Source organism: Vipera berus (genome assembly GCF_964194415.1).
Source record: "Vipera berus genome assembly, chromosome: Z".
Taxonomy (NCBI): Eukaryota; Metazoa; Chordata; class Lepidosauria; order Squamata; family Viperidae; genus Vipera; species Vipera berus.
In genome coordinates this window covers 122,551,611-122,623,699 of record NC_138205.1, presented here as the reverse complement: position 1 = coordinate 122,623,699, position 72,089 = coordinate 122,551,611, and the positions used below count along the sequence as shown (strand labels likewise).

Here is a 72,089-nt window from a genome sequence, read left to right as displayed (position 1 = left end):
TCCTTTCCTTTCCTTTCCTTTCCTTTCCTTTCCTTTCCTTTCCTTTCCTTTCCTTTCCTTTCCTTTCCTTTCCTTTCCTTTTTAAAAATAATTCTTAGCTGGACTTGCTCTTCAGGTCAAATAGTGGAATGTCCATGAACCCAGGGAGAGGGTCTTTCCTAATCCAATAGCCACTTCTAGAATGGTGCACTGCTGTTGGGGCCCCAGAACAGGTCTTCTAGCCTGGGTGGATACCAATCTCATCTCAGGATGTGTGTGTGTGTGTGTGTGTGTGTGTGTGAGAGAGAGAGAGAGAGAGAGAGAGAGAGAGAGAGAGAGAGAGAGAGAGAGAGAGAGAGAGAGAGAGAGAGAGAGAGAGAGAGAGAGAGAGAGAGAGAGAGATGCTCTTCTCCTGGACCCCATCAACTAAAATTTGTTCACAGACGGGCTCTGCAGCATGCCCCCTCTGCCATCACAGGTGCAGCACACCAATTATAACCCATTTCAATACCTTAAAACTATGATATGCTTGGTTTGTTTACTTTGGTTTCTCATTAGCACAAGCTATCCATTATGCTCTGCAACCAGAGCTTTAATGTGTTAGGTGAACTAGACAAATAGCTATATATATATTAAAAAACTTCCAATATTGGAGCAAGTTGTTCCACTGGTTAGTTGTTCTGTCAGGAAGTTTCTCCTTAGTTCTAGGTGCTTCTCTTCTTGATAAGTTTCCATCCGTTGCTTCTTGTCCTGCCTTCAGATGCTCTGGAGAGTAGGTTGGCTAAGAGGTAAAACTGGGGGAAATTACTAGAAGATATTGATTTTTTTTCTGGACAATGAAAGTGCATCTTCCTGAAGACTGGCAGAGAAGAAAGATGACATCAGTCATGGGTGATAGAGGAATGGAGACAATTTGGCATTCCCATTGAAATTCCAAGCACAGGTAGATTTAGCAATGTCATTTGGGCTGTTTAGGAAACAGCAATTAGTTCCTTAGGTTGGAAAGTCCATTTAGATATTGAGCAACATTGTTCAGGATCTTAGGCCAGGCCAAGATTTTTATATCTGAGATACCGCAGCAAATGTCATTCTTATTGACCACATCTCATACTCAAACTCATCAGGTATCTGAAGCAGGGCTGTGATATACCTTAAGCTCAGTCTCAAAAAGGTTCCTGAGAAAACATGATCACAGCTGAGGCCAAATGCAAGACAATGGTTAAGTGACTTTTTCCCCCATCTTATGACCTTTCTTGCCACAGTTGTTAAGTGAACCACTGCAGTTGTTAAATTAGGAATGTGGTTGTAGTTTTTTTTTTAATTGATTTATCAAAATATAAAATTCAAAAAAGTAATAGAAAACTAGGAAGAGGGGGAAGGAGAAGAAAAAAAATAGTGTAAAGAAGGAAAAGAAAAGAAAAAGGCAGCAAATTCCAACTCTCTTTAGCACAGTGGAAGGTAACGACGTTACAACCGCAACTTTTTACTTTTACACAGCAGTATGTACAAGCCATTTTTATAATTATAAGCCTATCTAATTAGCAAAAACAAAATCAAAGTTTCATTTTTTTTTCATTGAAAGCATAAAAGCAATTTCAAAATAGAAACAAGGTTAGATATATTCTCTTCTTTGGATAAAAGAATCAATTTGACCGTCTCTGCTTCTCTTTGCTGTGGGAAATAGTATATGGGTTCTGTTAACTCATTAATCTTTATCATAATTCATATTTTTTTTAATCCCATTTATATCCCGCCCTTCTCCGAAGACTCAGGGCGGCTTACAATCTAAAGCACAAACCAATGTGCTTAGCAATAGCCTTCATTCTATGTATATGCCTGCTTATTAGGACTTTCACACACCCCCCAAGCGGCATTATTACAAAGTCAGCTTAATTGCCCCCAACAATCTGGGTCCTCATTTTACCTCCCTCGGAAGGATGGAAGGCTGAGTCAACCTTGAGCCTGGTGGGACTCGAACCTGCACTAATTGCAGGCAGCTGGTGTTACTTAAGGAGGCATGAGCCCACTGCTCCACCAAGGCTCCTATTATTAAGAGAATCCTCCATATTATTTAGTTTTTTTTAACCCTACAGGGTGAAAACACTTTTTCTAGTTCAAATTTAATCAATAGTATTTTACAAACTTTGGGAATTATCCAGCATTACATAAAAAGACAGAAGACATACATTTACAAAGTCACTTTATACATACAAAGCTACCTTAAAGCTTTCTTTCAATACATATATCAAACTTATAAAGATCCATCCTAACTGATTAAATCATTAAATTTAAGCCATTCCCTTCAGCTTATCTTCATAGAATGAAATGTCTTTCTTCTGAGGAATGTCTATCAAATCTCTTTTTTTCAAGAAATTCTCCTTGAAAAAAATGTCCCAATATTATTCTGTTAGACTTTGTGGTTAACCTGGAGCAAATCCGCGTACAATAAAGATTCCTTCTCTAAGATGTCTATCATATCTTTTTTTCCTCAAAGAGTTCTCGATCTTATAGATATCTATGAGGAAAAAAAATCCCAAACATGACCTCTTCAGAGTTGTGAGTTTACTTGACACTCTTGTTTCAGCTGCACTGGGAGGGTTATATTCAAACCATCATCATAATAAAAACTGGGGTCGGATGTATATTCCAAAGGTACAGTTAGGTTATTTGCATTGTTCAGCAATTGTAGAGTTGACGCAGTGGGTTGATAATTTTCTACGGTGGGTTGATAATGATCTTTTAAAATATCTTCTGTATAATTAGTTTCTGATTTATACTATAAATGATATTCTGTATAGACTTTTCAAAACTTTCCTAGATTACTCCAGCTCAGAGTCAAACATCTTTGTAGCTCCCTCTAGTGGCCAAAAATTGTATTTGTTTGTTTGTTTATTCCTTTTTCTAGCCAGTGTTCAAGAAAATCGAAAAATTTCAGCCACCACAACAACACAATTCAGGGCTACAGATTATTTTAAAAGTAGCAAATTAAGACCACAACTTTTATCCTTATATTTCTGTTGTGTATTAAGGCTTAAAGAAACACCTAAGAACTTGCATAACAGTCACTACAGTATGCATTTGAACTGTAACCGTTTTGGCAGGAGATCCAGGTTCAATCTGATTGGTTGGCTGTTTACTCAGAAAGATATATAAAGAGTGCAAGTATCCCCTAGCCATTCAGTACAGTTATGGTCACCAAATAAAGAGCTGTTTGATTGTACTCATCTGCCTGGCATCGTTCATACTCTCCAGAACCCACTACACTACAATTTCAAAAGAAAAAAAAAACTCCACGCTTCCTTATTTTAGCTGCCTCCAGCAACCCTCTTCCTTGTTGCTTAACAACAAAGTATTCTTCAAAAAGGAGTGATAAACTGCAGCTAAAGAGAGCCTCTTTTAGCTATGAGAGATAATAGTCTCATAAATTAAGAAATGAAGGGCACAGCTTATTGTCCATTTGAAAAATAAATTTCAAAATGGCTGTTTTATCCGACAATGATGTGATTTCAGCGCCGCCCCCCTGCCCTCCAGAAGCCTGTTCCTTCTGTTGTTAAGTTGGAAAAATGACAGTCCAGAGAGAGGGGAGATTCTCTGGGCATGTCAACTGCTGGCCATGTCTCATTGGAAGCCCAAATTAGGAACATGGTTGCTAAGTGAATCTGGCTTCCCAATTGACTTTGATTGTCAGAATGTGTCAAAAGATAATCACTGGATCCCAGGACACTGCAACCGTCATAAATATGTATCAGTTGCCAAGCGTCTGAATTTTGATCATGTGACCATGGAGATGCTGCAACAGTTGTAAGTGTGAAACATGACCATAAGTCACTTTTATCAGTGCCTCTGTAACTTCGAATGGTCACTAAATGAATTGTTAGAATGTGAGGATTACCCGTATATAACCATCTTGGGTTTTTTTTCTTTTTTTTCTCTTTTATTTTTCACATGATATACACACATACTTCATTGTGAATGGAAGGGGGAGAGGAATCTGCAATTGATACACAAAACCTTTTTGACTGATAAATGTCTGTGAAGATTTTCAGTCATCCAGGTCATAGTTGTCTCAAAGATAACTGGACTGTTTTTTGTTTTTTGTTTTTAAAAGGCAACTTTTTAAAGGAGGAGGAGGAGGAGAAGAAGGAGAAGGAGGAGAAGAAGAAGAAGAAGAAGAAGAAGAAGAAGAAGAAGAAGAAGAAGAAGAAGAAGAAGAAGAAGAAGAAGAAGAAGAAGAAGAAGAAGAAGATCGTGTCAATCCTGCCAAGACTGAGTGGCCGTGCATACCGGCATCTCGGGTTAACCAGACTATTACATCTTTAACGATGGGGGGTGAGGTGTTACCCCGCGTTGATAGGGCTCGCAACTTGGGCGTCCTCCTGGATTCACGGCTCAATTTTGAAGACCACATAGGAGCCGTGACCAGGGGGGCTTTTGCCCAGGTTTGCCTGGTGTGCCAGTTGCGACCCTACCTGGACCGAGATACCCTACGCACAGTCACTCATGCGCTTATGACCTCCCGTTTAGACTACTGCAATGCTCTCTACATGGGGCTGCCCTTGAGGACCACTCGGAGGCTTCAGCTGGTGCAGAATGTGGCCGCGCGAGTTGTGATGGTGGCTTCCCAACACTCCCATGTAACACCTCTACTCCGCAAGCTGCATTGGCTTCCGGTTGCCCTCCGGGTGAGATTCAAGGTGCTGGTGATGACCTATAAAGCCCTAAATGGCTTGGGTCCGGGATATCTGAGGGAACACCTGCTGCCGGCATCAAGTTCCCTTCGTCCTGTGCGCTCCCACAGGGAGGGTCTTCTTAGGGTGCCGCCGGTAAAAGATTGCCGGCGGATAACACCCAGGGGGAGGGCCTTCTCAGTGGGTGCGCCTGCTCTTTGGAACCAGCTGCCCGCGGAGCTTAGGACTGCCCCCGACCTTCGTTCATTTCGCCAGGACCTGAAGACCTGGCTCTTTGAGCTCTCCGGCCCAGGCTGAGAGTTTTAATTGGGGTTTTTTATATTTTTTTCAGGGATTAAATTTAATCTTTTTAATCATTTTTAATTTTAGTATCAATGTTTTAAGTACCCTGTAAACCTCCCTGAGTCCTTTGGGAAAGGGCGGTATATAAATTCAATAAAATAAATAATAAATAAAATAAAGATCCAACAGAACCAATTCCCTGGACCAATCACTGCTTTGACAATGGCAAAACACCAAACTTCTTTTGTTGCATTTCAATTTCCAGAATAGTCATCAGTAGCTATGTATCAAGTGTGCCAAGCTTGAGGAACACCCCAAATAGTCTTTAGAATAAAAGAGAAAATTCTGCCTATATTGCCATGAGTGTTTTAGGAAGTCATTGATCGATTGACCTGCAATTTATTATCAACACTGCTCCAAATAAATGCCTACTGTTATAATGTTTTGCCAACTAATCAACATACCTCATTTATGTCACACAATCAATCAGAAAAGAGCCTGTAATGCATGTTAGATCATAGAGTGAAATTGCAATAGATAAATCACTATTCATTTTTTCAAAACTGTGTCTAAGAAATGGATCTCTTCTGATCTTTTTAGATTTACACATGGATTTTCAGAAGGAATTCTTTCAGAGTATTTATAAACATCCTGAAATAATATTTCATTTTAACAGAATTCAGGAAGTAAAGAATCTAAATCCTTTGAGGCTTTCTGAACCTATAATTGGAGGTTGCTTTGGTAATAGAATAACAGAATAAGAGAGATGGAAAGGACTTGGGAGGTCTTCTAGTCCAACCCCCTGCTCAACCATTTTTCAGACAAATAATTGTCCAATCTCTTCTTAAAAACCTCCAGTGATGGGACACCCACAACTTCTGGAGGCAGGTTGTTCCACTGGTTAATTGTTCTGTCAGGAAGTTTCTCTTTAGTTCTAGGTTGCTTCTCTCCTTGATTAATTTCCATCCGTTGCTTCTTGTCCTGCCTTCAGGTGCTTCTGAAGGTTTGATTCCCTCTTCTTCGTAGGTTCAAATTTGAAAAACACTGCCCTGAAATTGACATCAGAGTAAAGTAGCAGCCCCAGGAAGCCTGATTAAGGAGTCCTTGTAAAATGGCAAACCATTAACCATTGAGGTTATTTTACCATTGTTGCCGAAGAAGAAGATCTTGCACATTAAATGCACATTAAAAAAAAGAGTACATAGAAAAATAAAATAATAGGATTGGAAGTGACATTACTCACGCAGGAGACCTTATACCATTTTAGACAAATGACTTCCAATCTTTTCTTGAAAACTTCCAGTGAGGTAATAATAACAATAACAATAACAAAGGCTGCCTGCATTGAAGCTTGTTCCAAAGAAACAGCTAGCACAAGCATTAAAAGATGCAAATACTGCAATATCAAGTATAAGCAGCAAATCACTGCAAGAAACAAACCAACTAATGTACAGCACAGCTGCAGTTATAACTGAATACCTGCGACGCAAAATCAACAAAGAGGAAAAACAAACAAACAGTGCACCAAAAAAATGGAAGGTTAGACTAGAAAATAAGATCAGCAAGTTAAGATCACATGCAAGCAAGCTAGAACAGATGAAAGAAAAGAAGCTGAAGAACAAGAAGGCCAAAGAATACCTAATCAACAAACACCACATAGAGGTATTTCTAACTGTTCTCATTTGGAAACCAGGCACCTCTTCCTCAGGAAGAACAAAGCCCTCTAACTAAAGAAATAAAAGAATTGAAACAAAGAATAACTGAGCATCTAGATCAGCACAAAAACAACAGACTCTTATCTACCAAGGCAAATAGGTGGCCGTGGAATGCTGCAAGTACATCAGATGGTTGAAGAAGGAAAAATGGCTTTGGAAGAATATCTGAAGGACAACGATGAAGATGCACTGAAATTAGTACATCAGGAAGGCTTACTGACTACTGGAGAGACCAAACTGGCCTACAAGAAAGACCAAATGAAGAACAGAATAGAGGCATGGGAAGACAAAGCACTACATGGCCGGTACATTAAAAAAAAGCTGGGAAAGCAGATAATAACAAGACCTGGCAATGGCTAAAAGCAGGAAAGTTGAAGAAAGAGACCGAGGGACTAATTCTGGCTGCACAAGACCAAGCCTTAAGGACCAATGCATACAAAGTCAAAATTGAGAAGACAGCAACAGACAGTAAGTGCCACCAATGCAAAGAAGCTGAAGAAACAGTGGACCACCTGGTAAACTGCTGCAAGAAGATCGCACAGACTGACTACAAGCAGCAGCATGACAAAGTAGCAACAATGGTGCATTGGAAGATCTGCAAGAAATATCATTTGCCTGTAAGCAAGAACTGGTGGGACCATAAAATAGAGAAAGTCATAGAAAATGATAAAATTAAACTGCTCTGGGACTTCAGAATTCAAACAGACAAGCACCTGCAACATAACACCCCTGACTTAACAATTGTTGATAAGAAAGACAAAAAAGTCTGGATGGTGGATGTGGCAGTGCCTGGAGACAGCAGAATAGACGAGAAAGGAGAAGATAACAAAATACAAAGACCTACAAATAGAAATAGAAAGACAGTGGCAAAGGCAAGCAAGGGTAGTACCAAAAGTAATAGACGCCTTGGGTGCAATCCCAAAACAACTGGAGCACCATTTGAACACCATTGGCATTGACAAATTTGCCATTAGTCAATTGCAAAAGGCGGCCTTACTAGGAACTGCTTCCATCCTGCGACGAGATCTATAATACCATCAAACATCCACATCTGGCTATCCCAGGTCCTTGCTAAGGACTCAATAAGTAGACAAAAATGCCAAATCCAGTCTGAACATCTGGCTGACTGTGTGAATAATAATAATAATAATAATAATAATAATAATAATAATAATAATAATAATAATAATAATAATAATAATAATAATAATAATAATAATAATAAAGTTGGAAGGTACCTTGGAGCTCATCTAGTCCAACCCCCTGCTCAGGCAGGAAACCCTATACCATTTCGGACAAATGGCTGTCCAATCTCTTCTTAAAAACTTCCAGTGTTGGAGCATTCACAGCTTCTGGAGGCAGGTTGTTCCACTGATTAATTGTTCTGTCAGGAAGTTTCTCCTTAGTTCTAGGTTGCTTCTCTACTTGATTAGTTTCCATCCGTTGCTTCTTGTCCTGCCTTCAGGCGCTTTGGAGAATAGCTTGACTCCCTCTTCTTTGGGGCAGCCCCTGAGATATTGGAACATTGATATGTCACCTCTAGTCCTTTTCTTCATTAAATTAGACATGCCCAATTCCAGCAACCGTTCCTTATATGTGTTAGCCTCCAGTCCCCTAATCATCTTTGTTGTCCATTGATTGTTCTTATTGCCAGGAAATATTTCCCTACTTCTAGATTTAATGTCTCTTTAATGGTCTTTCACCCATTGCTTCTTGTCCTGCCCCTCAGGTGCTTTGGAGAATAGGTCAAACCCTTCTTCTCTATGACAGCCCTCATGTACTGGAAGACCTCTATTATATCACCCCCTAATCCTGAATGGAATGCAATGCAATGCAATGCAGTGGAGAGCAGTGGAACACAGTGAAGTGCAGTGGAACAGAATGGAATAGAATGGAATGGAATGGAATGGAATGGAATGGAATAGAATAGAATAGAATAGAATAGAAATTAGGAATAGAATAGAATAGAATAGAATAGAATAGAATAGAATAGAATAGAATAGAATAGAATAGAATTTAGGAATAGAATAGAATAGAATAGAATAGAATAGAATAGAATAGAATAGAATAGAATAGAATAGAATAGAATAGAATAGAATAGAATAGAATAGAATAGAATAGAATAGAATAGAATAGAATAGAATAGAATAGAAATTAGGAATAGAATAGAATAGAATAGAATAGAATAGAATAGAATAGAATAGAATAGAATAGAATAGAATAGAATAGAATAGAATAGAATAGAATAGAATAGAATAGAATAGAATAGAATAGAATAGAATAACAGAGTTGGAGGAGACCGTGGAGCTTTTCTAGTCCAACCACCTGCTCAGGCAGGAAACCCATATACCATTTCAGACAAATGGTTGTCCAATCTCTTCTTAAAAACCTCCAGTGTTGGAGCATTCATAACTTCTGGAAGCAAGTTGTTCCACTAATTAGTTGTTCTAACTGTCAGTTTCTCCTTAGTTCTAGGTTGTTTCTCTCCTTAATTAGTTTCCATTGTTTCTTGTCCTGCTGTCGGACACTTTAGAGAATAGCTTGCCTCCCTCTTCTTTGTGGCAGCCCCTGAGATATTGGAACACTGCTATCATGTCACCCCTCACCCTTCTCTTCATTAAGCTACACATACCCAATTCCAGCAACCATTCCTTATAAGTTTTAGCCTCCAGTCCCCCAATCATCTTTGTTGCTCTTCTCTGTACTCTTTCTAGAGTCTCAACATCTTTTTTATATCGTGGTGACCAAAACTGGATGCAGTATTCCAGGTGTGGCCTTACCAAGGCATTGTAAAGTGGTATTAATACTTCACATGATCTTGATTCTCTCCCTCTGTTAATGCAGCCTAGCACTATGTTGGCTTTTTTGGCAGCTGCAGCACACTAGTGGCTCATATTGAAGTGATTGTCCACTAGGCCTCCGAGATCCCTCTCACAGTTACTACTATTGAGCAAGGTACCATCTATACCAAGGGTAGGCAACCTTGGCTCTTTTATGACTCCTGGACTTCAACTCCCAGAATTTCTGAGCCAGCATGCTAGCTCAGGAATTCTGGGAGTTGAAGTCCACGAGTCATAAAAGAGCCAAAGTTGCCTACCCCTGACCTATACTATACCTGTGCATTGGTTTTTCTTGCCTAAATGTAGAATCTTACTCTTTTTTAACCACCGAATTTTATTTTGTTAGTTAGTATCCAATGTTCAAGTCTGTCAAGATCCTTCTGTATCTTAAGCCTGTCTTCTGGTGTGTTGGCTATTCTTGTCAGCTTGGTGTCATCTGCAAATTTGATGCATTCCCATCTATCCCCTCATCCAAGTCATATTTAAGTGATTGTCCACTTGGACTCCGAGATCCCTCTCACATTTGCTACTATTGAGCAAGGTACCCCCTATACTGTACCTGTGCATTTGTTTTTTCTTGCCTAAATGTAGAACCTTACTTTTTTCATCACTCAATTTCATTTTGTTAGATATCTTACTGACTTTTTCTTCACAGGATCATCTATATCAGATTCTATGACATTATATCATCTTCTGGTTTCCTTCTGTACATTTATCCCAACCTGACTGAAAAGAGATTCCATCCTGTCTATTTTCCCTCCCTTCCTCTCTCTCTTATCTATCTATCTATCTATCTATCTATCTATCTATCTATCTATCTATCTATCTATCTATCTATCTATCTATCTATCTATCTATCTATCTATCTATCTATCTAATCTAGGTAGGGGGTAAATGGAATAATTAAAGCAAATTGTGTCAAAGATAGAAGATACTTTAGGACAGGGGTCTTCAAACTTGGCCCTTTTATGGCCTGTGGACCTCAACTCCCAGAATTCCTCAGCCAGCACACTGGCTGAGGAATTCTGGAAGTTGAAATCATAAAACGGCCAAGTTTGAAGACTTCTGCTTTAGGATATCTTGAGACAAATTGTTTGTCATGTTGGCTGGGGAATTGCATTGTAAAGTGGTATTAGTACTTCACATGATCTTGATTCTATCCCTCTGTTAATGCAGCCTAGCACTGTGTTGGCTTTTTTGGCAGCTGCAGCACACTGCTGGATCATATTTAAGTGATTGTCCACTAGGCCTCTGAGATCCCTCTCACAGTTATTACTGTGTAGCCAGGTACCACCTATACCAAGGGTAGGCAACGTGGGCTCTTTTATGACTCTGGGAGTTGAAGTCCACGAGTCATAAAAGAGCCAAGGTTGCCTACCCCTGACCTATACTATACCTGTGCATTGGTTTTTCTTGCCTAAATGTAGAATCTTACTCTTTTTTAACCACCGAATTTTATTTTGTTAGTTAGTATCCAATGTTCAAGTCTGTCAAGATCCTTCTGTATCTTAAGCCTGTCTTCTGGTGTGTTGGCTATTCTTGTCAGCTTGGTGTCATCTGCAAATTTGATGCATTACCCATCTATCCCCTCATCCAAGTCCTTGATGAAGATGTTGAAGAGTAGTGGGCCTAAAACAGAGCCTTGGGGTATCCCACGGCATACTTCCCTCCATGTAGATGCCTTCTCTTTGTTAGACATTCCCATAGTTGTTTATCGTATGGTTTAGATCCAGACCCCTTGTCATCTTTATTATTCTTCTCTGCACACTTCCTGGGGTCCTGACATCTTTTTTGTACCTGGATGATCATAACTGGACACACATATAGTTCCACTAAGGACTACCTGCTGGGTATGGTTGGTCAGTCTCTAGCAAACCCATCTGAACAATGTGAAACAACAACAACAACAAAAAAAGTAAAAAACCAAGTACAGCTTCAATGACTGTAGATGCATCTTGACTTATTTGCTACACATTGTCCTGTACAAAGAGGAAAAATACATTAGAAAATATGAAAAAAAAGGCACAGCACTAAGATTTTGACTTCCTAGAATCCAAATAGATGTCACCCAATGTAGAAAAAAATATTGCACTGGCTAAGAGATGGTTTCCTATATAGGTGTTCCTCGACTTACGGCTACAATTGGAATCAGATTTTCTGTTGCTAAACAAGGCAGTTGTTAAGAAAGCCACACCCAATTTTACAACCTTTTTGGCCACAGTTAAGCAAATCGCCGCAGTTGTAAATTGAATCTCGCTTCCCCTATTGACTTTGTTTGTTGGAAGCCAGCTTAGGTTGTAAATGATCACATGAACCTGGGATTCTGCAACTGTTGTAAATACCTGCCAGTTGCCAAACATCTGAATTTTGTTCATGGAACTGTGGGATGTGGCAAAAGCTGTAATTGCAAGGATGAGTTGTAAGTCACTTGCCAGGGCTATTGTGTTGCAAAGAAATGGTTGTAACTCAAGGACTATCAGTATTTCCCCTCTGCTCATTGTTCATAATGGGGGGAAATTAGTTTTGGAAGGAATCTGAAAAATCCCCTTAGGGAGAGAATAGATGGGGGCAGAAACTTAGAAAGAAGATACAGAGATGCACCCACATTTTTGCATTCTGTTCTATCCCTTCAATCAATCCTGAGCAAGCTATTAGGAAGCACAGAATTGCAAATAATATTTTCAGTAGATGGAGAGCGGTCAATGCAACTTAAAGTCATTTTAACTGACTCCAGTCCCATTAATTTCATTGGGTCATTTTAAAATATAAAGGTAAAGGTAAAGTTTTCCCCGCACATGTGTGCTAGTCGTTTCCAACTCTAGGGGGCGGTGCTCATCTCCGTTTCAAAGCCGAAGAGCTAGCGCTTGTCCGAGGACGTCTCCATGGTCATGTGGCCGGCATGACTAGACGACAAAGGCGCACGGAATGCTGTTACCTTCCCACCATAGTGGTCCCCAGGGCTTTTTTTCTCATAGAACGCTCAGAACGGAGTTCCGGCACCTTTTTTGGATGGAACCTTCCTTGTAGGGTAGGCAAGGCGGGTTGTATGACATGTGTGAGTTCCGGCACCTTTTATTTTTAAAAAAACCCCACTGGTGGTCCCTATTTTTCTACTTGCATTTTTACGTGCTTTCGAACTGCTAGGTTGGCAGAAGCTGGGATGAGTAACAGGCGCTCACTCTGCTACGCGGCACTCAGGATTCAACCCGCCAAACTGCCGACCTTCTGATCGACAAGCTCAGTGTCCTAACCCACTGAGCCACCACGTCCCTGTTTTAAATATAAAACAAGGTAAAATGTATAGGATAGTCCACAATTTTTCTTGAGCTTGCTGCTATTACTTATTTCATAGTACCTGCAGAGAAAATTCTATTAAAATATTGCTTCTGGCTTCATAGAATCATTGATGAAATCAGTGGAAAACAATTCATGAAGTTTGCTCAGGTCTCAGACAATATCAAAAGCATTAGATAAGTGCTTCTGAGTTTTGGGAACTCAACCTTGGTGTGGACTTCAGGCTGGGTGGGGAACTGTGGGAGCTGAAGTCCACACAGCTTAAAATTCCCAAGGCTGAGAAATATTGCTTTAGATTCTTTCGACCCATCCACAGTCTTTGAAACTTTATTCTTTTTAAAAATACATCATGCATGGAAAGTAAAATTTTTACTTTTTGGTCCATGTTATGGACACAAACATAGCTATCTCTGAGCTTGGAGAAAGAAATCAAAGAGGTTTGACACCTTAAGAGTATCAGGCTTCATTTATTTAATTGCAAAGGTGATGAGCTAATATGACTGTCCTATTGCTTCCTTTAACAATTCTTGCTTTATTTTTTCTAAATATGACCACATAGCAAAATTAAATTGAGACTGGATATTCACATTTTTTATCTGAATAGCCTTTAAAAAGAAAAAAGATGTGATGAACCAGAAAAGCTTTGTTATTATATACTAACCAGTCAGTGCATGGCACATTTTATTTCTATAAAACTATTACAAAATATTCAAAAATACATTTTAGTAAATTGACAGCAGTTATTTATCAGTTTATTAATGCAAAACATCATTTCCCTGCCTGTACAAACTATTCTCCATTCTCATCATAATAGCCAACCTGTGCACGTTTTAAAAAATATTTTCTCATAAATTTCTTCTTGATTTTAAAGATAAAAATAAGAATTTCTTCCACCTCCCCACTGAATAAAGATGTGTAACAGTCTTGAGTTTGAAGAATGTGGATGAAAGCGTGCTATTATTTTTATACAAAACAAAATATTTCAGAGGCAATAGAAACATATAGATGACATTACATTTCATATTATTTAAATTAAAATAATATATTCTCATATCTTACATTATTTTAAAAAATGAAATGTGACTGTTAGGTATTGATCTTTCTTTCTCTCTCTCTCTCTCTCAAAAAAAAAAAAGAATTTACAATTCTGTGTATAAAAATATAATTTACGGATTCCCCCTTCCCCTTGGTTGTGTCTGTTGTTCTGAGACTGGCTATTGGGAAAAATCAAATCGGGCGGTGGGTGGGGGGGTCTGCAGGGTCTGTCAAAAAAATCAAAATGGCAGCCATTAAGATATCATCAAAACTCCACCTGTGTTTTTGTTTTGTTTTTTGTAAAAAGTAGGTGGAGCTTCGATTACATCCTCTCGTCCACCATCTTGATTTGTGTTCACTGCTCACTGCGGACACCCCTGAGTGAATCCATGGATAGTTGGAAGAAGGAGAGGGTTTTCACTTTTCGAAATTCTGGACATACATGATACATAGAAAAATAGAACTCTGTGCAGTTTTGCTAGGCAGCACAAAACAATTTGCTTTTTCCTGTGAGTGTACAATTCACATGATAATAAATTATCAAAGAAACTATTTAAGGCTCTTGAAGTTGGGTTCATATTCCTTAAAACATCTATTTCAAAATACCAAACAAATAAATATCCAAGAGATGAGGACAACAAAGCAGACGGACAAAAAAATATAAATCAAATAAAAATATAATATATATATTTATATTTATAAACTAAAACAAAAACTTCCTGGGTTCTTCCTGTTCCTTGAAGTCTACTTTGGACTGTCCTACTATTATTGTTAAAATCTTTTCTTTCTTTCTTTCTTTCTTTCTTTCTTTCTTTCTTTCTTTCTTTCTTTCTTTCTTTCTTTCTTTCTTTCTTCATCTTAGTTTCCCCCACCCCACCCCATTGGTACTATTTTAATCTTCAGAAGGGTATAAGTGGACTTGCCAGCTGTCACTCTCAGCTGGCCATGCCCAATGGGTGCATCATCTCAGAACCCAAAATCCAGCGGCCAATGTAGTAGAGGAGGCGGGAGTACCAGTGGACTCCAGCCAATGAGGAACCCTCTTCGGGCACAGCAGCTGGAAAGAGGAGAGGAGAGGAGAGACCCTCTGCATTCAGCACGGCCAAGGCCGCATGAGCAATGCGGAAAGGCGCAAACGCCCAGTGCGCCCAGCTATGCTCCTCAATGACAGCATAACAGGAAGCCAGCACCTGGTTGATGAGAATGGTGCCCTGAGCGGTGAGTGGGGCATAAGCCCCCGAGGACTCCTCCTTCAGGGACACGCTGTGCACTGCCGCTTGCAACAGTGTCTGACCCCCTTGGGCCAGCACGTAGATATGTTGTCCAGGTTGCACATGGCTGGCAAAGATAGGCTGGGGCTGGGAATGGGAGTGATTGTGTGGTGGGGCCACGAATAGCAGGTGGGCAGCAGTGAGCAAGAGACGGGTCTGGGGTGTTTGGGTCTCAATCACGTAGAAGAGTTTGTGGACGGGAGGATCCTCTCGGTCCAGGAAGGCTAGGAATTTGCTGTAGAACAGCTGTCCGTGCACGTCTGCTGCCAGCACTCGATCACCTGGGCGAAGGTCTTTCACCAGCTTTGTGCCTCCTCCTTCCAAGTTCACCCAGGCGGATCCAGGAAAGCAGCCACCCGATTTGGCAGCCACCGAGTTTTCTGAGAGGGAGAGAGAGACAGAGACAGAAAGCAGCATTAGAGAAGGGCCAGGAAGGGAATAAGGAAAAGCCCAGCGAGGCAATCATCTCTAGCAGAAGCAAACAATGTGAAATCACAGTGGATATACCAGGCTCCACAATAATAGAGTTGGAAGGGACCTTGGAGGTCTTCTAATCCAACCTAGGAAATCCTGTGCCAGGTGTAGGCAACCTTGGCTCTTTTATGACTTGCGGACTTCAATACCCAGAGTTCCTGAACCAGCCATGCTGACTCAGGAATTCTGGGAGTTGAAGTCTATGAGTCATAAAAGAGTCAAGGTTGCCTACCCCTTCCCTGTGCCATTTCAGACAAATGGTTGTCCAGTCTCTTCTTAAAAACTTCTGGAGGCAGGTTGTTCCATTGATTAATTGTTCTAATTGTCAGGAAATTTCTTAGTTCTAGCCTGCTTCTCTCCTTAATTAGTTTCCATCCGTTGCTGCTTGTCCTGCCTTCAGGTGCTTTGAAAAATAGCTTGACTTCCTCTTCTTTATGACAATCCCTGAGATATTGGAAGTCCCCTCATCCTTCTCTTCATTAAACTAGACATACCCAATTCCAGCAACTGTTCCTTATATGTTTTAGCCTCCAATCCCCCAATCATCTTTGTTGCTCTTCTCTGTTCTATTTCTAGAGTCTCAACATCTTTTTTACACTGTGGTGACCAAAATTGGATGCAGTATTCCAAGTGTGGCCTTATCAAAGCATTGTAAAGTGGTATTAGTACTTCACATGATCTTGATTCTATCCCTCTGTTAATGCAGCCTAGCACTGTGTTGGCTTTTTTGGCAGCTGCAGCACACTGCTGGATCATATTTAAGTGATTGTCCACTAGGCCTCTGAGATCCCTCTCACAGTTATTACTGTGTAGCCAGGTACCACCTATACCAAGGGTAGGCAACGTGGGCTCTTTTATGACTCTGGGAGTTGAAGTCCACGAGTCATAAAAGAGCCAAGGTTGCCTACCCCTGACCTATACTATACCTGTGCATTGGTTTTTCTTGCCTAAATGTAGAATCTTACTCTTTTTTAACCACCGAATTTTATTTTGTTAGTTAGTATCCAATGTTCAAGTCTGTCAAGATCCTTCTGTATCTTAAGCCTGTCTTCTGGTGTGTTGGCTATTCTTGTCAGCTTGGTGTCATCTGCAAATTTGATGCATTCCCATCTATCCCCTCATCCAAGTCATATTTAAGTGATTGTCCACTTGGACTCCGAGATCCCTCTCACATTTGCTACTATTGAGCAAGGTACCCCCTATACTGTACCTGTGCATTTGTTTTTTCTTGCCTAAATGTAGAACCTTACTTTTTTCATCACTCAATTTCATTTTGTTAGATATCTTACTGACTTTTTCTTCACAGGATCATCTATATCAGATTCTATGACATTATATCATCTTCTGGTTTCCTTCTGTACATTTATCCCAACCTGACTGAAAAGAGATTCCATCCTGTCTATTTTCCCTCCCTTCCTCTCTCTCTTATCTATCTATCTATCTATCTATCTATCTATCTATCTATCTATCTATCTATCTATCTATCTATCTATCTATCTATCTATCTAATCTAGGTAGGGGGTAAATGGAATAATTAAAGCAAATTGTGTCAAAGATAGAAGATACTTTAGGACAGGGGTCTTCAAACTTGGCCCTTTTATGGCCTGTGGACCTCAACTCCCAGAATTCCTCAGCCAGCACACTGGCTGAGGAATTCTGGAAGTTGAAATCATAAAAGGGCCAAGTTTGAAGACTTCTGCTTTAGGATATCTTGAGACAAATTGTTTGTCATGTTGGCTGGGGAATTCTGGGAATTGAAGTCCAAACTTCTGAACATTGCCAAGATTGAGAAATGCTGTAACAGATCATTGAATCCTGATGGCATCCATCCAAGAGTTCTCAAAAAACAAAACAAAACCCAACTCTACCTCAAAAGAGGATTTGCTCTAATTTGTCATTCAAATGAGTCTCAATGCCAGAGAACTGGAAGGTATTCAATATGATTTAAAAAGGGACCCAGAGGAGATCCAGGAAATTATAGGCAGGTTCCCCCCAAAAATATTAAAAATAATCAAAACAAAAAATGACTATGCGTACAGAGGATCAAGCTGGCCAGGAAGAAATCAGCATAGGATCCACCAAGATAACTCCTGTCCAGCCAACCTACTATTGATTTTGGAGAATGCCAGCTGGTCCGATGGAAGTGTTCTTGCTAACATTGTATGTTTAGGTTTTCAGAAAGCCTTCAGAAAAATCTGTTCATGAAAAGCTCCTTTGAGAGCTTGTCAAGTATGGGGTAACATGATTTGGCCTTCTGTGTATTGTTATTTGGGTTACAAACAGAAAACTATGAGTAAAAATAAATGCCCTTTTTTAATGGACAGACGTAAGATATGAAGGCCCTCAAGTGTTAGAATTGATTAAAATTATTCAAAAACTTAAGAAGTGAGCTGGACAAGTCAAGAGATGATACTGAAATATTCAAGGTGGTAAAAGAAAGACCTCTTTGAACTAGGTCAGGGGTAGGCAACCTTGGCTCTTTTATGACTTGTGGCTGGCTCAGGAATTCTGGAAGTTGAAGTCCACGAGTCATAAAAGAGCCAAGGTTGCCTACCCCTGAACTAGGTGGACATTCAACCAAATGGCAAAGAAGGTTTAAGTGTAACTTTATTTTGAGCTCTGGGCTATCTGAAACTATCCAAGAAAAAGATCTTGGATCACAGTTGGTAGCTCAAGATAACAACTCAGTATGCAGCTGTATTTCTACACCTGTGCTATGAATATAATTCTAATAGCTGCACTTGGAAAAAAATATACAAGTAGCCCTCAATTTACGACAATTGGGATCAGAATGTCTGTTGCTAAAAAGGAGGTTGCTAAATGAGTTGCATCTGATCTCACAATCTTTTTTGTCATGCTTGTTAAGGGAGCCGGTGCAGTTGTTAAAGGAATCATGTAGTTATTAAACAAATCTCCCATTGACTTTGCTGGTCAAAAGCAGGCTGGGTACATGACTCCAGGACACCACAACTATTGTAAATGCATGCCAATTGCTTGAATTTTGATCACATGACTGTGGAGATGTAGCAATGGTTGTAAATGAGAGGACCAGCTGTAAGTCACTGTTTTCAGTCCAGTTGTAACTTGGAATGGTTGCAAAACGAATGGCTGTAAGTTGAGGACTACCTGTATAGCAAAAGTTATATAAAAAAGTACACCACAAGGTAACCAAGGTTAAAATGTTGGAGATACTTTGGCGTAGGATGACATGATTAAAGGGAATAAAATCATATTTAGTATGGTGACAGCTGACTAGAAGTTCTTAAATATCTCCCCCTCATTCAGAATGCTAAGGCAGGACCATCCAATGAATCTAGTGCAATCTGATGTCTAAAAAGGAGATTTAAAACAGAGCAGAAAGAAGAGCTTTTTCCAACGGCAGGTAATTAACCTGTGAAATTCACTATCACAAGATGTGGGAATGGCTGCTATGGGCAACTTTAAAAAGAAAAAGAATACATGGAGTTTAATTCCATCATCGTGAAAACTCAGTTACTTGTGTAGATTGTGAGCACTGTGCATTGGGGCCTCCATCGTTGTGAAGAGTGCTTGCTGGATTCCTTACCAATTCCTATCAAAGTCCAGCATGTCTGTCCTGTATAATTATTTAGTATTACATTCCTGGGATCATCACACAGACTTCCACATTTCAAGAAACTTGTATAACAAAGATGTTCTGCTACCTGTCTCCAATCTCATGGTTAATCTGTGCAAAATGGGAGCTTGCTTATGGGATAATACATCTACTCTGTCTGGCTTACTTCCAGTTTTGCTTCTATTTCTCCTCTTGTAATTATCATTATCATCATGCGTTCCTCTGTGGAAAGGGAAAACCCAGGGCTTAATCTAAGGAGGAATCATTTTCAGAAGCTTGTTTATAAATGCCAGAGAAATAATTAAAACTAAAAGAGGGGCACTCCCCAAAGCATACAACATCTTGCAGCTCAAGATCCTGACTGTAATCAGCTTTTGCCAATGCAGTGCCTTTTGAAGATGAATTGGGTTTCAATTCCCAGAATTCACACTCCATCCAATCTGGAAAAGGCCACGCGAGGGAAAAACTGGAGCATTCTGAGCCCACCAACGCTGACAAAGTTTCGGCTGCTGTTTGGCTGAAGGGGACCCAGCTGTGACCATTATTTGCAATTCGTCGCTGCTGCACCTGCTGATTTTCGCCTTGATCTGCTCTTCATTCTCTTACCAGCTTTCATCCATGATATATGAAAAGTCAGCGCACCAAACCCCAATACACTGACACAGGATGACATAACTGCTGTCAACTGCCCCAGTGTGGATTTAAAGTCAGCAGGCCAGCTTCCAGCATCAAGACTTGCAGTGTTGAGCTCTGAAGCTACTTTTTAAAGATTAAATGTTGGGAAAACCCCTAACTCCTGGCAACGGTGCTGGGCTAAAGCATATGTGCATGATAAAAATGCCAGGTGAGTAGCAAAACATGCCTGCTGCTTCTGAGGGCAGGCTAGGAGGCTTTGAAATCTAATCTCCCTCTTCCCCCCCTCCCCCCCTGCATGTTTGTACACCTGCTTCCTTACTTATGAAGTTAGCACGCATCACAGTAGAATTAAAACAGAATCAAAGAGAGATGAGGAAAGGGCTAATGTCTTCTTCTCAGCTGCCCAGATGCTGCTCTGTAGTAATTACAACATGCCACAACTTTTCCAAGTTGGAGCATTTGATACTCCTTGGCTGGGTTGCCAGCTTAAAGGTGTAATGGGGCAGAGAAGCTGTGATCAGCCCCCTGCCCTTGAAGGTTTAGAAGTACGTTATCAGGGAATTAGAAGTGACATGCCATGATGGACTGATCAAGCTAGTAAAATCAGAAAAACAATTTAAACAGTTTCCAGGTTTTTAAACCATCAGCTTTCATTTTAAAAGGTTGAGGGAGATAAATTAATTTAAATGTGGGATGATGTAGAATTTTTTACCCTTGATTTCAGGATTCATGCATTTTGTAAAATAGCCTTCCACAACCTGGTGAAGCTCAAATAAATTTGATTTCCAAATTCCAGCTGTACTTTTATGCAGGAAAGAAATTTGGGGAGTTATAACTGCACATCTGGAAGGGTTCAGTTTTGGGAAGGGTGGTTTAAATCTCTATACAGTACAGCACACACACACACACACACACACACACACACACACACACACACACACACATATATATATATATATATATATATATATATATATATATATATATATATATACACACACACACACACACAAAATTATAGCTATTTGCAAATAAGTAGGTAAAGTTTTGTAATCCAAATAGACTTACTAATATTACACTTTTACCAGATTATCACTTTAGCATGTGAACAAACATTCTAATAGACAATAATGCTGAAACTTGTGTCAGAGAGAATAGAAACTAAGATGAATTTGTTCATCACAATGATGGTGCTCAGAACACACATTTTTTGGACAGCAAAATGTTTCAGTGCTAAAAGCCAACTCTCGTTAATTGAATCAGAGTGAAATAACTGTTGCTCAGAACAATTGCTGCAAGTATCTAATGGAATATTGCTGAATGTTAGTAATGCAATTTCCTGATTGTAAAAGGCCAGCGACCAAACAAAAAAGTCATTTCCAAATAGCCTTAACCTGTCACTGTAAAAAAAAAGCAAAAAAATAATAATTTTTTGTCCACTCTTATATTAAGGCTAACCACACAAACCAAATCCAAGGAAGGCCCAATACTATAGAAGTTGCAAATCAAGTGTAATCATTTCCGTGGTGTGGAATTCACTCCAGTTGCAAACTAGCTCCACAGCTTCTCAGTTAGCTTTTCATTTATGACAATTGGGTTTAGGATTTCCATGCTAAACAAGGCATTTGTTGAGTCGTGCCTGATTTTTTGCCATGGTTGTTAAGTGAATCAATGCAATTGTTAAATGAATTGTACAGTCCTTAAGCAAATCCAGTTTCCTTAATTGACTTGGCTTTTTGCTAGGGAACTGGGAACATTGCAAATGGCGATCACGTGACCCCCCTGGGATGTTGCAACTCTTGTAAATACATGCCAGTTGCCAAGCACCCAAGTTTTGATCATATGTAAGGAGGGGATGCTGTGACAGTTAAAAATGGGAGGATTGGTGATAAGTCACTTTTTTCAATGTAACTTCAAACAGTTGCTAAGCAAATGATTGTAAGTTGAGGAATACCTGTACTATAAATGGAGATACTTATAATATCCCTCTTGAATCTTTTGGGCTGATGGTCCTGTTTGAATGGCCTGTCATCAAACATAATTTGGACCAGCCTTGCAAGCAGCGACTGAACTCTGCGGCTATGTATGCTCAGACGATCTTTTGCAAAAATGAAAACACGGTCTGCTACTTTTTGTGGCTAAAAGAAAGGTCATGGAGCATTCTTCAATCTATCCTTGGGAATTCAGCAGACTTTAAGTTCTGTCCACCTTCCTCAAAAGCTTTGCCCAATGAACCAATTTAAGGCAAATTTACCAAAAATGATTTCTCCACGTCACAAATGAAATTACATAGAGAGGTGATAAAACAATAATTGATCAGTGCTTCAGAGACCAACTTTTGCCTAAGGAGGCCAGTCCATTGTTTGAAGCCAAGGCAAAGAATTCTGGGCAACTTTTGCCCATATGAGGCAAAGGCATCATTTAATTATAGGGTTGTGCATCTCTGTGGCCATGGAAACCTGGTTACTATGGAAACACTGTTGCTAGGGTGAAAGGAGAACAAGCAACCTCAAATGTGCTTCACATAAAAACTGTGGTCCTGGCTTCCCATTGCTCACTATATTTTCAATTTATTATTGGCCTATTTTTCAACATATCAACCAAGAGGAGGTTATAAACTGCCAGAAAGTGTCCCAAATATCTCTTCCCAAACATAGTTAAAGTGACAGCCCATTAACTTCAAACTCTTGATCTTCCCCTATATTTTCCATCGTAGTGCTGAAATATTCATAATAAAACACCCTATCCATCCATCTGTCCATCCAGCCACTTGTCTGCTTAATAATCTGCATTGTAATTGAAGCAGAGAACCTGAATACAAACCAGGTTTGATCCAATCTTTGAACTCACATCCAAATAAAAAAAACAACCTCAGAGATGATTAGATAAAAATCAAACTTATGAGGAAGAACTCATATTTATAAAAGGGCTGCTATGAAGAACCATGTGGCACCGTGGTTAGAATGAAGTGTTGCAGGCTAACTCTGCATTCCCTCTGCCTGGAGTATGATCCTGTCAAGATCAAGGTTGACTCAGCCTTCCAAGGTCAGTAAAAGGAGGACCCAGATTGTTGGGGGCAATAGGTGGACTCTGTAAACCGCTTAGAGAGGGCTATAAAAGCACTATGAAGTGGTATATAAGTCTAAGTGTTATTGATATTTTTTACTACTATTTTAACTGTTCAGTTCATCTTCCCAAAGCTGTGGGGGGGGAAAGCAGTATAGAAAATTCTGAGAGTTGAAGTCCAGACTTAATGTTGCCAAGGTAAAGAAACACCGCTTTAGAGAACAGTGTGTTATGCAGAGGCCAGATACATCTAAGTATTCATAGTCCTCAATTTATGGCCACAACTGAGCCCAAAATTTCTGTTGCTAAGTGAAACATTTGTTAAGCAAACCTGGCCTTCTACATTGACTTTGTCAGAAGTTTGCAGAAGGTGGTTACATGACTCTGGGACATTGCAACTGTCATCAATATGAGTTGTCAAGTTTTTAAATTTTGGTCACGTGACCATAGGGATGCTGCAACAGTTGTAAGTGTGAAAAACAGTCATCAGTCACTTTTTTAAGTGCTGTTGAACGGTCACTAAATGAATTGTTGTAACTCGAGGGCTGTCTACTAAATTTTCATGCACAAAGAAATGTACAAAACTCATCCCTTCCCAGCACCATCATGCAGCTTTTTATATGCATTTTCTTGCGTGTTCAAGGGCTGTCAACCTAACTTACTCACAGGACTCTTGTTGAGAAAAAATGGATCAGGCAAGAAGATCATATTATTATTATTATTATTATTATTATTATTATTATTATTATTATTATTATTATTATTATTATTATTATTATTATTATTATTATTATTTTAATTTGTATACCGCCCTTCTCCCGAAGGACTCAGGGCGGTGAACAGGGCAATATAAGTTACCTTGCACTCTTCTTAGGAAAGATAGAATATAAAGGCAATTAAACAGATGGTTCCAACTAAATTTTCTTGCATGAAAATGAAATCTTCTGTGTGAAAGAGGGGTTGTTGTTTTTTTCTTCCTCAGAAAAGACAGAAATAATCAATAAGCAAAACCGATTTTTTTCTTCTCAAATTCTGGTGGGACTTTATTTCCTATCCCCAGGTACCTCCTTAAATATCAGTGTAATTAATACACCAACTTCCTTGGACATATTTATTGTGCAAAACTCCTTAACATCTTTTCCAAAGACTAGAACATAATGGGTGGAACCCTAATTCACCCCAGGAAATTAAACATCAGAGCTCAGAGAAGAAATGCTTTTCAAGCTCAAACAAGGAGCATTTTTCAAATGCATATTAAAATTTGATGTTTTCTTTCTTGCCTCAATACGTATTTACTTCAAAACCCCTTGAGGACTTCTTGTGCTCACCAAAGATAGAACAGCCAACAATGGAATGCTATTGTGAGAGATAATAAATTTCCTCATAAAACCTGTAGGAGGTACTTAACCTTTATGTGCACAGAACCTTACCAAGGACTAGTTGGCCTGATTGTTGTAATATTATTAACATTGTGTTATTTATTAATATAACCATAAAAAAGGCAAAGGTAAAGATTTCCCCCTGTCCACTTCGTGCCAGATTCTATGGGGGTGGTGCTCATCTCTGTTTCCTAGCTGAGGGAGCCAGCATTGTCCAAAGATGCTTCTGTGGTCATGTGGCCAGCATGACTCTATGCCAAGGTACATGAAAATAACCATAAAGGTAAAGGTAAAGGTTCCCCCGCACATGTGTGCTTATCGTTTCCAACTCTAGGGGCCGGTGCTCATCTCCGTTTCAAAGCCGAAGAGCCAGCGCTTGTCCGAGGACGTCTCCGTGGTCATGTGGCCGGCATGACTAGACGCCAAAGGCGCACGGAACGCTGTTACCTTCCCACCGTAGTGGTCCCTATTTTTCTACTTGCATTTTTACGTGCTTTCGAACTGCTAGGTGGGCAGAAGCTGGGACGAGTAACAGGCGATCACTCTGTTACGCGGCACTCGGGATTCGACCAGCCAAACTGCCGACCTTCCGATCGACAAGCTCAGCGTCCTAACTCACTGAGCCACCGCGTTCCTATGAAAATAACCATACCTGAGTATTATTGTTGGACTGATAGCATTGATAGCCATTGACATCAAGCCAACAACAACAACACTCAATATAGTGCTGATGATGAAAATGAAAATTATATAACAGCTGTCTCAATCTGCTTCAGAAACTTCATCTTCATCCTCCATGCTGGAGATAGAGAAGTTGAAGTCCAGCAAATCAGAAGAGTTCTAGTTTGATCATACGTTCATGTGGTCTCCTAGGTCCTGTCAATCATATTACAGGATATAATATTACATATTACAAATCCATATTACAGGATCCTGATACATGTCTTCCCAGCCTCAGCTTCAACACCTCCAGCAAAATGGAGCTTATTATCTCCCTTGGAAACGGACCACTCTTACTATTATAGATGAGGTTTTGAAATATTCTGTGGGCCTTCCTGTAATCTGAATCTATTACTCAAATATCAAAGAAATGTCTCCTCTTAATTAGTGCATCCTTCATTCATCTCTTACTACATTCTCACAGCACAGTATCAGCAGTAGAGTCCTTCAGGTTTGGGGGTTTTATAATCTCCCAGGATTTGAAACGGAGTTCCAACACTACAACCATCATAAAAAAGGCACAACGAAGAAGATTCTTCCTGCATCAACTCAGGAAGTTCTCACTGCCCCAGGATCTGCTGATACAGTTCTACAGAGGAACTGTTGAGTCTGTCATTTGTATTTCTGTAACTGTCTGGTTTGCTACAGTAACCAAACAGGACAGGTACAGACTTCAACAGATAGTTAGGACTGCAGAAAAAACAATCTCAACCAGCCTGTTTTTCATAGAAGACCTGTATATAGTGTGGGTCAGAAGGAGGGCTGAGAAAATACTACAGACCCTTCACATCCTGGCCATAAACTGTTTCAATTCCTTCCCTCAGGATGTTGATATAAAGAAATGCATACCAAAACAACTAGACACAGGACAGTAGTATTACTATCCTTCTTATCTTCTTTGCTACCCTCTCTTAAAGGTATTATTATGATAATTATTGTTGGTTTGCATATACCAGGGGTAAGCAACCTTGGGTCTTTTATGACTCGTGGACTTCAACTCCCAGAATTCCTCAGCCAGCATGGCTCAGCTTGGAAACCTCTCCCTTTCCCCTCAGCATGGCTGGCTCAGGAATTCTGGGAGTTGAAGTCCACGAGTCATAAAAGAGCCAAGGTTGCCTACCCCTGGCATATACACTGAGAGCTTCTGCACCAAATTCCTTGTGTGTCTAATCACACTTGGCCAAACTATTCTATTCTATTCTATTCTATTCTATTCTATTCTATTCTATTCTATTCTATTCTATTCTATTCTATTCTATTCTATTCTATTCTATTCTATTCTAGTCCAGTCCAGTCCAGTCCAGTCTATAGTCTATTCCCATTCCCATTCCTATTCCTCATTCCATTCCATCTCATACAGCTGATGGACTGTTTCATCTGCCCAATTTTTTGGTACAACAGAAATACACATTAATTCCATACATTCCATTCACACTTTTTTGTTTACTTGACAGTGTTTTTCCTGGAAAGCAGGAATATTTATTTATTTTTTTCTGGCCAAGAGCCACATTTCACCTTTAACTCTTAACGCTGACCTTCATCAAGTCTGTGTCTCTAAGACGAAGTGCACAATGCCTGGGAGAAGCATGAAATGTGATTTAAATTTAAACTTAAGCTCAGTTAAATGCTGTTAATATAAAGCCCTCCATTTGTCTTATATTAAAGGTAAGTAAGCCGAAAGAATTGTGGGAGGAAGATTGGAGAGCTCCCTTTTTTGGGAAGGGAAGAAGGCAGACTGGGGCCTCAGACCGCGCACCTCTCAGGTTGAGCAAGTAAGTCGCATGATGGAAAGCATGAGAAGGAGATAGAGAGAGCTCCGAATTTTGCAGCTCAATCCTTGCCAGCAATACTTGAAAGGCATTTGGACAACTACTGCCAGTCAAATAATAGCAAACTAGAAGGATCAAAGATCTGCTGTGGAGTGAAGTATGGAGCAGGCTTGGAGCCAAAGGGTTACTTCCTGCCCCAACAAGTCTCAGGTGGCTGAAAGACCTTCTAGGGAAAAGGTTGCCTTTCCAGCTTCAAAGGGATCAGCTGACTCATACACCCGCTCTGTTTTCCTCTTGTCAGTTGACTCTATAAGCAGTTGGCACAGGATAGGTCTTCACAAAACCTCTGGTAACTAGACCAGTTTGTTCATCTGAGTGGTCACATGGATGCTTTAGTGTCAGCCTGATCATGATTCCACTTTCTGGTCCTTCCATTCGCATGACCTCTCAATCTAGACAGTGCGCCCCCAAGACTCCTTGATGGCTTTCAGAGAAACCAGTTAGCCTTGTGAGCTTGCAGCCTACCTGTGTTTGGAGACTCTCCGATGATTTTTAGTTTGCAATCTGCCTGAAGATCAAAAGCCTGATGAATAAGCACGATGTGCTCTTTTCGGCTTAGTGGTTCATATCTGCTCTTACGTGATCCCTGACTTTGATGTTTTGCCCATGCAAAGGTGGTTTGTCAGCCCAACCCAACTGCATTACAGTTCTCACCAAATCCTCCCAAAGATTCTAGAAAATTTAAAATATTTTTAAAAGGACAGTGATTGTTGCCAGTCAGCTAGAGCACATGCAAAGCTCTGCTCTGGGAGAATATAATTTCTCCTCTCAGCCCAGATGGCCTATGATTTGCTGACGGATTCACATTTTGCATCACGGTGTGGTTTGTTTCATCCTCACTTGTGGGCTAACCTGGAAGCCATAAATCATGATTGGTAAACCATCATTAACTGGCCTCTCCCCACATGCTAAGCAATAACCAACCAATTGTGATTTAGTGGGACATGTAAACCCAAATCTTTATCTTAAAAAGAGCCTTGGTGGAGCAGTGGGCTAATGCCTCCTTAAGTAACACCAGCTGCCTGCCATTAGTGCAGGTTCGCATCCCACCAGGCTCAAGGTTGACTCAGCCTTCCATCCTTCCGAGGTAGGTAAAATGAGGACCCAGATTGTTGGGGGCAATTAAGCTGACTTTGTAATAATGCCGCATGGGGGGAGGGGGCGAAAGCCCTAATAAGCAGGCATATACATAGAATGAAGGCTATTGCTAAGCACATTGATTGTGCTTAGATTGTAAGCCGCCCTGAGTCTTCGGAGAAGGGCGGGATATAAATGGGATTAAAAATTTTTTTTAAAAAAATCTCAATTTAAAAAGCCTTGGCTATTTTATTCTTGGAAGGAGCACGTAATGGCTGTCCTAGTCTCTTCTATCAATATATGGTATCAACAAACACACACGGGGTTATTCGTAACTGTCAGGTAAAGATACACACACACACACACACACACAGAGAGAGAGAGAGAGAGAGAGAGAGAGAGAGAGAGAGAGAGAGAGAGAGAGAGAGAGACATTGATTCCATACATTCCAGAGACAGCCACTACTCTTGTCCTCTCTAAATCATTCCTGAGCAATATATAGTCTAAAATCGTCACTATTTTCATGATTCTCTTTGTTCAGACTTGTACTTCTAAGTAATCAGAATATAAAACAGGTTCAGCTGCACTAGACCAAAAACCAATCTAGAACCAGAGATTTCTGCAGATGTTCCTGGGAAGGGCACAAACAGGATATAATATGTGCATATATTTAAAAAAATCTCCTTTCAATGAGACATGCAAAGATTTCTCTCGGATAGCAGCAATTCACTTGCTTTCTATTCAACTTCTGATCTGTGCTATTATAAATAAGAGGAAAGGAACTTAATATTTTAAATTGTGTGAAGTAGAATTGCTCCTTCTTTGAAAATAGTTTCAGAGAAGTGGCTACTGCTTCTGGTTTTTAAAATAAACACACCTAGGATCCATTCCACAAAATGCACACAGCACATGTTTTATATGTATAATTAGATGTGTCCAGTATCAATGCAGCAAACTTATAGAAGCACTGGTATTATCAAGATGTGATTGGCATAAAGAGAAAATCCCCCCTACTCTGGATCCCGAAGGATCATCATCCAATGAAGCAAATGGTTAAATATTCAGATCAACAAAGCAAGGTAATTATTCCCACAATACAGAGTCAACTTGTGGATTCCTCAACCTGCCCAGATATGGGGGGATTCTTTCGTATCCAATAGTGAGCTCAATCAAAAAGATAGGTGGAAAAAAATAGGACTTATTCACTAGTATCCAGTGTGCCAATTTCTCTTCCACACAGGAACTTCTTTTTATAAGAAGTTTTATAAATCCTGTGATAGCCAGGAACACAGATGGTTTTAAGTGACAAATAGACATGGAAGTAACTAAGGCTGTGTATTAGTTTCAGCAAGAAATGGCTTAAAGCAGGGATCCTCAATCTTGGCAACTTTAAGACTTGTGGACTTCAATTCCCAGAATTCCACAAGTTTTAAAGTTTCCACGGTTGAGGACCCCTGGCTTAAAATACCAGTTTCTGAGTAAATTAACAGTAACAAAAGCCTATTCTCATAATTAATGTACATCGTAAACAATCTGAGCTTGTGGTCGGAGGAACTGCCGACTATAGAAGAATGGACTTTAAAAGTTTCTGACCTGGCGGAAATGGCAAAGATATCCAGAACAAATATGGGACTAAAAAGTTTCATTTAGCATTTGCATAAGTTTTGATGTGATATTAGTATTGCTTGTAGTCATTTTATATGAGCTAGAGTGCGATAGACTTAATAGTTTATTGTTGTTAGCATATGGTTGTTTATGATTGCTTTTACTTTTATACCTTGTATTTAGCTCTGGGAAGTCGGGGATGGGGAGGGGGGAAGGGGAGGGGGAGGGCTGGGTAGGGTTGGGTAGGGGGTGGGGGGGAGGGGTTGTTAAAGATAAAATGTATTGAAAAACTTTTCAATAAAAAAAAATCTGAGCTTGTGGTGAGCAATTAGTTGGAGTTCACTTAGCATCTTTTGAGACCAATCACCAGACCCATTTTACATACTGTTCAGCCATAATGGGTGACAATCCTAACAAGAATGACCAGCAATGACTGATAGTGGGAGATGGAACTCAACAATTTGCATAAACCAGAGGCCAGCTAATCCTACTTTATAATATATAGTAAAACTTGTTAATTGCCCTGTTAGCGATATCTATAGTGCATCTGTGTTTCAAAACAGCAAAACGGTTCACAGACTATTGCAATACAAGCTCTGCTCTTTTTGCATCTTTGAAAAAGGTGGGACATGAATGACAATTTTGATTTTGACAACTTTCTCCTCCACTGGCCCTAGAGTCAAATAGAACAGTTAACATTTATCTGTAGTGCTCCATTTTTGCTTAGAAAAAAATCCTATTGTGTTCTGTGAGATTTTAAACCTGCAAAGCATTTCAGCTTTTTTTACTGTCTTGCTAACTATATTTGTTTATATTTCTTTTAGAGTAAGCCTCACTGAACTCAATAGTGTTATTTATGAATAGACACAGAGGCTCAGCTAGACTATTTAAAATAAGGTTACTCTGCCTTCTTTGAGTTTTAAGATATGGGAAGTTCTTTCCTAACCCCATAGTGAGGTCAATCAAAAAGATAAGTGGAAAAAATTGGACTTATTCACTAGTATCTAGTCTGTCAATTTCTCTTCCACACAGGAACTTCTTTTTATAAGTTTTGGGGCAGACATAAAGAGATGAATGCGTTTTTGAAAGATGTTCATGGCCCTATTGATTTTTACTCTTGTTATTTACATGGTTTTATTGACAGCTAAATGGTGCTGTAATGGCTTTATGGCTTAGTTGGGTTTAAATGATATAATTGTTGTTTTTATGGCAGTTCTTGATCCTAATGGTTGTGTACTGTGAACAGAGTGCAAACAGGGATTGGATAAGGTTCAAGTCAGATAAAATGGACTCTCTTGGTCAGAAAGCTGGGCATCTAGGATGGGAAGGACAACTTGTTCTACAGAAATTTTAAAGAGGAAATTCTGAACTTGGGAGTATTTTTAAATTCAGCCCTGGTCCTAGCAATCCAACAACTGTTTCTGGACAGCAATATTTTGGAAACCAGCTACACCCTATTAGGCAAGATAGATTTGTTCACAGAAATTCATACCTCCTTTACTGTATTGTCCTGTGTAGGATTATCAGACCTGATTTGCAAAAAATTCAGCATCCATTAGATGGCAGCAAAGAAGGTTTCTATACTTCTTTGATGCCATCTGGTGGTCATCTGGTCTCGATTTGTTACCTGCAATATGTTAACCAGTACAGCTAGTGTTTGACTTATGACCAGGGCTTTTTTTCTCATAGAACACTCAGAATGGAGTTCCGGCACCTTTTTTGGATGGAACCTCGTGGGGTAGGCAAGGCGGGTTTATGACATGTGTGAGTTCCGGCACCTTTTTCTTTTACAAAAAAAGCACTGCTTATGACCATTTGTTTAGTGATGCATTGACAAAAATTACTTACAACCATTCCTCAAACTTACAACTGTTGCTTCAAGCCTGTGGTCATGCGATCAGAAATCAGAATTCAACTGGCACATATTTACAACAGTTGCAATGTCCCAGGGTCACATGATCTCCATTTGCGGCCATTTCCAATAGTTAATGGGGGAAGCCAGATCTACTTAACACAGCAAAAAAGGTCATAAAACCATGCACAATTTACTTAATGACTGCACCCTTTAGCGATGGAAGTTTCACTTCCAATTGTCATTGTAAGTTCAGAAGTACTATGGATACCAGATGGATCTCTGCATGGAGCTGCTATTGGATTACTCAAACTTCCTAAGATGCTTCTTTTGACTTTTTAGCCCTAATTGGTTCAGACTACGATACCTGAAAGATTACCTCTTCCACTCTTTGTATACCCATAATCTATTATGTATTAACCAGAAATTCTTTTTTTCTTTTTATCCCAGGAGCAACAAAGGTGGAAATTAGATGATTGACTCAAAGTTACCCAGTAAATTTTGATTGAAGGTGGACTTCAACCTAGGTTTCCCCTAGCCCAGGGGTAGGCAACCTTGGCTCTTTTATGACTCGTGGACTTCAACTCCCAGAACTCCTGAGCCAGCCATGCTGTCTCAGGAATTCTGGGAGTTGAAGTCCATGGGTCATAAAAGAGCCAAGGTTGCCTACCCCTGCTCTAGCCTTAATTCAATGCCTCCATCAGAAATTCTCCTGTAGATCTCATCATAAAAAGAGAGGCTGAAGATAAACTATATTAAGTTTATTATGTAATTATGTAGTAGCATTCTGAGCTAGGAACTGCTTTCAAGAGAGATCATATTACTAAGCATTCGACTTGCAGAAAGTACATAACTCAGATTAACAATTTTGCTTTGTTCAATAACATGATATACCCAAAGATATAAAAAATATTATATTATGGCTTAACACAATGGTCACTCACTTATGCACTGTGTTAAGACTACACATTGGAACACAACAATGCAACTCCACTTTTAAGTTAACCTAGCAACACTATTTTGTTAAGCCTTTGCTGACCTCTAATTGATTTAAGGTTGTTTTGGCTTGCTTTAAGGAATGGATATTGCTAAAAGAGACCATTCTTTATTTTGTTGTGATGGAAGCTTTGGAAGGGGAGTTACTTAGAGGACTCCATACAGTTGGAAAACCATCCATAAGTATATTTCACAGGGACATTATGTGTTAATGTAGGCCTTGAAACCCTTTTTCTTATCTGTTTTTGACATTTCTACCATCTTACTTTTTTGCTTTGTTGTTGTTTCCTTTTTAAAAATGTTTTTCAGAATTTGTAAACTTCCAGAGTCAGTGGGACAGCATATGTACTAAATTTAGCATACTGCTATTATTATTATCGTAGGTGTTGTTGTTGTTAATGTTTAACTTTTAATTTGAAGACATGTTATTCCAGACTCCAGATAAATTGCCTGAAGTTACTGGAATCTCTGAATTCACAAGCACAGAATTTTGCACGCTCTCAATTAATTTTTAAAAAATATGGAACGCATGGAAAAACGGTTAAAAGAAGGCATTTCTGACTGAATGTTAGAAAAAAAAATACTTCACAGTAAGAGCTTGGCAGTAGAACCAATGGCCCCCAAAAGTAGGGCTGCTTATCTAACACTGGTTTTATTGAAGTAAATATTATACATCTGGGTGGCCTCACACTAAGCAAAGGTTTGAGCTGGGTAAGTTCCATTGTCTCCTCCAAGTTGAGAATTTTCTGGAGGAGATATAAGATACTAGTTGGGAAAGCCTATCTATCTAACTCATCCTAATTTATAAAACATGAAGACATCTCCTTTACATTTAAACTGATGTAATATTAGATTTGAGCCACTTTGGCATAGCGGTTAAGGTAACAGATTGAAAACCAGGAGATATGACTTCTAGACCCAGCTTAGGCATAGCTAGCTGGGTCACCTCTCTGCCTTTGAAAGGAAGCAATGGCAAATCACTTCTAAAAGTTTGCCAAGAAACTTGCAGGAACTTGTCCATGCAATTGCCAAAAGTCAACAGTGACTCAAAGGCACAAACAGACATTAGAGATAAATTGTGGCTAGCCAGGAGGGCACTGAAATCTTCTAAGTGATTGTGTCTGCAAGTCATATTTACAACAGGATAAATGTACCATGATTTGCTCAACAAAGTGTTGAGGTGTTGGTAATGACTTACAAAGCCCTACATGGCATGGGTCCGGATTACCTACGGGAACACCTGCGGCCGGCGTCAACCTCCCTCCGTCCAGTGCGCTCCCACAGAGAGGGCCTCCTCAGGGTGTCTCCGATCAAAGAATGTCGATTGGTGGCCCCTAGGGGGAGGGTGTTCTCTGTGGGCGCGCCAGACCTGTGGAACCGCTTGCCGGTCGAGCTCCGGATGGCCCCCGACCTTCGCTCCTTCCGGCGGGATCTAAAAACTTATTTATTTGAGCAATCCGGCCTGGTTTGATGGGTTAAGGGCTGGGTTTTTAATATGGTTTTAATTAGTGTTCATATCGGGCATAATATTTAATTGTTTTTTAACTTTTGTACTTCGTTTTTAATATTTATTGCCCTGTACACCGCCCTGAGTCCTTCGGGAGAAGGGCGGTATAAAAATTTAAATTAAAAAACAACAACATGATTTTAAGTGATATGGTCAGGAACATCTACCAAGTATTGTTTAAAAAAAGAAGTCAAGATGGTGACCACAAAGTTGAATTGAAGTTCTGCCTATTATCTATGTGTTTCGTGACACTCCTGTTTATACTGTAAACTAAGCCTATAGCTAGTTTCACACAAGACGCTAATTTAATAAACAGCTGGCTGGTTTGTCACATAACCAAGGAGTCTTCACAGGGCTGGCAAATATCAGCAACAGAACTATGATTGCAATTTTCCCTTGCTGTCTCTTTCAAAAGGGATATTATGAGGCCAGAACTGAATTTTTCTGCTAGGCTTGCCTAGTCACCATGCCCAGCCAGCAAGAGATCTTCAAACAGATAAATTGCTATGGCCAAAGGGCAGTCAGTTTTTTTGCTTGATTGTAATTAAACCAAAATGTTCTCCTCCTCTCTGCTTTTTTGGACAACTAAGGTAATTAGGTCACAATTGATCTTCACTTTTTCTCCTCCCTCCCTCTATAGTTCTCTATTAATTATTGGGTGGACTATTTTCAGATCCCATTTCCCTCTAAAAGCAGAATGGACAAGAAGTCCTGGAGATCTGATTGTCCCACACCCACCTCTTTTTCTCTCAGACTCACAAGCTGAGCCTTGAGACCAACCCCAAGAATGTCTTCTCCTACTGGTCTCAAGAAGAGCAACAAGAAAAGAGGAAAAGATAGATTTGATTAACCAACTACTTTTGTCACTTCCCTTTGGGATGGGTGAGGAATGAACTGCCCAGAAATCTTGGTAGAGCAGAAAACGGCAAAGCCACCCATGAACAGCGGAGGTGTCCTTTCTGTTGAAGCAAGCAATACCTTCATGCAACCTCTTTCCCACCTCAAGCACTAGCGTAACTGCAGGCTAGGCTTTGTTTGCATACTTGGGGTGTTGATGAATGGGTCTAGTGGAGTAGCAGCTCAGCAAACATGCCAGCTAACCAGCGGAGGTGTGAAAATCTCGCTCTGTTAAACAGACTCTTCTCTATAATTAAAATCCAATGAAGAATCGGCACTGTCATTCTGATCTGGGTAATAAAGGGAGGCTCTCTTAAAAGAGAGGAGATGCTTCCAAGTCTCCACCCTACCCCCACCCACCCACCCACCCCCTGTTTGTTCAGGTGCAGGGGGACTTTTCGAGACCCATTCACACAGACATACACTCACCCACCAAATCCTCCAAGGCCTATTTGCACAGAGCAGGACACTTTTCCAAAACACTCAAGATGTGTATTTGAATTTGAAATAGAGGGGTGGACTCTTAATAGCCCTCCTGGCACCCCAACCCCACCCCCCACCCCATTATCCCTATCCCTTTTGCAGCTCCTGTCCTCCTCTCCTCTCCCCCCCCAGCCCCATCTATTCAGGGCCAGAATGGGGGTAATCGCCTCCTTTGCATTCCAACCTCCAGGATGATACCTTCTGCAAATAGAAATAGTCTCTGAAAGAAACACCCCCCCCTCCCTGGAACCCTTTGCTCTTTAATCTTCTCATCAGATTCTCAGTCATGAACCCAGAGCCTGGCCCTTCAAAACCAGCTGGAAGAGGCATTTTCAATACACCCTCTCAGGAAATCTCTCTTGTACTGTCACATGACCTTGAGTGACTTGTTCCCTTCCTTCCCAAACACCCCAAGCGTGCACTGCCTGTTAATGCCCAGATTTGGCCTTAAAAGCCGATTCCCCCCCCCCACACACACCGCTTTGGAATCCATCAAATTGCACTTGATGAATCATAGGGTTGGGTGGGTGGTGGGAATGGAATCCGTTTAGCTTGTCTGGGCCATATGGTTGGCATGAAGGTAATCATGGCCACCTGAGAAAGGTACTATGATAAATCAAAGTCACAGTCACCAACCTCAGGGCCTCTTAACCATCAATCAATCAGAATAGAGATGGAAGGGACCTTGGAGGTCTTCTGATCCAAACCTCTCCTCAAGCAGGAGATTAAGTGGCTGTCCAGTCTCTCCTTAAAAACCTCCAGTGTTGGAGCACCCACGACTTCTGAAAGGCAGGCTGTTCCTCTGGTTAATTGTTCTCACTGTTAGGAAGTTTCTCCTTAATTCCAGGTTGCTTCTCTCTTTGATTAGTTTCCAACCCTTGTTTCTTGTCCTGCCCTCTGGTGCTTTGGAGAATAGCTTGACTCCCTCTTCTTTGTGGCAGCGCCTCAAATCCTGGAAGACTGCTATCATGTCACCCCTATTTCTTCTTTTCTTTAGACTAGCCATACCCAGTTCCTGCAGCTGTTCTTCCTATCTTTTAGTTTTCAGGCCTTTGATTATCTTATTAATCTTTATTGATAGCCTTAATCATCCCTTCAAGACAGATCAGACTAGAAATCCAGTGTCATGTTGGTCAGCACTACTCTTACTATAAATCTATAGTAACAAAGTCTTGCAGGTCTGAATGCATTTCCTCCTTTCTCTTTTTAATCTGATTTGTTTCTTCCTCCTGTTCCCAGTCCAGGCTGTTCTTTCTACCCTCCAGAGATTTTGGCCCATACCTCCTAACATCTTCATTGTAATGGTTCCGGAGGGCCACAGGCTGCAGAAAGTTGTTATAACCCAGGAATTGCTTGAACAAACAAACTAGGAGATAGGAAATACTCTGTTTGGCCCTCACGTGTACTACTGCAGTGATGATTATGGTTTTAATTGCTACGACTCTGGTTTTCTACAGGTTTATAGGAAGAGGGTAGAACATTTGAAGCATTATAGATAGAACCCGACAAGATAGGTGAGGACCAGCCCTGTCTAGGACTGCCCTCCAGAACAATCACAAACAGAAAGCCTGGCAGAAGCAAGATTTTGCCTTCTAGCTTATGTTCCAGATCTCTGCTTACAAAACAAAAACAAAACTCCAAACCCACATATATACATGCACCCACATGAATATAGGTCAGATTCTGCCTGCAGAGTTCACATTTGTCCTAGGTTCAACATTGGCTCCCTGGATCAAAGAAGTGATGGAGCCTCCACCCTTCACTTTGTGGTTTGGATCACTGGTGTACTGTAGGGGTTAAGATAGCAGGCTGGAAGGAATGCCATGCGTTCTAGTCCTGCCTTAAGCACAATGCCAACTGGGTGGCTTTGAGCCAGTCCCTCTGTGTGTGTCCTGGGAAATAGGCAATGGCCAACCACTTCTGAAAAACATTGCTGAGAAAAGCGAAGAGACATGTCAGGAGACAACACTGACTTAAAGCCACAAAACAAATATTAAATAAAAATCCCAATATGCCAGGGCTAGCGCAATATGGCTGAATCTGAATCCAGAAACTAAGAGGGCAACAAGATGAATCTTAATTTTGAGAAGGCAACACTGCCTACAACAGAATGACAGCAACCTGGTTCAGATAGGATAGGATGGGATGGGATGGGATGGGATGGGATGGGATGAGATGGGATGGGATGGGATGGGATGGGACGGGACGGGATGGGACAGGATAGGACAGGATAGGATAGGATAGGATAGGATAGGATAGGATAGGATAGGATAGGATAGGATAGGATAGGATAGGATAGGATAGGATACAGGTAGTCCTCAATTTAAAACCACAATTGAGCCCAAAATTTATGTTGCAATGTGAGAAATGTTAAGTGAGTTTTGCCCCATTTCACGACTTTTCTTGCCACATTTGTTAAGTGAATCACTGCAATTGTTAAATTAGTAACACGGTCGTTAAGTGAATCTGCCTTCCCCATTGACTTTGCTTGTCAGAAGGTTGCAAAAGGGGATCACATGACCCCAGGACACTGCGACCGTCATAAATATGAGCCAGTTGTCAAACATATGAATGTAAATCACATAACCACAGGGATGCCGCAATAGTCATAAGTGACTTCAAATGGTCACTAAACAAACTGTTGTAAGTTGAGGAGTAACTGTGGTATGAACTGCACTGCACATATCCAGGGCTCTGATCTCCCAGAGGCGAGGCAAAGAAAGGGCCAAGAAAATCAAAGGAAAGGGATCAAATATTCCTGTCAAAGTTAAGACATCAAGACCACTTCACTTTTTTTACTTAGTAAGCTGTTTTACAAAAAATAAAAATAAAAATCCAATGATCTTCTGTTCCTGCCTTCTGACTCATCAGCCATAGAAATAATCACTGTGGTCGCTGATGTTGGACTTTAAAAGAGAGAAGTGACTTCTCTAATTCTATTGCAAGCTAACCGTCTGGGACATTACACTTTCCAAACTGAAAATATAAAGTCTATAGTATCCTCACATGGTTGGGATTATAGCTCACATTATTTTAAAATTTGCATCAGGGATTTTGGCCTATGCCTTGCAAAAATAAAAATTGGGTCTTTGACTTGAGCAAAAAGTCAATCTCCAATGAAAAATAATTATAAAGGACCCCACAGACTGAGAAAAAAAGTTACTTTTTAGGAAATCTACTTGGGGAATCGAGTCCTGTAATGACCCACTGCCTTGAATGGATTTCTTCCCAAATCACGCTGGTTCTCTTAATCCTTTGCTACTTCTCACATCAGTCGATATATTTAGAGACAGTTAATTATTTTTTCATCTCGATTGCGTGTTTCTTGGCACTTTCAGGGTGCTTTCTTTAAGCGCCAGTCAACAAAGGAGGAGAAGCAGCAAAACAAGAAAGCGTCTCCGCCACACACACACACACACACACACACACACACAAATTACTGTTAACTGTTTTGCTTGAAAGCGACAATTTGTGCAGAAGGCGGGCAAGCAACACGCGTCCCGAGTCTGCCTTTCTCAACTAGACCAGCAAGGGGCGCTCGAAGCACGAAGGAATACTGACAGCGGAGGCTGAACTTTTTAAAAAGCGCAGGTTTCCCGGCGACGGCAAAGGGAAGAACGAGCTTCAGCAGGTTGTTTTATTACCCCACTGAAATATCAACGCCGGATTAAAGCGGTTCGGAAGCCACAGGGCCGGCGGAGAAGCGAGGAACGTGTCTGCTTCCCTTCGCTCTTTCCCATCCCTAAGCTGGCATCCTGAAATGGGGGGGGGGGGGGAAGCTGATAGTTTCGGCAAAAGTCCCAATCCGCGATGGGACATACGAACGAACAAAGTTCCTTCCAGGCCGCCTGCACGCTCTGGATCCGGGTCAGGGTATGATCAAAAGGGTCAGTTCAGCCATGCGAATCCAAGATCCCAACTTGGTGTCTAAAGCGGTGAGCGGGATCCGCATAGGTTTCCTAGCACGGCTTCAGTGCGCGTAACGTTACGCGGGGTGAATGAGCTCGAATCCCTCCAAAACCTCCTTCCTCCCTACCGCGTGGACACCACCGCCGCCTTCCACCTCCTCCTCCTCCTGCTGCTGCTGGCTTAAGCTGACCATTTCATTTTGGTTTAAATTGTCCCCACGTGACTTTGGAGCTGAGGCTGCAAAAGGAGGAACACTCTGCCCGCCCTCTCTCTCTCTCTCTCTCTCTCTCTCTCTCTCTCTCTCTCTCTCTCTCTCTCTCTCTCTCTCTCTCTCTCTCTCTCTCTCTCTCTCTCTCTCTCTCTCTCTCTCTCTCTCTGTGTGTGTGTGTGTGTGTGTGTGTATGTGTATGTGTAGGAAGAGGGGGTAGGGCTTTGGTTGGAAGCAAGAAAACGGGTCGCCCTGCGATTTCCAAAAGGAACCAGAACGAGGGCTTCCCGGATATCCCTGGAATGGGGGGGCGCACTTGGTAGTGGGGACAACAACTCACCCCGCCTGCTTGGGATGGTTTGGCTCTGACAAACTGAGTTGTGGCTGATTGGCTAAGGGCCCGGGAAGACCTGGAGTTCAAGGGTCTCAGCTCCATTCTGAAGAGGTTAAGTGGCGTGGGAACGGCGTCGGGGGATGCTCGATGCCCGCTTCCTTCCTTCAGCTCTTCGCCGAGTAGCCCTGCCTTGCCGACGGCTAGGAATTTTATCTAGGCTCTGCCTAACAAGGATGGTCACAAAGTCCCAGCCAGCAGCTTCCCTCGTTCCCACCCGCGGCCAAGGCAATTGCAAGAGAAGCTTGAACACGGGTCTATCCCAGTCTAGGATGCTCCAGAAAAAATAACTGAAGTCTCCCACTTGGGGGAAGAGCAGACGCTGGCCGACCTTCGCCGGGAACAAAGCGCTGGGCGCGGAACCGCCCTGCGCTGGATAGGCGAGACGGTTTCTCGCGTTTTCATCCACTCGCGAAAAGACTGGGCGGGGCTCTTTGCGCTTAGCGGAGGGAGGGGGACCAGAACGCCCCAAAGTCCATTCGTCTGAGGATGCGGGGATTGGGCGAAAGGGTTAGAAGCAGCCAGCCACTAAACTTCAATCCCTGGCCTTCCTGATGACTATTCGGTCCCCGACATTTTTCATAGCCCTCTGAGACGCAGTAAAGGTTTTCTGTCTCTCAAGGCCGGCAGGCCCCCAGTAACTCGGACAAGGTCCCCGACATTTCCCACTCTCCTTCCCATCTCCTTCTTGACTAATTGGAGCTTTCCAGACAATGGCTGATAGTATGTAAAGGAGTAACTAAAGAAAAAGTTCATTTATTTCAACGTTTCCCCCCCCCCAAACTTGGCACCTTGAAGATGGGTGGTCTCTCAGAATTCTGGGAGTTGAATTCTGGGAATTCTCATCTTCCAGTAGCCAGAGTTTAAAAAAAACGCTGATGTGATTTTCATATCATATCCCATTTTTCATACAAGAACTCAAACTGGCATACATAATACATATTCCATTCTTCTGCTTTTTCCCACCACAATCCTGTGAGGTAGATTAGGGAGAGGGGGAGAGAAAGAGAGCACGCCCTTGGTCAAGGTCACCCAGGGAGCAACTAGGGAGGGGGATGGGCTGAACCTTGTCCTCCCATATCCAGCATTTTCACCCTTGGGGGTGGATCTAGTCGGATTGGTGAAACCCAGGAGCCACGCTTTTTATCTCACAACTAACACCTTCTGGATGCTAAATAAATGGGAAACTCAGCCAAAGCATTGTGTTGCTTCCAACTAGCAGCATCAAATCTCTGGCAGGTCCCCTGAGACCCCTTCAGCATGAACTGGAATACCCTGTTCTTTCGCAGAAGGTGTTACTACCACTTTTCTACTTGCCCCTTCTGCAATTTTAAGAAAGATCTTAGTTTCTCCCTCGAGAATGGAGAGACCCGAGGATGCGCCTCGTCCTGGTAGGGTGTCCGCCAGCGCCTTGCTTGTTTTTTTTTTTTTACCATTTCTCGGGTTCCCTGCACCCTGGCCAAGCTTAGCAGACCCGCCCCGCCTGGGAGCGTGGCCCCCCTCGCCCGCGGCTTACCGGCCTTGACAGAGCAATGGATGTGCGCCTTGGACTCATAGTACACCCAGTCGAAGCCGGCCTCGACGGCCAGGCGCGCCAGCATGCCGTACTTGCTGCGGTCTCGATCCGAGGTGGTGATGTCCACTGCGCGGCCCTCGTAGTGCAGCGACTCCTCAGAGTGGTGGCCGTCCTCGTCCCAGCCCTCCGTGACGCGCAGCTTGACGCCCGGCCACTGGTTCATGACGGAGATGGCCAGCGCGTTCAGCTTGTCCTTGCAGCGCTGCCGGGAGCAAGCAGAGGAGAGGCGAGCGTGGCGGGGGGAGTCAGAACAACTAGCGGCACAGTGGGGTGGGGGTTGTCACGGCAGGGCAGGGGAAGCCAAGCCCCACAGCGGGAGCCAGACCCGCGGTGCTTCCTCTCCCAGCCCCCCCTCCCCCGCAGCTCCCCTGTGGCCAAACGATCCCGGCACGGCGAACAGAATTGTGTGGCCAGAAGACCCGGGTTTCCCTCCCAGCTGAGATATTCGAATGAACCCAAAGTGGGGGGACGGGAGACCCTTTGGAGGGCTTCTAGCTCTGGATGGTAACCAGATGGGTCATCTCAAGAGCTTTACAGTCCAGATCTGGTGGCCCTGTCTTTCTCCTGAGTGATCTGAGTGTTACTAACTGAATAATTTATTTCCCCTTTGTTTAAGGGGTTCTTAAGTTAGCCACAGGGGATGCCTCCCACCTGTAAGCAGACAAAGCGTGGAGGCCTGGCAGGCAGCTGATCTTTTGCCCACGTCTGAGCATCCTAAGGCTGGTAAGCTGCCCCAGAGCCAGAAGCCTTTTTTTTAAGAGCAGCTTTTTCCAAACCTGGCACCTTTAAGAGGTGTGGACTAGCTGGGGAATTCTGGGAGCTGTATGTCCACATGTCTTAAAGTTGCCAAGTTGGAAAAAAAAACCACTGCTTTAGATAACTTGCTGACTTGTGAGATTTGAGTAGAACTTCCTATGCATTTTACCCTCTTACTAAGGATGGGTGCAAAAAAGTGGCTAGGTGGGGGATGGCTAGAGGGAGAGTGCCGTTCACCCAGGATGAGGTAGACAAACTCTGGAAGGAACTGGAGCAACCGTCTCCCCTGGGGCACCTTCTGTAAGCTGCTCTACAAAGCACTCACCCCCACCCACCCCCACCTCCTACCCAGCCACCGAGCTCTACTGGCTGAGATGATGGAGGCTCTTGAATAAGCTGTGCTTCCACACAAGGGAAGCCAGATCTGAAAGATCTGCTTCCATGGTGCTCAGTCTTGATCTGCCACCCCATCTATTGTCCTGGAGGGGACCTTCATCCTAAGACCCAAAGTTGGACCTTGAAGAAACTCCTGCCATGTGGGCAGAAGGAGGGGAGCAAAGGGAAACACAGGTCCAGGAATGACTCTCCCAAGCGTCATTCCAGTCAAAAACTGGACGCAGCAGTCCACAAACATCTCTGGCCAACCTGCTTTCTGAAGTCAGTTTGACAGAACTCCAACTTTACCAGTTACCAAATCTTCTGTCCAGCTTAGCTGAGAAGAGGCCAGAAGACAATCCAAGGCCATTATGTGTCCTGTGGCAGCAATAGAACCTCTAAATGGACTAGAAAATATTTAGGTTTTTTTATATATATTGTCCAGAGCCCACTGGAGTTGAGCAGCCAATAAATTAAATAAATAATATACTAAGTATTTTAGGAGACAGAGGTTGATTGGACCTTGACAGGATTAGAGCAGAACCATTGATAGCTTAGTTTGGAAACCTAAGTTTCCTACAGTTAACACTGATTTTAGTGGGCTTGTTGAAGAACTGGCTAGAATCAAGAGTCCTTTCCCCTGTTAGGACCTGAATTGTGGTTGGAAGTCCTACTTCCTTGGTGAAAAATGATTACTGAATGGTGGAACATCCACTGAACCACTGTCCTTCCTAGATAAATGAAAGGCTGTTTGGCATTGACTGGATTTGTCAAACACTTTTAAGGATAATGGTTTAGTAGTTACATTCACAAGCAAGCCTAACTTGGTTAGTTTTAGCATGAATTGGGGGCAGTAAGCTATTTTGCTAAATCAGGCAACTTGATTAGTTTGATGGTTGAATGGTCTAAATCCCCAAAGTGGATTAATAGAATAGACTTGGATCTTCAGGAGTCCTTCAGTGAGTTGGGCAACGTGCAAGGTTGATAAATACATAAATAAACTCCATTTCATTGAATGTAATTAACAGATATGGACCAACTTAATTTTCTATGAAAATATGCAATTTAGTAAGATAAAACTTCCCTAGACTGAGAAGTAAATCCACTTCTGTGACCAATGGGGCTTACTCCCTAGGTTTAGGTTTTCAGATTTAGCTTCACATTTCCTATTCTTGGGTGATTTCCATCCAGGAATCATCTTAAGATAAATGAAAGGGAAGAAGACAATGTATCTTCTTACATCCTGCAGCAGCTCAAGGCATTCTATTTTGCTTTATGAAAGCACCGAAGAGAAAAAAAATTGGCCAAATCTGGAGATTGCAAAAGCTGGACTCTGCTGCTTCAAGCTATGGAAACATATGGATCTAGATAAACACGTGTTATTTGTATACACAGAAAAATAAGACTAGGCTAAATACTTAAGTTTTGTACCTGAATGAAGTTTCTCTCACTTTAGCAAGCAAACACACACACACACACATCCCTACCACACACACACACTCTCTCACACAACCTTTTTTTGTCTGATTTCTGGGCAAGACCCTTCAGTTTTCTTGGCAAGGTTTTTTTAAAAAATGGTTTGCCATTCCCTCTTTCCTAGGGCTGAGAGAAAGTGACTGGCCTTGGGTCACCAGGCTTGCTTCATACAGTAAGGCAAGACTGGAACTCATGACCTTCTATTTTCTATCTCAGTGCCTTAACCAATACACCAAAATGGTTCTGATCAACCTGTTTATAATCTGAGGAAAATATAATTCAGTAACAGTTTTCCTACTTAAAATTTTGCTGGTCTAACACTAGCCTGATATTTGCTCTTAGGTTCTTGTGAATCTCATCCATTCAGGATTGACTTTCCCCAGTATACAATTCATTAATTATTATTTGTCAATAGAGCCTTTAGATAAAGAGATTCTTCATTTTTTCCTCCAGCCTGGCCTTATTAATCCTTGTTTGAGCACCTGCAATCTGTAGCTAGGGACTGTATCAGGATTCCATGACCCTAGAAACCAAAGTCATTTGCAAGTTGGCCCTAAATTCCCACTGATTCTGGATTCAATAGAGAAGGAAGCAAGGAGGACTTTGGTGGATCCCCTGGTAATCTCCTAGCATTTTCTCCACAAAGGCCACCCTTAAAATTTTTTAAGCAAGACAGATTTCTAAGCAAGTGGCCTCTGAAAGTAAGCCATCCTTTCCGAATTAATGTTCATTTATCTAGAACTCCATGAATTAGTCTCATCTCACTTTTAAAGCTAGGGACAAAAACACAAATAGGTCTCTAAGATTGTGGCAGTGACAGAACAAACCTTTCCAGAGGATAATGACACTGGACAATTTTTTGGACTTTCTCCCAGGAATACCTTTTGCCATTTCACCTCTACAGCAAAAAGTATTAACCAGTAAGGAAATTTTTTTTACCGATTTTTTTTTTACCAGAGTCACATTTTCAAAATTCCCTTTAAGGGAATGAATTTGGCAGCCCTTTTCTTGCCTCTTATATATTTTCTTCAGTATGAAGTTTAGCCCCACACAACTCAGTGGGATTTACTTTGGTATAAACAAGAGTGGGATTGCATTGCAAAAGAGGAGAAATGGTCTAGCCCACACATAGGCCACCCTTACCCCACTCTGCTCTTTCTTGCAGAAGTGTGCGTTCTACAACTTCCAAACGCCTGGCCATTCTGGAACTTGTAGTTGCCATCTTATTGAATGAAGGCTGGCAAAGATAGATGCCTCTAAAGTTTTAGAAATCTCTGCTGCCTACAGCTGTTTTAAGAGTGAGGTCTTTTGGGAGCGGGGCAGGGGGAGATTTAAGTTATAACCATCACCTTTATGTCAGAAGGCTGCTGCTGGGAAGGTGAATACGTGGGCAGGTAAGCGGAAACACGAGTGGGTTTTCCTATCCCTTCACCGCACCAACAGCAGATCCCGGATCTCTGCCGAGCGGGTGGAACTAGACAGCAGAAACTGACCCCCCCATACCTGCGCTTCTTCCGTGAGCGTCCAAAGAGCCGAAATGTCTGGGGCTACGAAGAATCCGACGCCGGTTGCCCAAGGCGCGCGGCTGGACTGGAGGAAAAGCCATGAAGCTCAGCAGATCGGGATTCTTGGGCTCACGGAGGGAACTTCCGCCGGCGAGGAGAGAGGAAGGAAAGATCTACAGAGCCGTCTTATGGGTATCAAAATCCGCACCCGCAAAGACGGCAACACTGAGCTCCTTTGGCTTCCATCGCTTCTCCAGGACATCTTACCTGCCCGATCCTTTCTTTGCAGGATGGCTCGGGCAGAAAAGGGCCGAGTTATGGGATCTAAACTGACCTTCTACACAAGTCCGGGATCACGCAGGCTACTCCTGCCTTTTCCAGGGTGCCGTTTTGCAACGGCGCTTGGCGCTTTCTCTCCCCCTTTGCTGAGAAGGAAGGCGGCACGCGTGGGGTGTCTCTTCGGGAATAAATCCCATCGGGTGCGGCCTCCGTCCCCTTGATTGAGCGGGACTCTCCGCCCTGCCCCCCCCCGCCGCCCCTCAAGCCCCGAAACCCGCTAAGGGACTTTCAGGGCTGTACTGCCTTCCTCCCAGAGCTCCTTTTTCCAGACGAATTTCAGCTCTGGTCTGGCACCCTTATGTCCCCCACAGATCTAGCCAAAGTAGGGCGCCTTGGGGGGGGGGCGGCGGAGGAGAGAGGTTAGACGCCGCTGTCACCTGCCAGGAGAAACCCCCTCCCGCTCTGCCGGGTTTCGCCTCTTTCTCCTCCCCTCGACCAGTTAATATTAACTAGCAGCGGCGTCTGATGGTTGGAAAAGTGAACTCTGCCGAAAAGGCGTCCTCCTCCCCTCTCGGCCCCGCCCCAGGAGGGAGACCGGCCCAGCCGCGAGACAAGGGTCAAGGCGGAGACGATGGGCCCGGGGCCGCCCAGGTATATTTCCGCCGCCAAGCTGCGTTCTCTCTTAGCCAATCTCACTCCTAACTCAGGTGCTAAGGGCCGCCGCCGCCGCCGCCGCCTCCTTTTCTGCCTTCTGCCCAGGGTCAGCCAGCCTCCCCGAGGGTCCCCTTCCTCCAGCCTCCGTCCCCAAAGTCTGCCCCGGAGCCCGCTCTTTGCTCCCGAGCGAAGGCTATTTTTCCGCCCTGGGCGGCCCCAAGAATCCGGAAAAGAGCGAGGCGAGACCTAACGCGATGGGAAGTTCCCGGGAGCGTGTCTGGCGTGGCGTGGCTGGGGCCGGGGCGCGGTGTTTGTTGCGTCTGAGGGGAAGTTGGGGGGAGGTCATAAGTTCAAAGGCTGCCAGCGAACGCTGCCAAGGAGGCCAGCCACGGAGAAGCGGGGATGTGGAGAGCCTTGCCTTGCAGGTGCCTCGTTCCACCAAACAAGGGAGCTCCAAGGCGCGCGGGAAGCGCGCGGGGGGGGGGGCGGAGGAGGGGAAGAACGGGAAAGGCTGCTGGCAGAGGGGGCTACGCTTCCCGGTCCTCTCCGTTGCTTCTCTTCTCTCCACCTTTAACCCCACAATTCCAGGCCACTAGTTCTAAATTTACCCCTCTTCCAGACCTATCTTTTCCTTTCCTTCCCAGGCCGTTCAGATTACACTCCCACCATCCCCAGCTCACTAGCACTGGGTAAAAGTCCCGTACACCTGGAGGAGCTTCCAGACAGTTTCCCCAGGAGAAGGACACAGTAGCACCGCCCAGGTGCATTTCCATCGCTCTTCTCAGGTTGTCGAGGGGCACGAAGGAAAGCAACCTGCGCGGGCAGAGGCAGAAGCGCGGGCGCGCACGCGCAGGACTCCTTGCCGCGCAGAGCAGCGGCCGCGGCAACGCTTTTTCTTGGAGCTTCCGCGTCACTGCCAGCCCCGCCAGGAGCTCGCAGCCTCTCCGGCCGCCTGTAGCCAGGCTCCAGGCTGACACCCGAGCCCTGGCGATCGATCGGAGAGGAGTAAGTGGAGCTGAAAACGCGAGGTGCGGTTGAGTTGCAGCCGCACAGCTAACCTGGCTCGCGGGTCTTTGCAGATGAGTGAATGGGGGGGGGGGGAAGAGAGAGAGAACGGGGGGCGGGGGCAGGACGCAGCCACAGGAAAGCCAGGAGGGCGCGAATGCCACCTGGGAGCTTAAAGGTTCCCCAGTGGCGCTGGCCCCATCGTCGCCTCGCCTCGCCTCGCCTTTTGACAAGTGCTTTCTGTTCTCGGGCGCCTTTGCTTTCCTGGAGGCAGCGCTGTCGCGGCCTCGGCAGCTCTTGAAACTCGCGTCGCGCGCCTCAGCGCCGCGCGCGCTTCCAACCTTCCCAGGTCCCGTGAGATTTAAGGTGGTCGGATGGAGATGGCGGGCGGGCGCGCTTCCCGTCGCCCCAAGCGAACTCCTCGCCGAACGGCAGGGCGGGACGCAAGCAAGGAGGCGAGAAATGCGCCGCCGCCCCTCCGCCCTTCCAGGGGCGACTCGGGCGGAATTGAGCTGGTTCACTGGTGCTGAAGGTGGGGCTTAAGCCTCAGGATAGCGGGAGGGGTCGGGGAAGGAAAGGCAGCTGACCTATTTTTGGAAGGGGACGCAACCGACGGCAGTCGCCCGAGGCCGGCGGCGTGGTGGTGAATTTGAAGGACCGCCCGAACTCTGGAGGTGGAGCGGAGCTTGATTCGCACACTTTTCCCTGGACGAATCAGCTTTCGGTCATTTTTCGCTTGGAAAGCAGACCGAAGGGCTGAGGGTGGGCGGTTAATGGATGCTAGTTTTAGGCGCCTATTTTTAGTCCTCGTTTATGGAGGGGGAGGCCGTGAGAGGTGGGCTCGCAATCCGCGATCTTCCGTCCCGGGGTTTGCTGTGCTGATTAAGTTCCCCGTCCTTCCCCCTCGGGTGGTATCACCGGTCTGGGGCGGAGGGGGAAGCGTGGGCATCTTTAAAGGCGATCAATGCGCTCTCAGACACAGTTACCAAAGAGAGCCTGGCGGATGCCGCCTGTGATAATTATCCTCCTCCTTGGACTTCAGAATCGCCCCGGGGAGGTGCCAGGTTCTGACCACCATCCTCACGGCTTGTGCCAGGCGACGGGGAAAGATGGTTAATCTAAAACAAACTGGTTAGGTAGAGAGAGACCAGTGGAGCTGGGCGATTTCTGTCCCCGAAGGGAACGGGAGAGTTCCCGCGGGGGAGATCGGTGCTGGCGCGGGTAGGAGACTGACACAAGCAGCCGCCCAGAGCCGCCAGCTAACCAACTCGGTGGCAGGGAGCGGCCAAGCGCAGTTCTGCCTGCAACTACCAGGCTACCGTATCCACACGCGGAGCCTCCTCCCTCCGAGGCGGAAGGTCGCATCAACAGACCTGCCGGTGCTATCCCCAAGGGGTCCCCCTCCCCGGCGCATCCCTTCCCCCGACAGCTCCTGGGGACCGGGGTCGGCGACGCCCCGGGAAGCTGAGAGCCCCGGAGGGAGGCGATGCTGCCGGTTTACAGTCCGCTCCCACTCCCCAGGCCGGAAGGCGAGCAGGTCGGCAAGAGGCGAAGGGCGCGTCTCTGACCTGGGTCATCAGCCGGTCGGCTCCCGTGTTCTCCTCGTCCTTAAAAATAATGTCCGGATTATAATTGGGGGTCAGCTCTTTAAAGCGCTCCGAGTTCCGGCTGATCTTGCCCTCGTATCTGCCGCTGGCGCCCAGCGTCTTCTCGGCCACGTTGGGGATGAACTGCTTGTAGGCTAAAGGGGTCAATTTCTTCGGGTGCCTCCTCTTGCCGAAACCCCGGCCCGGCCCGCAAGCCAGCCCGGCGGAGAGGAAAAGCGCGCCTAGGCAGAGCGGGAGGAGCCCAGTTCTTCTGAGGAGCAGCATGCCGTCCACGGAACAAGCGGCTCCTTCGGCTTCCCCCCTCGCCGCCCCCTGCGCTCTGCCGGCTCGCGGGGCGGGTGAGTGCGGGTGAGTGGCAGAGAGCGCGTCCGCTGCTGCCTTTGTTGCCCGGCAGTTGCCCTCTTCCCTCGGCTCCTGACTTCTCCCTTCCTTGTCTCCTGCTGCCTGCCTGCCTGCCTGCCTGCCCGCCCGCCTCCTCCTCCTCCTCCTCCTCCTCCTCCTCCTCCTCCTCCTCTCTTTTCCTTTCCTCTCCTCTCCTCTCTCGGTGCCTTAGCCCCCGATCTCTAGCAAGGCAGGTGCATCTTGGAGGGCGCTTGCGATAACGGGACTCATCGGAGTTCAGGATCGTGGCGCGTGGAAGGCAGGAGGGGAGCGAGGCGAGAAGCGGGAAGGGGGGAAGCGACGGTGGAAACGAAATGAAATAATAAAGACGGGTCCCTGGGATCTAGTGGGAGCTGAAACGCCTGTGAGTGGAGCCTGGCTCTAGTTCTATATTATAGCTGCCAGCGCTGAGTCCTGATTGGTCGAGGCGGAGAAGCTCGCCTTCCGATGTATTAACCCTGAAGAAGGCAAAATAGAAGGGGGGGGGGGAAAAAGCGCCCACAAGAAGGCGAGATTTTTTTTTAAGGTCTGGGGAGATTCTCTTGCTCGCTCCCCCCTTGTACCTGAAGGGTTGGGAAGTGGAGACGGCGCTTTCTCGGGATAACATCAATTACATGTTTCTTTTCTTTCTCCCCCACCCCCACCCCCTCTTCAACTTAAAAGAAAATTGGCAGCAGGTTAATATTTGTCAGCAAGAGTAAGACGAGAGGTATGTGCGCAGAGGTTATAGACCCCTATAACGTTCACACATTACCTGTCGGCCTGGAGGTTATAAATGGTCTGGAACATTTAAGAACCGATAAAATAGGTCATTGGGGAGCTTCATCGCTGTTTGAGAAACTGAGGAAATCATAGGCAAAGTTAGAGTGGCCATTTAAAAAAAAAAGTGGGGCATTACTTGAAGCAGGATGATCCACACGCGTCCTCCTAACTTTTAGGACAGGGAACGGAGAAGAAACATTTGTTTCGAAAGGGCCGTTTTTAATCCCCTGTGACTGTACAGAGGAGGCTATTTTTAATAACTTTCTAAGGTGGAATAGAATGGAACAGAAGGCTTGAGTCTCCGCGGAAGTTGGATCTAAAGACTTTGCGGGGGGGGGGGGGAAGCGTTCGGTTCTTTTATAGCCCAACCACCTCGGCTGCATTAAGTAAAGGCAGTTGCAATTGTTTTGGGGTTTAGTCCCATAGATCACAGGGTATATATTCTGTCAGCCCAAGAGTGAGAGAGGCTGGTGGAAATTACACGGAACTCACAATAGTGCTTATTTATTTATTTATTTATTGAAAAGACTGGGTTGTTGGTTTTTTTTCTTCCTTCCTTCCACGCAGCTGCTAAAGGATCCCCCACCACTTGACACCAAGGGTATGGGGAGGGATTCGTGTATGAGAGATGGTGGAGATTAGAGAATTATCCTTAATGTTGGCTTAATTGCTATTACTCACTGGCTGGCAATTGAGGACTTTTATCTAGAGCCTCAGAAGCTACTGAATAGACAAAGGTATCCAGAGACCCATCAAGTAGGCCTGGACGCATATATGGAATTGTACCTAAGACTAAACTTTTTTTGTCTCTGTATGAAACTGGGGTTGGTTCTGCTCTGCTTCAAAAGCTAAAGGACTAAGGTGCTTTCAGGGATCATTGAATAATAAACTAAATCTCTAAATCTACTAAAAGTAGATGTATGGATGTATGTATTCTCAAAGCTGGCTGGGAAATTCTGAGAAAAGTCCACACATCTTAACGTGGCTAAGTTCGAAAACACTGGCCTATATAAGTGAGGACATAGTAGTGATGTAGTTATCTAGCAAAGTAGAATAGGCAAGTAGGTTTATTTCTAGCAGGTTTAAAGAAAATTCCCATGGTGAAGCTTTCCTTCTTCTTTCCATCTAAGATCCAAGATTTTGAGGTTGCTCAGTTCCAAATACTTGCGCTCAGTTAATGCTTTTCAAAACTGGGGGTCTAAGAATTTTTGGATCCACTTACTCTAGAGTCACCCCTTTTAAAAGAGAAGAACTATTCTTAACCAGGATTGCATATTTGATGCCTGGAGGGCTATTTCCCTCCCTTTCCATTCCCTACCCAATTTTGAGTTAATGCTTCTTCATTGCCAGCAGGTCTACTGCACAAATCCTGTTGAACCCCCTAGGTTATGAGCAATATGTAATCTCTCTGCTGCCACCTAGTGGCTGTCCGAAGTTTGGAACTCCAGATATGATGGTTCCAATTTTCAGGAACTTGTTCCAAGTCGGCACCAGCCGATCTGTATTCTACTGACTTGGGATGCTCATAGAAATAAGGCAGCTCAAGGTTCAAGAGAACGGAAGCCACTGGCGATGTTAGTCCCAGCGGTTGGGGGGAGGGGGAGGGAGAGGAAGTTACGAATCCGAGTTCAGTGATGAGAGATTGATAGAAACTCTGGATTTCCAGTGGGAAATAGACAAGGTGTAGAAAGAGGCCCATTGTAAACAAAGGTGTTTATGTTTGGAGGTTTACAGCTCGCTTCAGGTAAGAGAGAGAAACTTGGAAAAGTTGGAGACGGAGAGGTAACAAATCAAATCTCCCTCTCTCACATCCATTTTCTTTCCCCATGCCCCTCCCCGCTCCGAACACTGTTTGGAATCTCCGTGTATAAACTAATCCGAGCCCTCTGGGCAACCCGCGCTTTACAGGCAGCCGATTTTTGGATGCGGGGATTTTCAGCTCCTCCTTATGGTTTGTACCAAGAATTAAAAAAAAAATCTGATGATTGCTTCCCAGCGTTCTTCCTTTGATACAAAAGAGCTTCGATTCAGCAGGAGGGGCTGAGAGAGAGAGAGAGAGAGAGAGAGAGAGAGAGAGAGAGGGAGAGGGAGAGGGAGAGGGAGAGGGAGAGGGAGAGGGAGAGGGAGAGGGAGAGGAGAGAGAGAGAGAGAGAGAGAGAGAGAGAGAGAGAGAGAGAGAGAGAGAGAGAGAGAGAGAGAGAGAGAGAGAGAGAGAAGGGGCAGGAAAAGCGCGCGCGGAGATTGCGCGCATCTAAAAAGTGGAAGGAGCACAAACACACAAAAACCCGCTTCTATGTTCCCACCTCTTTTCATCATCAGGAGGCCAGGATCCCCAAGCTTAGCAAGAAAGAAAAAGCGCCAAAGAGGAATTCACGTGAGAGTCAGTTTTTAGTCTAGTGGTTAAGGTGCTAGCCTAGAAACCAGGAGCCTGTGAGTTCTAGTCCCGTCCCTGGCATGAAAGCGGGCCGAGTGACTCTCTGTCAGCCTAACGAGGTTGTTGTGATGGAAAAGAGGCAGGAGTATTAGATACGTTCGCCACCTTGAGTTACACCCATCCAGCCACAGGTGAGAAAAAAAATATGGGAGAAGGCAGAAGGGGGTCTATTTAAGACAGAGATAGCTGGCGCAGCTCTAGCAAAGCAAAAGATGAAGGAAAGCAGAGCTTCTGTTTGCCACAGTTGACAAGTCGAGGTCTTCCAAATTTGTCCGTCTCGAGCAATTTTGAAATGGACGAGAGCCCACCTCTTACAGTGCTGAGATCCGGGTGAGCCTCCCTGCTCACGGCCTTGCGAAGGGAATTTATTTACAGGAGGTCAACTGCAAAAAGTACGGAGGTCAACTGTTCCAATACTCTCGCCCCCACTCCGCACACACACATAAGAAACCGTGCTCAACTTTTTTTCCTGGGACTTGGGGGGGTGGAAACTTCCACAGGCTGGGCCCGGATATCGAGAAGAAAGCTGAACTTAATGGAGCTTTAACGCATCAGAATTGAATTCGTCGAAGTCCCCTTCAAGGCACCCAAGCCATGGACTGCCTTTGTTCTCCAAGGAGGTCCCCAGAGGAAGGTCCTTCAACTTTCCCCGCCTTTCCGCCACGTGACAGACGGACTACCAGCCTGCTGGGCACCTGCCCTCATCCGCGCACCTAAATAAGCAAGCGGGCAGGTGGTTTGCTTCTCTCGAGTCTTCAGCTAAGCGATCTCCTGTGCGTTTTGCACTGGCTGGTGTCGCCGGCCTCTTTGCCGCCCGGCTCTTCAGCAAGGAGGAACTTGGTGTTCTGCCGGACATCTGTTACCCGAGGCTTCACGGCGGGCCAGAGTGAACGCCGTTCTCACTCTCTTTCCCTTCCTCTGCAGCCGTGCCCGCCAGCTTTTCCCACTCCACCTCTCCAAAGCTGCCAAGCGGCTCCCTCGGAGCGCCGGGTCGCGCTTCGCCAAGGAAAGGCAGGGATTTGCCGCCTGGCTAAGCCTCGCCTGCCTCCAGCTCAAGTTGCTTTCTGGGCGAGCATTTTTCCCGAGGGTCCTACGCGCTTCCAGGAGGTGGCGGGGCTTTTCATCGCCAGCCAGTCGCCCCTTCTCTTCCCCTATCCTGGTGCAAAGGCCTCGGCTTTGCCGTCGCGGAGTTCTCCCTCTCGGGGACCAGGGCAGTGGAGGGGACATCAAGCCCCACCCCGCTTCGATTTCCCCCTTCTTGGTTGTCACGAAGGAAGACTGCCAGTTTCCAGCGCCTTCCTGTGGGACTAGAGCAGCAGACACCTTACCGACTTTGACTAGTATCCTCTCTGCCACGGCCAGACTCCAGAGGACCCGATTTGGGGGCAGAGAAGAATAAAAGACGGGCAGGCCTTATGGACCTATGGGCAGAGTGCCCCTGTCTCCCTGCTGAGTTACCCTAACTGGCGGCTACCAGGCGGCGGCTGCAAAAATCCGGACCAGATTTCTGGGTCGCCTTTTCCTTTCCATCCTGCAGTCCAGCTCCGGGAGGCCTGCCTAAGTGCCCCCCGGTGCTGGAAGACAAGGACGTCGCTTCCACACATCCTTGGAAGAAAAAGAGCAGGCCGGGACGCCTCGGAAACTCGAGAGAAGGAGCGCAAACGGCGAGGTTCCTCCGCGCTCCCGGCCAAGGTCCTCGATTATCTGTCTTTCCAGCCTTATTCTCCCCCCCCCCCCGCGCCTCCCGCTTTGCATCCTCTCCCTAGAGAGCAAAGGACGAGGTAGTGGCCATAGCCTTCCACCCCCACCCCCCTTGGTTTCCGCCGGGCTGCTCCATCGCGCTGCCAGCTGGGCCCGAATATGGGGCGGGTGGGGGGTGGGAGCAGCCGTCGGCAGCGTTGTGCAGCAGCCTTTCACCCTCTGCGGACGAAGAGCTTTCAGCTTGGCCGGCTCATTAAGGCCTCTGCTTTCCCTCTTTCCTGCCAGCTGTCTCCGTCGCCCTGGTTTGGAAGGAGACCTCCTCCTGCTCCGAAACCCCAGCCCCGTTTAGGTTTCCGTTGTTTCCCCACTAGAGGTCTTTAACCCACCCCTTCCCTCCAAGTCAGGGCTGCTCTTTCCAGCAGTTTGACCCTGCAGCGTCCGAAAAGCTAAAAAAAAAAAAAGAAAGAAAAAGACGGAAGCATCTCTTGGCCAGCCACCAACGCCCAAATAAGAGAGGATTAACACCAGACAAATATTCAAAAAGTAAACAACAGCCTAATCCAAGGACTACCAAAGAAGACTGCCACTAACAGGGACAGGGGCAAGACCTGTATATAAATAGAGAGTAAACCACACTAATGTTGCGCCTTCTGATGTTATGAAATAGTAATGAAATGTCTGCGAGAAAACAACCAAATTCAGAGAGCACCAAGAATATTGCTAAGCACATTGATTTGTGCTTCTTAGATTGTAAGCCGCCCTGAGTCTTCGGAGAAGGGCGGGATATAAATGGGATTTTAAAAAAAAACAAATCCCAGAGTTCAGTCTTGAGCTACAGATATTCCCTCCTATTCATATAGGTCTTCATCTCCTCTGCCATTTTTGGGGTTCCCTTGAGGGTCCCCAGTGGACCTAGATCCACCATTGAGCAAGAGCAATGGCAGGTCTATGTCTATGGAGATTCTCATTCATCCGGGTCATGGCTGTCCCAGAGGTGCTTTTTCAAGAGGCAGCTGGAATTTCTTGATTTTCTTTGAAGACATTTCGCTTCTCATCCAAGAAGCTTCTTGGGCTCTGACTGGATGGTGAGGAATGGAAGGATTTACATTCCTTGCAGACAGCTGGTCATTTGCATTCTTTGAGAGAGTAGTTGAGGCCACTTGGAAGTTTATCTGTGTCCTCAAGGTTACCTGAGTGGTGCAAATGGGTGTGGAGCCTTCTTGGAACTGCTGAAAGGACTGTGTTGTAAATTGGACCCAACTATACACTAAGGCAGAAGCTTGTCCACCCCAAGAATAAAACACCCAGACACAAAGTAAGCAACATGATATGTGCAGTACAATGCAGTGAGACATGTACATTGTACATGCACATGTACATCTGTACACTGGGGAAACATCTGTACACTGGGGAAACAAAACAACCACAGGACACAACATAGGAGAACAAACCCATCAGGACCAAGATTCAGCAGTCCATCTGCATTTAAAAGTCCATCTGCATTTCTTGAAGCTCTAGGTGGCTAAATCTGTAGCCTTTCTACTAGCATTTGCAGTTCTTTAAAATTTCACCATGCACTCTTTCATTTTTAGCAAGCATTCTAACAAGGTGCACAAGTTGCCCGTTTGCTCTATTTCTTTCCTTTTCTTTTGCCATTTTATTTATAACTGGCAATCGTTCATTCTATTCTCCGTATCAAACATAATCTCCTAGGGCAGGGGTCAGCAACCTGAAACAGTGAAAGAGCCACTCGGAACCGGTTCCCTCACAAAAGGAAAAACTGGGAGCCGCAAAAAATGTGTGTGCATGTGTGTACAAGCGCGCATGCGCAGAACAGGGTTTGACTGAAGAGTGGAGCCAAGGCGAGATATGCACCTACCCTGCATATTTGAATTGATTGGTTGAACTTTTTAGTCCCACTTTTTTTTTTGGACTGCACATGGCAGAGGACTGGGAGCCGCAGGAGACGGCTGAAAGAGCCGCATGTGGCTCCAGAGCCACGGGTTGCAGACCTGTGTCCTAGGGCTTTGCTACATGAATTTTTGGATCCATACAATATATCAAACCTGATTCATTGCAAATCGTTCAAGTTCTCAGCCAACAACATTATTTCATCTGCATACTGTACATTCATGTCCCTAGCCAACACCACTCTAATAGTGCCACAAGCATTTCTTATACATTTATTCACAAGTACATTAAAGAATGAATTGTACACAACACAATCTTACCTTACTCTCTGCTCTATATTGAAGCTTTTGCTAAGATTCTGTGGATTCTCATCATTTGTATCCCATCATACACTGATCTTAACTGTATTCAGCCTCTGTTCAGCAGAATAAATGTTTAACTTATATATATATATATATATATATATATATATATATATATATATATATATATATATATATATATATATATATATATATATATATATATATATATATATATATATATATATATATATATATATATATATATATATATATATATATATATATATGTCAAGTACTTGTTAACTATTTAGATTACCTTGCTAGGCCCCAAACATGGGGCAAATCTTTATTTCCTGTTTCAGCCTATCTTGAAGGCCATCGAACAGGCAGTAGTCACACCGGACAGCTCATATATTTATGTAAATTACTAACAAAGAATTAAGGGAGACTGAAATGCATTTCAAACTTATTAGTTTTCATCAGTCAGCCATACCTTCTGAGATTCGAACCTGGGCTGATTGCACTTTAGGCAGTTGTTTTTACCTCTTGAGCCACAGGATCTCTCTCGCTTTGTTAGCTTCTGCAAGGGAAGATATGTGTCAAGTACTTGTTAACTATTTAGATTACCTTGCTAGTAATTTACATATATATATATATATATATATATATATATATATATATATATATATATATATATACATGTTTCAAGTCTATATATGTATGCTATCAAATGCTTTTTCAACATTAACTATATAGCTTAAATGTTTACCGGTAGTCCTCTACTTATGACCACAGCTGGACCTAAACTTTCCATTGCTATGCAAAACAGTTGTTAAGTGAGTTTTGCCCCATTTTACAGCAACTATCATAAATACATGCCAGTTGCCAATTTTGATCACATGACCAAAGGTAGTAGCTATGTAAAAACTGGTCATAAGTCACTTTTTCACATTAAAAGTATTCTTCTAATTGTCAGGCAGTGATGCAGTCTTTATGAAACAAATCATTTTGGCATAGCCAGTCCACAAAGACATCACAACCACCTTGTAATATTTCTTCAGTTATATTGTCAACTCCTGTACCCTTATCATTTTTCAACAGTGTGGGCAATGTGACCACTTAGATCAGTGTGTATTATCCCTGTACTCTGTGAGCTTGCTCTTAGGTTCAATTCAAGATGTTGGTAGGGATCTATAAAAATCTACAAGGCATGGGGCTGGGCCATTTGAGGGGTGGTGTCATCCCATCCCATCTACGTGTCCTATCAGGTCCGTCAGGAGGGGGAATGCCATCTAATGGAGCAGAACTGCTTAATAAATAATTTCAGGTTTACCTATTGGGTCCACATTGATTCAGTTTCCCATCTTTCTGTCTTCCAAGAATCTCAAGAGGGCATGCCCGTTCTTTTCTGCCAAAGTATATCCTCAGAGCATCTCTGGGCATCAACACTGTTTCATAAGTGACTCTTTCAGATCAAAGAATCTGGGTACCTTTCTGGACAATAGATTTTTTATCATATTTAAAACAGAAGTAGCCAGGCTTCACAAAGGATACAACAAGTAGTATCAGTTGCTCTACAAATCAACATCTGTGGAGAGCTGGCAACACCATCCAGCACCTTTCTTTCACTGGGCATCAAGGTTTGGCATGAAGCATGCTGTCTGGAGAATTCTGGGAGTTGTTGAATGCCACACACATCTAAAAAAAGTTGCTAAGTTTGAAAACAAATCCGCTCTGTGGGATCTCTTATTAGTGCAGGTTCGCATCCCACCAGGCTCAAGGTTGACTCAGCCTTCCGTCCTTCCGAGGTAGGTAAAATGAGGACCCAGATTGTTGGGGGCAATAAGCTGACTTTGTAATAATGCCACTTGGGGTGTGTGTGAAAGCCCTAATAAGCAGGCATATACATAGAATGAAGGCTATTGCTAAGCACATTGGTTTGTGCTTAAATTGTAAGCCACCCTGAGTCTTCAGAGAAGGGCGGGATATAAATGGGATTAAAATAAATAAAAATAAATAAAATAAATCTCTTATAGGCTAGAATGGCTCAGAGACTTTCAGGGTGTCAAAGAACAACAAAGCATCAAATCTCATCAATGTTCTTCAACTTGCCAACCCAACTGCAGTTGAACAAAGTTATCTTCTACATTTAAGGTGTACCAACGAAGGGGCATATATCCTCTGAAAGATATGAAAACTTTTGAAATGCAGCACCTTCTAGAAAACTGGGTTCCTGTTATCTTTTTCAGCCTCTTCTTCTGCCTCAGCATGATTTAAAGTAGGCTTATTGCAAAGGCTGTTTATGCTTTACTTGTTTATGCTTTACTGCATGGTGTGAACCCAACCAGGATAGTTAATCAACCATGGATAGTGGCTTAAGAATTATGCAATGCCATCTAATTGTGATTTGTTCAATAGGCCACAGTTAAACCCAATGTGAATGTGTATGTTGGGTCAACAGAGTCCTAAAAGGATTGATTTGTCTTGAAGCTTATCACTTTCCTGGATGCCAGTGTTCTTACCAAACCAAAGTGCTTATTATCCCTGTGAATTTCTGCAAAATTTCTGTGAATCTCTCCCATCCCTTCTCTTCACCCACCCCAAGGTGAGCCCAGAAGTGATGGACCTCAGCTGTTCTATGTCGCCTTCTTTATTCATGAGGCAGTAATATAAAAGATGCGAGCTATTTTTATCTCGTCTTATGCTAAATATAACAGAAGATGCATCCCATCATTTTGCATTATTCAAAGTTCCAGAGCATCTTCTCCAGAGCAGGGCTGGCTGTGCTCTCCCTTTAACACTCTGCAAGTTTCAGTGCCTGAGTGTAATTTGCTTTTATGAATGCACAACACGTTCCTTGACACAAGGAGGGGAAAACCCCAGTTGTCATTCTTAGGTAGTTTTCAAATGCTAGTATAATTATGCTCCTAACAAGCACACTTTTTGCACTCACCTCCTTTAGATAATAACAATTAACACTTTAGTGGGTGTTAAAACTGGATTTTTGGAACTTTTTAAGGACCCGTGATATTTATCAAGGAAAAGTGGGCCAGTCATTTTATTTTATTTTTTTACTAGGAGACGAACATTTTAACATGGAAGGAAATCTGTGTACGTGTCTCCTTCAGGTCTTGTTTGGCAATGAATGGGATTTGTGCAAGATCACACAGAAGCATCTCTTCTTCATCATCAGCCTCCAAGCTAAAGGGCCCGGTGAAATGTGTGAGCCAAATTGATTGGCTCCAATGAAATCTGTAGATAAACATATGGTTGCATTTTGCCAGCTTTTAGTTTATGTCAAACTATGACATGCAGCTTGGATAGGTGGAGGTTTGCTCAGAATCCCTGGCAAATTCCATGAATTGAAATCTTGATCTGCTGGCTATCTTTTCCATTGAATTCAGGGAGGCTCAACAATTGCATTTCTCAATGGACATGAGCTGGACGATTATTTTGATTTTTCTTAAATTGTGCTTTAGGTTAAGAGACATAGTTTGCGTGTTACTATAAAGCAGTGCCTGAGTTGGACCCGCACAGATAGTTCTCAATGTATAACCATACATTTAATGAGTATTTGAAGTTACAATGGCACTGGATGACTAATCCACCCATCTTAAAATTGCCAAGTTTCAAAAAACACAGCTGTAAATGAAAGTGGAAGTGTCTTACATTAAACTTCTGTTGACTTTATGGAGAGACTGTGAAGGGATTTGGGGCACAGGACAGAAGTACTTTATCACCGCTTTCTTCTGGGATGTTTCTGATTTCCCACACTTGTCTACAACTGTGGGATTTCCTGGTGGTCTTCAAACCAAGTTCCTTACCCTTCTAGACAAGCTGGACCACTTCTGCCACCTACTGAGTCATGTATGTATGTCTGCATGCATGTATGTATATTTTTTTTTATTTATTAGATTTTTAACCTAATTAAATTTAATCTATATTGCTTCATAAATAACCCAAGGTGGTAAATATACATAATATTCCTTTCTCCTTCTATTTTCCCCACAACAATGATCCTATGAGATGGAATGGGCTGGGAAAGAATGACTGGCCCAAAATGACCCAGTTGGCTCTCGTGCCTAAGTCAAGAGTAGAACTCACCATTTCCTGGTGATTGGCCCAATATCACCCAATCAGCTTTCATGCCTGAGGTGGGACTAGAATGCATTGGTTTTTAACCTGGTGGTTAAATGCAAGTAGAAAAATAGGGACCGCTCCGGTGGGAAGGTAACAGCGTTCCGTGCGCCTTTGGCGTCTAGTCATGCCGGCCACATGACCACGGAGACGTCCTTGGACAAGCGCTGGCTCTTCGGCTTTGAAACGGAGATGAGCACCGGCCCCTAGAGTCGGAAACGACTAGCACGCATGTGCGGGGGAACCTTTACCTTTACCTTTACCTTTAACCACTAATGCAGGGGTCTTCAAACTTGGCCCTTTTATGACTTGTGGACGTCAACTCCCAGAATTCCTCAGCCAGGCACGCTGGCTGAAGAATTCTGGGAGTTGAAGTCCACAAGTCATAAAAAGGTCAAGTTTGAAGACCCCTGCACTAATGTATACCAAACTATCTCTCTCTCTCTCTTTCTTTTTCCCTGTCTCTGTCTCTGTCTCACTCTCTTTCTCATTTTCTCTCTCTCTCTCTTTCTCATTGTCTCTGTCTCTCTATCTCAATCTCTCTTTCACGTGCACATATTTATCAAAAATTACATTTAGAGGGGAGAAAAAGCAGAAAGCCATTAAGGCTTTTTTTTTTGGAAAAAAATCATCAATAGACTCAGTGGAGGAACAACACAATGGACACCCGAGAAGAAAAACGAAATCACATTCAATCAATATTCAAAAATATCTGGGTGGTATGCATGCATGTATTGCTCTGACATCCATTAGATACAGAGTTAGATTTCAGACAAGTGACTTCATGGAAAACGATTGACTGATGATTTGTTGTACTGATTTATTACATACACACACCCAATCATTCAATAACTTGTGACTCAGTTCAGAAGGTGAGAATATTGGAAATAATCCTATGCACAATCAGTTCGCTATGGAAAAACTGAGAATCTTTTCATACATGGGGAGAAGTTGAGAAATAGATGATATGTTTCGATGCATGTTGTCTATAGGATATGGTTAAAATTCAATATGGCAGTCACAATGGTCATGCTGCCACCACGTGGCTGTTTTGGAGAAATTACAATGTGGGCAGTCAGACCCTCCTACCCTATGATGTATTTCCTCTTCCCTCCCCTTTCTGGGATGGACTTCCTCCTCCTTTGTCCCTGGGGAGAATCCCATCCTCCATTATTCAGCTAACATGTGACAACAGCAGACTTACACAGACGCTGGGAATAATTACCATTTTCTGACCTTGGAGATACCTTGGAAATATCTTGGAAATGCTGTACAAACGTCATCTTACTCTACATGCAATAAAGGTAGAGAAGCAAGGAGAGAAGCAACCTAGAACTAAGGAGAAACTTCCTGACGGTTAGAACAATTAACCAGTGGAACGAATCTGCCTCCAGAAGTGGTGAATGCTCCAACACTGGAAGTTTTTAAGAAGAGACTGGGCAGCCATTTGCCTGAAATGGTATAAGGTTTCCTGCCTGAGCAGGGGGTTGGACTAGATGACCTCCAAGGTCCCTTCCAACTTTATTATTATTATTATTATTATTATTATTATTATTATTATTATTATTATTATTATTATTATTATTATTATTATAATATGATAAAAGGTGTTTCCACGAGTTCAAACTATCTGTAGAGAGCTGTTAATGTTAAGGAAATCTGCTTATCTAGACCATAGAGGTCTTATCAAGAGATTAATTAATGCACAATGGCTTGGATTCAGAATAATGGTGGATTCACAACTCCACCTGGCTTTTAATGTACATGTGACACATATGAAGACTAGGTCGAGCTTCCATAGCACCATTGTGGCCATCACCTTGACTTTTTTGACCACACACTGATGCAGTTTCCTTGCTGGATGGGTCTCATTTTCAAGGGAAATTCTCAAGGAAAGGGACAGGCCAGTCTTTTCCTCCTTAGCAACTAAACTTGTTTTCCAGTCTCAGTTAATCCTACCCACAAGTGACAATCTCTCCAGGGTCAGACGGGATGACTGCAAAAGATAGGCAACAGATCTTGGTTAAAGATCCATGAAGTTAGGAGAGCTAGTTGATGGTTGTTTGGTTTTACCTATGGTGGCTTACTATTGGAGAACAGAGCCTTTTAGCTAATAAAATGCAATTTAAAAAGGGGAGCTATGCCTAAAATTTAATTAATTTAATAGCAAAAGATCTTCCAAACACTGGGTTGCAAACCTATTTATTAATTCAATTTACATGCCACTCATCTCACTTTGCAAAACAACTCCAGGTGGCAATGGTTCAAAAAGTGATTGGCCATTAGGGCTGAATCAAGATGTTATAGCAAGATGTTTTGATCAATCAACTGATAGGTGGCACCATCTTCAGCTAATCCACCAATGAGCCGAGCTGACTCAGACATGATATTTTGATGGGAGACCAACAGGAGATCATAGGACTGCTCCAGAAAACTGAACAAACATTCTGGAAAAAGGAAACAGCAGACCACTTCCATATTGCATCTAGGTAATCATCAGAAGTCAAACTGGATTCACAGGGGTTTTCTACAATTTCTTGGTTCATATGAGACAGGTGTTGTTGTTTTTAAAAAAGACATTGGATGGCCTTTAAAAAGACATGGAGTGCCCTCTTCTGGATCAATAGTAAAGAAGCATAACTATGAATTAAGGATGACCTGCAATTGAGATTTGACTCAACTTGTTGCAAGCATGTTGTATTATGTTTAATGGGACTTATTTCCAAACAAGCATTTATTATTGATTTACTCAATGTATTGAAAATGTGCTTGTGATTGGAGCCTTCATTGAATGCAGAATCTCAACAGATTAAAACCACAAGAAAAAAAAATCCAATATAATCACATATATATATAGTTGAAGTTCACAAGTCATAAAAGGGCCAAGTTTGAAGACCCCTGCAGTAGAGCAATGGTGCCATTCAACAGGTGTTGTGTTGTTCATCTAAACCAGTGTTTTTCAAGCTTGTCAACCTTAAGACATGTGGAATTCAGCTCCCAGAATTGCCTAGTCAACATCCCGGGGAATTATCAGAGATGAGGTCTATCTGTCTTGAGAATCACTGGTCTAAATATAGAAGGCAGGTTATAAATGGGACAAGAAATGTAGAGAAGAACTAAAGCCGAACAGAAAACCAAAATGGCTACCTATGTGTATTCAAAGAGGTCCACAATGTTTTTTCCAGCTCCTACTTAATATTGTTAATAATGGAATTAAACAATTCCATTTCCAAATAGGGTGCTCTGAAGGCATTTTGGTAGATAACAAGACAAGCTTATCATAGAATCCATTAGCCCTGTACATATTAGACAATGAAACAATACCAAAATTTCAAAGTCTTGCTTTTTATTAAGGAAAGCACAATGAGTTCCCAGTGCATTTTACTGGACACAATGTGTTTAGGGCCACATTTTGAATTTTTGAAAAGATGACCTATTACCATGTCTTTCGCACACAATTGCTCTAAAGAGAGATGCTAAGAGAAAGCTGAAAGCATGAGTTATGTTCAGACAGAAACAATATCCCTTAGTTCTAACAGGATGAAGTTGGCTTGTCTAAAGTACACAAACATACCAGTTGGATCAAGAATCACTGTTTGGGTAGAGAGAAGGAACAAAGCCTGCTTGCCACAGTCCATCAGCCAGCCATGGCAACCAAAATATTAAGTGGTCCATGGTAGCAGGCGAGGTATGTGGAACAATCCCTTAGAATTGTCTCGTTCCTTGACTTTTGCAGACCACTTCTGAATCTGGTCCTTTCCCTTTTTCTTTTATTTCTTGACATATTTACATCCCTGTATTTCAGGATACTTTGCTTAAATCGCTCAAAAGTTAGCAATCTGCTTGACTGCCTTTATGTATATGAATACACAGGATCAATAGGAAAAAAACCTAAGAAGGATGTTTCAACCATCTCACCCTTGGGATGGATATTGGTGAAAGGACACTTTGATTTGAGATTAGAGGTAGGTAGATAGGTAGGTAGGTAGGTAGATATAGATAGATAGAGATACAGAGATATAGCTAGCTATTTTGGCAGTGGTTTGCTCTCCAAGCTTGTTTCAATTCAGTTTCTGAATATTTTGTTACTGGACTAGGTAACATCATCAACAAGATAGCTAGATGATAGCTAGATTATAGATAGATAGACAGACAGACAATATCTCTATCTAAAGAGATATTGCTAGCTAGATTATATATATATATATATATATATATATATATATATATATATATATATATATATATATATATATATATATATATATATATATTCGTAGATTTTCATGGGTACAAGTATGTAGCTCTTGGCATATTCGGGTCTTTTCCCGTGTAAGATTGAGGGTGTCTTGGCAATGTTTCGACGAGGTTCCACTTGTCACCTTCAGGCTGGTGTCTTCGAGTGGGACCTCGTCGAAACATCGTCAAGACACCCTCAATTTTACACGGGAAAAGACCCGAAGATGCCAAGAGCTACATACTTGTACCCATGAAGAGAGAGAGAGAGAGAGAGAGAGAGAGAGAGAGAGAGAGAGAGAGAGAGAGAGAGAGAGAGAGAGAGAGAGAGAGAGAGAGAGAGAGAGAGAGAGAGAGAGAGAGAGAGAGAGAGAGAGAGAGAGAGAGAGAGAGAGAGAGACATTTGCTTAGCTAAACATTTATTTACTGGATTATTTTTTTCTCTATTTGCAGTTCAGCCAAGATCTGGTTTACATTATCACAGGGAGTAAAAAATGTCCTTATTCCTAATGGAATATTAGGATTGCATAGAGACTCCTTGAGATTGGACTTAGGGCTGTAAGTCATGGAGGTTGCTAAGCAGTTCCCCGCGTGACCACAACTGATTTATTACCTTTTTTGCAGTCATCATTAAGCAAACATGTGTGGTGAAGTGAATATTGGGGTCATAAAATGAATCCATTTTAGCCAATGGGTATTTAATTTTTTTTTGGCCACAAATTGGAAGTAAATGCTGGTTTCTGGCAAAAAAAGTTTTTGCCAAAAATCACAGTCATGTGACCGCAGGATGCTGCAAATGGCCATAAGTGTGAGTCAAAAAGTCTTGTGACTGTATGTGTGTGTGGGCGTAGCGGTGTGGGGGGTGGACATTGGAACTTCAAAACTGGATCATAAGTAACCCTAGGGAGGTCCTTCTTAACTTTGAATGGTTGCTAAGAAATAGGTCGTAAGTCGAGGACTACCTGAATGGATAGATCTATTCCACTCATGCAAGACTGAGTATTTTACACACCCAGTTCCATCCTTTTTTCAAAAAATGGGAGAGTTGTGCACGCTGGAGTATGCACGCACACTCACTTCACTCATTTTACATGGTTACCAACTCACCATGCAGCTGCATATGCAAATAGGTGGTTACAATCTCAGCTCTCACGTTATTTTATCCATATAAAAGGGGATTGTGCACCTCCGATTCTCAAACTGTGGTTTCCTACCGCCAGACTCAAACTCCTAATCTGTGAGTCTAATTGCACGCTATTCTTTATGTCACGTATGAATATACAAAGCGCATGTTTGGTCGCCCAAGAATGCATGAATGGTGGAAAAGCCGCATTGTGGGGCTGATTTGAAGACATCCCTTTGCCACCATGGCACTGCAGAAAAAAGGTCCCTCAAGATGCCCTCCATCTAATTGTGTGTCACAGTCTAACAAAATGGATGCAAGTGTGTATTTGCATCTCATTTGCATGTCTGATTCCTGATCCAGCAAGGAAATTACAGTAGACTCTCTCTACGTGCTGATACTTCTCGCTGGTCTGGCAGATGTCCATCTGCTTTGCTTGCTTACTGATGCTACACAACAGCCAAAGCTACCTTAGATCTGCCCAGAGATTCTTATTCACAAACATTTTTTTCCTTTTTGAACCCATTCTCTCCCCTCTCCTACTCTCTGACAGTAAAACAAATGGTGATGACCTATAAAGCCCTAAATGGCTTGGGTCCGGATTATCTGAGGGAACACCTGCTGTCAGCATCAACTTCCCATCGTCCTGTGCGCTCCCACAGGGAGGGCCTTCTTAGGGTACCGCCGGTGAAGGATTGCCGGCGGGTGACTCCCAGAGAGAGGGCCTTCTCTGTGGGCGCGCCTGCCCTCTGGAACCAACTTCCGATGGAACTTAGGACTGCCTCCGACCTCCGCCCATTCCGCCGGGACCTGAAAACTTGGCTCTTTGAGCTGTCGGGCCTAGACTGAGGGGTTTTAATTGGATTTTAATGTTTTAACTTTTCTAAATTTTGGGCTCTAAATTTAATTAATTGTTTTAATTAACTGTTTTAAATCTTCTAATTTTTGTATGGTATGATTTTAATTGCCCTGTAAACCGCCCTGAGTCCTACGGGAATAGGGCGGTATATAAATCAAAATAATAAATAATAAATAAATAAATTGACCTAAATGCTTCCCCATTTTTAAAACAATTCCCAACATGGCAAGTTTGAATCCCAAGTCCCGTACCCAACAAAGAATAAATAATGGAAAAACTTTGTGAGGTATAGCCATTTTCTGAGATCAAGAGAGAATTTAACATTTACTTAGAATTAATTTTAGTTATTTATTTCTATCTATCCACCTTTATTATTTTTACAAATAATTCAAGGCGGTGAGCATAACCAACACACCTTTCTTCTCCTGTTTCTCCACAACAACAACAACCCTGTGAGGTAGATTGGGTCGAAAGAGAGTGATTGACCCAGAGTCACCCTGGTGACTTTTGTACTTAAGGCAGGACTAGAACTCAGGGTCTCCCACTTTCTAGCCTGGTGGCTTAGCCACTAGACGCAGTGATGGAAAACCTTTTAGAGACCGAGTGCCCCAAACCTGGCCCTCCCCATGCCCCACGCCCCCACCCTGCCCCCAACCCATCCACAGGGCCCACCACCACCTCCACGGCCCATCACAGATCGCCCAAGCAGTCCAGTAGCGCCATGGCAGCCACGCCCTCCACAAACGCCCCGGAGCATCAACTGCACGCGAAGGGGCATGAGGGTGGAGTCTTGCCCCCATTGCCCGGCTGCCATGTTCTTGGCTGCGCTGCTCTGCGTGGGCCATGCTTGGGGGCAACTGTCCTCCGGGGGGGGCTGCTGGTGAGGAGGGGGCTATGATTTACTTAGTGATCATGGTAAAAAAAGGTCATAAAATTGGGTGTGACTCACTTAATGACTCTCTTGTGAAAAAAGTTCCAGTCCCAATTGCAGTCGTAAGTCAAGGACTACATATACTTACTTACAACCAACATTCACTTATTAAGAAGGTGAATCTAGTTGCCAAGTTATTAGTTAATCCTGTGACATCAGAAATGGAATGAGATGTCTACTCGATAAAATAATATTCCCTTTTTAAGGAGATGAATGCAATTTATTTTGGATTCCTATAAACTGTAGACTTTTTCCTCTTACTCAGTCGTTGCCTTCATTATGTAATCCAGAAGCTAACCTGTTTTGTCTCTCTTGCAACCCATCCTTTCTGTAGAGAACTTTATATTTTAAACCTGTGAACTCTACCTAATGGTCTCTAAGAATCCCCTTAATAAGAAGGACAAGAAGCAGCAGCAGCTACAGGTGACACAATGGCCTTTTTTAATATTACAGTTCCTAAGAAAAACTAATATTTTTGAAACTCGAAACTTTATATTCTTGTCCAAGTGCTTTCCCCAAATACTCTACAACAGGGGTGTCAAACTCAATTTCATTGAGGGCCGCATCAGCATTGTGGTTGCCCTCAGGGGGCTGGGTGGGTGTGGCCTGGGTGGGCGTGGCCTACTGGGTGGGCGTGGCTAAAGTGTGTATGGCCTACTGGGTGGGCATGGCCAGCTCTACATCGTTCTCATCAAGGGTGCCTATGGGGGCCTGGGCAGGAGTGGGACAGATCTGAGGGTCTCTGGGCCAGGGCCAAGGCAGTGGGGGCCGTTCCCTCACTGTTTCCAGAATGGCTTCGCGGGCCACATGAAACCACTTCACGGGCCGGATCCGGGCCCCGGGCCTTGTGTGTGACATGTCTGCTCTACAACATAGACTTTAATTTCCAAATTCCTTAACTAATATGGAGGTTGCTAAAATTTCTGGGAACTGAAGTTCTACAAATCTCGAGTTAACTAGTCTGAAAAAAAATATTATATAGAAAGGCCAGTTAGGCTGAAAGCTGAATTTTAGGACAAATCCTAGAGAGTGCTTCATGAATTCTATGGCATATCCAGCTTTATCCTCCAATATTTTGGCATCACTCTATTTGTTGTTGTTGTTGTTAGTTGCGAAGTCGTGTCCGACCCATCGCGACCCTATGGACAATGTTCCTCCAGGCCTTCCTGTCCTCTACCATCTTCTGGAGTCCATCTAGGCTCACGCCTACTGCTTCAGTGACTCCATCCAGCCACCTCATTCTCTGTCGTCCCCTTCTTCTATTGCCCTCAATCTTACCCAGCATTAGGCTCTTCTCCAGTGAGTCCTTCCTTCTCATTAGGTGGCCAAAGTATTTGAGTTTTAGCTTCAGGATCTGGCCTTCTAAAGAGCAGTCAGGGTTGATCTCCTCTAGGACTGACCGGTTTGATCACCTTGCAGTCCAAGGAACTCGCAGGAGTCTTCTCCAGCACCATAGTTCAAAGGCTTCAATTCTTTGGCGCTCAGCCTTTCTTATGGTCCAGCTTTCACTGCCATACATTGCAACTGGGAAGACCATAGCCTTGACTATACGCACTTTTGTTGACAGGGTGATGTCTCTGCTTTTTAGTGTGCTGTCTAGATTTGCCATGGCTTTCCTCCCAAGGAGCAAGCGTCTTTTAATTTCTTGGCTACAGTCCCCATCTGCAGTGATCTTGGAGCCCAGGAAAATAAAATCTGTCACTACCTCCATTTCTTCCCCATCTATTTGCCAGGAATTGAGAGGGCCAGATGCCATGATCTTGGTTTTCTTAATGTTTAGTTTCAACCCAACTTTTGCACTCTCCTTCTTCACCCGCAACAAGAGGCTCTTTAGTTCTTCTTCACTTTCTGCCATTAGAGTGGTATCATCTGCATATCTTAGGTTGTTGATGTTTCTTCCGGCAATCTTAATTCCAACTTTTGATTCATCTAGCCCTGCCTTTCTCATGATGTGCTCTGCATATAAGTTAAATAGGCAAGGTGACAGTATACAGCCTTGCCGGACTCCTTTCCCAATTTTGAACCAATCAGTGGTTCCGTCTCCAGTTCTCACTGTTGCTTCTTGGCCTGCATATAGATTTCTCAAGAGACAAATAAGATGGTCTGGTATGCCCATCTCTTTAAGGACTTGCCAGAGTTTGTTATGATCCACACAATCAAAGGCTTTAGCATAGTCAATGAAGCAGAAGTAGATGTTTTTCTGGAACTCCGTAGCTTTCTCCATGATCCAGCGTATGTTAGCAATTTGATCTCTAGTTCCTCTGCCTCTTCGAAATCCTGCCTGTACTTCTGGTAGTTCTCGATCCACATACTGCTGGAGTCTAGCTTGTAGGATTTTAAGCATAACTTTACTAGCATGTGAAATGAGTGCAATGGTGCGATAGTTTGAACATTCTTTGGCACTGCCTTTCTTTGGAATTGGAATGTAAACTGATCTTTTCCAATCCCGTGGCCACTGTTGAGTTTTCCAAATTTGCTGGCAAATTGAGTGTAGCACTTTTACTGCATCTTCTTTTAAGATTTTGAATAGCTCAGCTGGAATACTGTCACTTCCACTAGCTTTGTTGTTGCTCAGCTTTTCTAAGGCCCACTTCACTTCACATTCTAGGATGTCTGGCTCGAGGTCAGTGACCACCTCATTGTGATTATCAGGGACGTTAAGCTCATTCTTGTATAGTTCTTCTGTGTAATTTTGCCACCTCTTCTTAATCTCTTCTGCCTCTGTTAGGTCCCTGCCATTTTGGTCCTTTATCATGCCCATTTTTGCATGAAACGTTCCTTTCATCTCTCCAATTTTCTTGAAAAGATCTCTGGTCCTCCCTATTCTATTGTTTTCTTCTATTTCTTTGCATTGTTCATTTAAGAAGGCATTCTTATCTCTTCTAGCTATTCTTTGGAATTCTGCATTTAATTGGGCATATCTTTCTTTTTCTCCCTTGCCTTTCGCTTCCCTCCTTTCCTCAGCTATTTGCAAAGCTTCCTCAGACAGCCATTTTGCTTTCTTGCATTTCTTTTTCTTTGGGATGGTTTTGGTTGCTACCTGTTGTACAATGTTGCGAACCTCTGTCCATAGTTCTTCAGGCACTCTGTCTATCAGATCTAATTCCTTAAATCTATTTGTCACCTCTACTGTATATTGAACAGGGATATGATTTAATTCATACCTGACTGGCCTAGCGCTTTTCCCTACTTTCTTTAATTTAAGCCTAAACTTTGCAACAAGAAGCTCATGGTCTGAGCCACAGTCAGCTCCTGGTCTTGTTTTTACTGACTGTATAGAGCTTCTCCATCTTTGGCTGCAGAGCATATAGTCAATCTGATTTCTGTGTTGACCGTCTGGTGATGTCCATGTGTAAAGCCGTCTCTTGGGTTGTTGGAAAAGAGTGCTTGCTATGACCATCGTATTCTCTTGACAAAATTCTATCAGCCTGTGCCCTGCTTCATTTTGTACTCCAAGGCCAAACTTGCCTGTTATTCCAGTTATCTTTTGGCTTCCTACTTTAGCGTTCCAATCCCCCATGATGATAAGGACATCATTTTTTGGTGTTAGTTCTATAAGGTGCTGTAGGGCTTCATAGAACCAGTCAATTTCATCCTCTTCAGCACCGGTGGTTGGGGCATAGACTTGGACTACTGTGATATTGAATGGTTTGCCTTGGATTCGAACTGAGATCATTCTGTCATTTTGAGGATTGTATCCCAGTATTGCTTTTCCTATTTTTTTATTGACTATGAAGGCTACTCCATTTCTTCTGAGGGATTCTTGCCCGCAGTAGTATACCTGATGGTTATCTGAATTAAATTCACCCATTCCTGTCCATTTTAGTTCGCTGATACCTAAGATGTCAATGTTTAGTCTTGTCATCTCTTGTTTGACCACGTCCAGCTTTCCTTGATTCATGGATCTTACATTCCAGGTTCCTATGGAGAAAAAATCTTTACAGCATCGGACTTTCCTTTCACCACCAGACATATCCACAGCTGAGCGTCCTTTCGGCTTTGGCCCAGTCGCTTCATTCTTTCTGGCGCTACTAGTACTAGCCCTCTGCTCTTCCCCAGTAGCATATTGGACGCCTTCCGACCTGAGGGGCTCATCTTCCAGCGTCATATCGTTTTGCCTTTTGGTACTGTCCATAGGGTTTTCATGGCAAAGATACTGGAGTGGTTTGCCATTTCCTTCTCCAGTGGATCACGTTTTGTCAGAACTCTCTGCTATGACCTTTCCGTCTTGGGTGGCCCTGCACGGCATAGCTCATAGCTTCATTGAATTACGCAAGCCCCTTCGCCACGACAAGGCAGTAATCCATGAAGGGGGGCATCACTCTATGTTCAACCATTTAATTTATCC

General features: G+C 43.3%; 1 protein-coding gene across 1 annotated transcript; it reads right to left on the bottom strand.

Moving 5' to 3' along the window:
* Positions 1-14,737: 14,737 nt before the first annotated feature.
* On the bottom strand, positions 14,738-49,225 carry LOC308677100 (sonic hedgehog protein-like; the record flags this gene model as incomplete). Its single annotated transcript, XM_081343264.1, has 3 exons — positions 14,738-15,484; positions 41,245-41,506; positions 48,923-49,225. 3 exons carry the CDS (start codon positions 49,223-49,225, stop codon positions 14,769-14,771), a joined length of 1,281 nt encoding a protein of 426 aa, XP_081199390.1. The 3' UTR covers positions 14,738-14,768.
* Between the last annotated feature and the right edge of the window lie 22,864 nt (positions 49,226-72,089).